The sequence below is a fragment of the Astatotilapia calliptera genome, chromosome 3, assembly GCF_964374335.1.
Source record: "Astatotilapia calliptera chromosome 3, fAstCal68.1, whole genome shotgun sequence".
Taxonomy (NCBI): domain Eukaryota; kingdom Metazoa; phylum Chordata; class Actinopteri; order Cichliformes; family Cichlidae; genus Astatotilapia; species Astatotilapia calliptera.
Window position 1 is genome coordinate 80,142,892 of NC_137424.1, and position 71,435 is coordinate 80,214,326.

The 71,435-nt window shown below is 41.7% G+C and overlaps 4 protein-coding genes and 1 long non-coding RNA gene across 7 annotated transcripts in view; 3 read left to right on the forward strand and 2 right to left on the reverse strand.

The window, feature by feature from the left end:
* LOC113019597 (protein NLRC3-like) overlaps positions 1-2,368 on the forward strand; it is a 20,065-nt gene extending 17,697 nt beyond the window's left edge. For both annotated transcript variants that reach the window (XM_080299404.1, XM_080299405.1), the window contains 2 exons: positions 804-850; positions 1,023-2,368. In XM_080299404.1, the coding sequence (XP_080155530.1) occupies positions 804-850; positions 1,023-1,570 (595 nt within the window). In that variant the 3' untranslated portion in view covers positions 1,571-2,368. The remainder of the gene's footprint in view (positions 1-803; positions 851-1,022) is intronic.
* Positions 2,369-19,402: 17,034 nt separating this feature from the next.
* On the reverse strand, positions 19,403-29,997 carry LOC113019592 (NACHT, LRR and PYD domains-containing protein 3-like). Its single transcript, XM_080299395.1, has 13 exons — positions 29,753-29,997; positions 28,987-29,102; positions 28,127-28,240; positions 27,334-27,438; positions 27,091-27,216; positions 26,585-26,710; positions 25,112-25,190; positions 24,758-24,977; positions 22,795-24,592; positions 22,520-22,693; positions 22,203-22,376; positions 21,289-21,335; positions 19,403-21,115 (listed from the first exon to the last, which is right to left on the reverse strand). Exons 2-13 carry the CDS (start codon positions 29,073-29,075, stop codon positions 20,574-20,576), a joined length of 3,594 nt encoding a protein of 1,197 aa, XP_080155521.1. The 5' UTR covers positions 29,076-29,102; positions 29,753-29,997; the 3' UTR covers positions 19,403-20,573.
* Positions 29,998-35,097: 5,100 nt separating this feature from the next.
* LOC113019588 (nucleotide-binding oligomerization domain-containing protein 1-like) lies at positions 35,098-37,496 on the forward strand. The gene is made up of 3 exons (XM_080296176.1): positions 35,098-35,223; positions 35,327-35,736; positions 35,869-37,496. Exons 2-3 carry the CDS (start codon positions 35,355-35,357, stop codon positions 37,494-37,496), a joined length of 2,010 nt encoding a protein of 669 aa, XP_080152302.1. The 5' UTR covers positions 35,098-35,223; positions 35,327-35,354.
* A 13,392-nt stretch (positions 37,497-50,888) lies between these two features.
* Positions 50,889-56,247, forward strand: LOC113019570 (uncharacterized). 2 transcript variants are annotated; one of them, XM_080299418.1, is made up of 9 exons: positions 50,889-51,151; positions 51,260-51,514; positions 51,598-51,846; positions 51,978-52,235; positions 53,877-54,179; positions 54,273-54,542; positions 54,664-54,747; positions 54,870-54,964; positions 55,010-56,247. In XM_080299418.1, the coding sequence occupies exons 1-8, from the start codon at positions 50,925-50,927 to the stop codon at positions 54,934-54,936; spliced, it is 1,713 nt and encodes a 570-aa protein (XP_080155544.1). In that variant the 5' UTR covers positions 50,889-50,924; the 3' UTR covers positions 54,937-54,964; positions 55,010-56,247. The 2 variants fall into 2 exon arrangements, with proteins under 2 accessions (XP_080155544.1, XP_080155543.1); XM_080299417.1 differs by having other exon boundaries at positions 54,870-56,247.
* Positions 56,248-65,208: 8,961 nt separating this feature from the next.
* On the reverse strand, positions 65,209-67,424 carry LOC145425948 (uncharacterized). Its single transcript, XR_013906716.1, has 2 exons — positions 65,533-67,424; positions 65,209-65,451 (listed from the first exon to the last, which is right to left on the reverse strand). It is a non-coding gene; the product is annotated as an uncharacterized LOC145425948 (long non-coding RNA).
* Positions 67,425-71,435: the final 4,011 nt, after the last annotated feature.

Genomic DNA, 71,435 nt, shown 5'->3' on the forward strand with positions numbered 1-71,435 from the left:
ATAGTCGACTAGTCACAGATTATTTTTGTGATTAGTCGACTAATCAGATCATCATCCATTGGACGTAAAACGTACAGCTTATTGCACCAGCAGCATCTGCTCTTATATAACTATCATTAGCTTACAGCTTTAAGTGTTTCAGGTCTGTGCTAACTAAAAATAAAGACAAGATGATAGTTTATTAAATTTTAATGAAATTTGCAGATTGTTTCGGTGAAGTTTAATAAACTCCTTGCTATCTAAAATATAACAGGACAAGAAAGAATAATAAGAGTAACATTAAAACTAATTAGCTGCCGCCATTGTTGGAAACTGAGCTGGGCCGCGCTATGAATTCTGGGACACTTCTTCTTCTTCGGGGTCTAATGGCTGCTGGCATCCTTGTACATGCAGTGCTGCCATCTTCTGTTTCAGTCCAGTATTACACTCTTAAATCCTGCTACTTATTCCTGCATCTTTTGGGATCTTACAAAGCTTCAAACGACGCGTCGACTATTAAATCAGTCGTCGACGATTTTGATAGTCGACGTAATCGTGACTAGTCGACTAATCGTGGCAGCCCTAATGTCAACTCAGATTTCATTGCTCCAACAACCACTCCACCAACTGCTTCAAAGGACTGACAGACCCAGGATCAGTCCAAATCATCAGCAGTTTGATCCACGTATGGATTGAAGTGTATTTCTGAAAATGTTGGACTGTTCCTTTATCAGTGTCTAACATTATATGTATGAAAGCCATGTAATGTCCATGTGTGCATGCTGAAAGAGACTGTGCTGGTCTGACCCCCCTCCTCCTTTCAGGGTGGAGCCTGCTGGAGTCCGATGGCTGACACCAGGTCTGAAGAAGTGTAAGTGTGTTTTTAATGGGATTCATGAAAACAAAGCAGCACACATTCAACCATCTTCAAACTGTCACATCACTCATTCACGTCTCATGTCAGGAGTCATCATCAAAGTGTCAATCAATGAACAGATGATGGATCAATAACTGCAGCTGGATTGTGTTTGTTCTCTCATCAGATTCCTGTCAACTCACAATCGACACAAACACAGTTCACACAAACCTCGAACTGTCTGACAACAACAGGAAGGTGGCACGTGTGATCGAGGTTCAGTCATATCCTTATCATCCAGACAGATTTGATTATGAACCTCAACTACTGTGTAGAAATGGTCTGACTGGTCGCTGTTACTGGGAGGTCGAGTGGAGAGGAGAGGTCCAAATATCAGTGAGTTACAGAAGAATCAGAAGGAAAGGAAACAGTGATGACTGTGTGTTTGGATACAATGAGAAGTCCTGGAGTCTGTACTGCACTGATGATGGTCCTCGTTCTGTGTGGCACAATAACAGAAACACGCCTATTTCCTTCATCTCCTCCTCCTCCTCCTCCTCCTCCTCTGTCTCTAACAGAGTAGCAGTGTATGTGGACTGTCCTGCTGGCACTCTGTCCTTCTACAGAGTCTCCTCTGACACTCTGATCCACCTCCACACCTTCAACACCACATTCACTCTAAAACTTTATCCTGGGTTTTTTATCTGGTCTCGTTCGTCAGTGTCCCTGTGCTGATTTGAGTGTAAAGAGCATCCTCCTGTTAGAGAAACACTGACTGTTGAACAGATAGTTCAGTCTGTACATGTCTGTCTCTTTCAGTCAGAAATACATTTTCAGATTCATGGATTCAATCAGTTGATGTTTGAAACTCTTCTAAATTATTCCTTGTAAAGCTCTTCCTCTTCAGTCCTTTAAAGATGGAAGCTCCCGTTATTACAGGATCTACATGTTGTTTTTCTGTCTTGTTCCACTCAAAGCTTCACAGTGCATATCAGTATGCTGTGTTTCTCTGAAGCTCAGTTCACAACCAGCTCCTCTGCATTTTCAACAAGTCTAAGCTCATTAAAATGAATCCAAATGTTTGATTTCTCTTTCTCAATGGGATGTTTCTGCACATGCTCTTACTGTTTCACTCATTGTTGGAAGCTCATCCTTTGAAAATGTTTCAGCCATATAAGCTGAAAATATTGGCTCAATAGTTTTGAATCCAGTTCTAAGCAGAATCTGATTGTATTGAGATATCATAATGCATGTGACTATATAAAGGCTGCATTAAACATTTTAAACTTGCATTGTGTTTTGAGAGACATTTTGAATAAGAATATGGTGTATTCTAATTTTCTTAGAAATAACTAAATACATATTGTGTATCACTTCAGCTTCTATAAAAATTAAACTATCACAAAGGGTCCTGGTGAAGAAACTTGTGGAATTTGGTGACCGACATTAAATTTACTTTTAATATAGAAATATTAGAATCACTGTTATAATTTCAACTTCACATTTAATAAAATGTTGTGTGAAAAACATTAAGGAAGTGATGTCAGATGTATTTATGTCAATAAAACTTTAAAAAATTACACAAAAATTCTTTTGAAACAACCTTCTGTCTTTTGGAGTATATATCTCTGAGTTTACACATCAATTCTCAAGGAGGGGAAACAAGGCAGAAGGACACACACACACAGATGGACACAGAGGGCAAAGACACACTTACTTAGCACTTAGTTCCTCCTATGCCGGGTGGCGCATCGGGCAGCTAGTGATCTCCATTGATGTCGGTCAGCAGCGACTGCATCAGCTTCGTCCCAGGCAATGTCGGCAGTTTTCAGATCGTCCATGAATGTTCAACGCCATGTGGTCTTTGGTCGGCCTTGCTTTCGCTTGCCAGTGCGTAGACACCATGTAATGGCAATCTTAGCTGGGCAATGCGGGGGTAGGCATAAAATATGGCCCGCAAAGCGGAAGCGCCTTTCTGCAACAACATTGGCTAACGGGCGGGTGCCTGCTCTTTGTAGGACCTCCTCATTTGTTATTCGGTCCCGGTAGGAAATTCTCAGGATTCGCCGCAGGCCACGTTGTTGAAGCACGTTCAGGTGTTGAGTAATTGCACTTCTTGAGCGCCAGGTTTCACTAGCGTATAGTGCAGTAGGAAAGACAATAGAGTTCAATAGTCTGATCTTGACCCTAACGTTCAGGGAGGTCGAGTTCCAAATAGATTGGAGACGTCGCAGGACACAACCGCCTTCCCTACTCTGGCGTCGACATCCCTATCAGAGACCCCGTCATTCGAGATGATGCTGCCAAGATACAGTGGGGCAAAAAAGTATTTAGTCAGCCACCGATTGTGCAAGTTCCCCCACCTAGAATGATGACAGAGGTCAGTAATTTGCACCAGAGGTACACTTCAACTGTGAGAGACAGAATGTGAAAAAAAAATCCATGAATCCACATGGTAGGATTTGTAAAGAATTTATTCGTAAATCAGGGTGGAAAATAAGTATTTGGTCAATAACAAAAATACAACTCAATACTTTGTAACATAACCGTTGTTGGCAATAACAGAGGTCAAACGTTTACTATAGGTCTTTACCAGGTTTGCACACACAGTAGCTGGTATTTTGGCCCATTCCTCCATGCAGATCTTCTCGAGAGCAGTGATGTTTTGGGGCTGTTGCCGAGCAACACGGACTTTCAACTCCCGCCACAGATTTTCTATGGGGTTGAGGTCTGGAGACTGGCTAGGCCACTCCAGGACTTTCAAATGCTTCTTACGGAGCCACTCCTTTGTTGCCCGGGCGGTGTGTTTTGGATCATTGTCATGTTGGAAGACCCAGCCTCGTTTCATCTTCAAAGTTCTCACTGATGGAAGGAGGTTTTGGCTCAAAATCTCACGATACATGGCCCCATTCATTCTGTCCTTAACATGGATCAGTCGTCCTGTCCCCTTGGCAGAAAAACAGCCCCATAGCATGATGTTTCCACCCCCATGCTTCACAGTAGGTATGGTGTTCTTGGGATGCAACTCAGTATTCTTCTTCCTCCAAACACGACGAGTTGAGTTTATACCAAAAAGTTCTACTTTGGTTTCATCTGACCACATGACATTCTCCCAATCCTCTGCTGTATCATCCATGTGCTCTCTGGCAAACTTCAGACGGGCCTGGACATGCACTGGCTTCAGCAGCGGAACACGTCTGGCACTGCGGGATTTGATTCTGTCATGATTCGAGTTTTGAGGAGAAGACAAACGACTGCATGGTCTCAGTAGATGTCAGAATAGTGATTTTTATTATACATATGTACATATGGGGAAGATGAGCATCACAAGCCTTTAAGAGCCGATCTCCCTCGAACAGTCTCTTCACAAGGGTTTTATTGCAATGATGACGTCAAGTCACATGATAAGTCTTGACGGTCACAATGACCGTGGCTCAGGGGGTTGGGAAGCGTATCTGTAACCGGAAGGTCGCTGGTTCGATCCCCGGGCTCTCTGTCCTGGTTGTTGTGTCCTCGGGCAAGACACTTTACCCTACCGCCTACTGGTGTTGGCCAGAGGGGCCGATGGCGCGATATGGCAGCCTCGCTTCTGTCAGTCTGCCCCAGGGCAGCTGTGGCTACAACTGTAGCTCGCCTCCACCAGTGTGTGAATGTGAGAGTGAATGAATAGTGGCATTGTAAAGCGCTTTGGGTGCCTTGAAAAGCGTTATATAAATCCAATCCATTATTATTATCAGTCAGTTCTCACTTCTATGTCCTTCTATGGCTAAGAACAACAACATGTTCCAGATGTTTTCACTCAGGCTTTCCTGGGAACATAACCAATAGTGTGTAGAATGTGTAGTTTTGTGATATTGTGAGTTCAGGCCAACCAAAGTTGAGTGTCCTCATATGACTGTACTGCGGCCTGACTGGACCCACAGCTTCTGCTGGTGTTTTCGACACATAATTACTTCTAGAATAGGTTTTATCCTGCGTGCTCTGAAATAAATGATAAATGATACATGATAAACTGATGATAAGTAATACAGACTAATGAAGTAACGATGAAATACTGACAGTGCTTTATGAATGGTATCACAGTGAGAATAAAATAACATGTTTTCCTTGACAACACTCCCCCTTTTTGGGCTGGCTTGCCAGCCCAACTTACACCAGGATTTGTCTCACTCCCCAGTTCTCCCACAGCTTTATTTGGTGCTACCTTATACCCTTCAACCGTACTCATACTACAACCTCTGTCCAAGGAGCTTTTAGCCTTTATCTTATTGCTGCAGCTACCGGTGTCGTCCAGTTGGGTGATCCTCTGCTCTTCTTTCTTCAACCTCAGGGTTAGACAACCCTTCAGTCGTGGCACAGATCAGGGGATTATTCTGCCCCGATTTCGAACAACGACCTGTGTATATCCTCAGGTCCTATGTATCCTCCAGAAAAAGAAACCGGAACGTGTCCCCCTTTTGCCCCAGAGCCTCTCGAACCTCGTTGGTCTGGTGTTCCTGGATTTCCGCCACCCCATCATGGTTATTGCGGTGTTTATGGGACCCATCCTTTTGAGGTGACTACCCGGAGCCCAAGAGCCATGACCCTTGGACCCAGTTGGTGTCCCGGCCGTCACTGTGTCTATCTCTGCTGCGAAGGATCCTCACCTATCTGTGACCTCGTCTGGTGTCTGTTCCTTCCTCTGCAAGAGACAGAAAGCCAACACACCTCCCTCGCTGGCTCTCCTAACCTAATGTTGTTGACTTTGTTTATTCCAATCCTATGCTATGCCTATGTGTGTAAGCATGCATGCATTTAACCCTCTGCACGTGAAGTCAATACCTCCAATATATCAATCCGATCCGTTGTCGGATGAAGCTTTTGACCTTCATAGACTAAGTGCCAGCTCCTTATAAGCACATTTGCAGTGTGTGTATGAAAGTGAACAACAAACCTCAAACAAATTGGACATTCTTAATTCTAATTTCCATTTAAATGTAGTACTCAGTTTTTGATCATCTAATTATGCTTCTCACTGGTTCTCTAAATTGCCTAAAAACCTTTAATTTTGGCATACCTAAATTATTGAAACACAAACGAAATCATAGACCCCTTATATAGCTTTTTGCCTTTATGAACCTGAGCACAATTCTATAATGAGCAACAACCTGCAATATGTACTAAAAATCTTCATGGTTACACCTGCAATTAAAGATCAAATGCACTTTATATCCTTTTTAATTCCTCCTTATCTAAAACCTCCTCAGTTTCAGGTTAGTTTTAATTAATCTCAATTAATCGTTCTAGTTGTATTTGCAATCTGCACAAGAACATTACACATCCTCTCTAAAACACTCTCCCGCCGACCAGTAACCCTGTGTAAAAACATTAGTCAGCAGTTACCTATTAAGCTCCTTTAACTCCCCATTCACCTAAAAAGCAAATCTGTCAAATCAAACAGCTCATTTACAACCCCCTGTAAATCATAAGAGTAATAAAAGATTCAGCAAAACAGACAAGTCTCATGTTCAGGTTTTCTCCGATCATTAAATCACTATTATTGCCGCAATTTGTTTTATTCACACTTGGGCAATGTTACTCCACTTGTTTATCACTAAGAGCCCCCTAATGGCCAGTTAGTGAGCTCTATGTCAAACTGTCCCCAAATTTGTTATTTGTCATTATTACTTGTTTTCATGTCACTTGTCTGTTTTCTACTGCACCCGTCTCACGCATTCTTCACAGAAGCAAAGCAAACATTAGCAGCACATTGACCATCTCGAGTTAGGCGTCAGCTGTAAAGAAGAAAATGCAAATATTAACGCTGCGCAGGTGTGTACACACAATTTCACATACACAGAAAGTTAAATCGTCATGCAATCTCAGATGTCACTGTCCTCTTTCTGCTCCTGTAGAAAGAAACACATAAATTCATCCACCCTTTTATCCTATCTAGGTGGAGGTGGTTAACCTTGAGTCATGGTCAAGTCTTGTCATCTTTTACCAGTCAGTCCGTTTGTTTTTATTCCCAGTCTTTCATCCATTCATTCATTCATTCATCCATTCTTTCTTTCTTTGCTGATAGTGGAAACCATCGCCGCATTTAGATTTCCGCCCTCAGCAAAATGACGTCATTTCAAAAAGAAAAACAAGAACTTCTTCAGCACCCATTTTAATGTGGAGAAAATCACTTACAACACTTTTTCTCGCCGACGTATAACGCTTGTAATTTCCGATATGCAGATCTGCTTAAAGAAAAGATTCAGAAACAAAAATCAGTGCACTGTTCAAAATATAAATCAAAAATCAAAGGTAAATAAAAAGAAGCCTGGGTCTTCGGACTTGTCACTGAATATTCTTTCTCTTATAGGTGAAAAATACCCACTCAATAAACAGAAACTTTCTCTAGTAAAAGCAAATTGTTTGTCCACATTTATTCAAACTGAGCTCCTTCATTTTTATTTTCCATAGGAAAATAGTTCCTCATGTTTTTGACTGGATTGAATCGCAACAATCCATCAGACAGGGACTTACGACCTAATCAGATCCCCACAGGTAGCTTCCTCCTCTGCCAGTTGTAATCTGGAAAGCCCACCTTATATTTACTCTTCCCGAGAATTTGCGCTGTTATTCACTGTTGCAGGCCTGCTTAGAACAAAAATAAGAAAAAGAGAGCTGATTATTAGCTCATGAAAACACAAAACACAATCACCTGACAGGTTTTGGTTTTTTTGGGGGGTTTTTTGAGTGCACTGTTACAAAAATAATGGGCCCCTCTCAAACATGTCCATGTTTCCTAAAACTCCCAAAAACAAAAACAATTCCACCCTAGCTGACAGGATCAGCCCATCTCCACTACAACCTCAAACCCTTAAACACACAAGTATTGTCACCACATAATTCCACCTCCTCAATACACCGAAAGTCTAGTTAAAACCACACAATTTGCACACAACAATCACCCCCTTTATGCACTTTAACATGCCTAGATTCAACATACTCAAATGTTTTTTATTAACCATTCACACCATTCTATCACTCATACAAACAGCAAGCTGTTTTTATTGCGTATGTTTATGTTCTAAGCCAGGTTTAATCGATGTCTATGCATTAATCATCATGGGCTTGTCTTGTCTTTGTAGGGTTAATGCGTTTTCTGCTTGTGTATGTGAATTTGCATATGTTGTTTTTGCAGTGTGTCAGACTCTTGCACATCTTCTCCACTTAAGCCGTCAGTTTTCTTTCCCCCAAATTTGCTAACCCAAATTTTAAGTTCCCACCTTATTAACAGCATTCCTGCTCCTCAGCCAGAAGTTAGGGCCCACTTGTCATGTTTATAGAGACATGGCGCTGTGAACAATTCAACCAGAAACTTGCCTTAACATATCCAGTCAAGTTAACCTATAGGTTTTTCTTCTGACCGCTGCACGTGGAGAATTGATCCAGGTCTGTTTATTTTCCACCTGTAGAAACACAACTGAGACATTTTATTACTATCATGAGCACTTAAACTACCAGGTTCCCTTCTCTGGTCAGAAATACCAGCTTATGTCATGTGTATTGCTGTTCCTATGTATTTTTGTTAATGTTCAGTGCGTGTAAGCTGCTTTCTTCATTGCCTCTATATGTTACAGTCAGAATTAATTCATGCATCGTGTCACTGATTTCTTAATTCAAAACTACCTCACTTCTGATTCTCTATAAGAACATAATTGCACATGTAACACTTTGTGTATGTGTGTTTTCCATTCACTCATGTAATTGCCAGTTATTGTCTTTCTTTATTTTATCTTCTTTTGTTTACCTCTTTTAGTTTTCTGGTGGACATCTCTAAACACCATCATGAGTTCAGGCTTTCGTTTCAATCTAATTATACCCTGTATTCTTACAGTCAAGCTTCACCTCTCACTGGTTCCGTCCTCTTCTCTCAGTGTCCATCTGTGGTCCTGAATTCTCCAACAAACACAGTTCGTTTCCTCTCTGTTTCTCTTCAGTATCTTCCTTCTGGATTAAGTCCCAGCCTGGCAAAATATCACATTCAGTGTCATATCACACTGTTCTTACCAGCCTGCAGTCCACCATCACGTGGTTTCTTCTTCTCTGTTGATGCTTTCAATCGTCTCTTTTACGATTACTCCAAGCATGGCAAATCTGACAATCAGTGTCCAGTGCTTTCCCACCGTTCAACTGTCCAGCCTGTAACTCAGAGTCCATGTCCGTTTTGGTTTCAGGGTTAACACTTCAGTTGCACTGTCTTTTGGCTGCTTGTAAATTCTTCTCAAGTTGTCACGATGTTCTGTTGGTCTTCATCAGGAGATTAATTGTCCTTTGTGGTTCTTCTCAGGATCGGGACAAGTGCCAGGTCAAGCTGTAAAATTTTAAGCCAAAATCTGGCCTGTTTTCTCCCAATAATGCTACTCTACTGGTTTTGGCGCCGTACTCAAAATTCCAGGTTGAGAGAAGTCCACCTTTATTCATCTGTAACCTGTATTGGCACACTAAAGCATAGCATTAATATGATTTCCATTTCTTTTCTTAAAACCTCCATTCGCTTCATGCCCATTCAACCTTAAAGAAACAGAAAAAAAAGCTTCTGCACTTTCCTCAATATTAAATGGACGCACGCTGGCCCCCTCTCTCTCTCTCCTCACACACACTCAATGCGGGGTTACAGGCCCCCCTTCTTGCAGCTGCTTGAAACAGAGAGAGAGAGAAACACTTTTCCTTTTTTCCTATCTGGCTAGAGCTTAACTCTTATATGGGCATGCAAACTTCCTATGACCCACACTCTCACAGGCCCCCACCTTTTTCTTCCCAACACAGAGACAAAGCGCGTGGCCGTGGCTCTCAAGCAGTTCACAACTCCTCAAACTGCGCCACAGACAGCAGTTTCCCTATTTTTTTAAAAAGAAAATATAAAACCACACACACTCTTTATTCAGTCGTCCAGGGCCGTGCAGAGAGGTTTAAAGGGGCGGGTGCTCAAAGTTAAAAAGGGGCACATTGAACCAGGCTGAATAACAACAACACACATTCATCAAGAATCTAATTTGGGAAGGGCAGGGCTGTGTTGATCTGAGACTGTAGACATTAAAAAGTCCACAGGAGAGATGGTAGCTGATTAAACAAGTGTCATGAGATAATAACAAAATGCAAAGATTGGTGACAGCGCTTGGAACCATAAGGCAACAAAAAAACTGTGACATAAACTCGGCTCTGCCTGTGAATCACTCTTTGCTTCTCTTCTTCCTTCCCATCATTTCATATATCACTCTGCACTTGCTGTCTATCTGAGAACAAGGCACAACTTGCTATTGCAATAAACTATAATCTAATTATCCACACCTAACAACTCCAGCACTTAATCTATAATAAAATGATGACAGAAAAATGTTATAGCACTGCCTTTAGTAGCCTCACACAGCTCCTGCTGTTTCCTCCTCATGTCCTTACCAGCCATGTCTGCACAATGTTATATCATGAGTAATATTTTTTTAAATCCAGCTAAATAAAACACACACATGCACACAGTGACATTTTAGACCTTCTTCAGAATACTGTATATACTATGGGCATCCTTACATTATTATTTATTACTAGAGCTACAATAATAAAGCAATGAGGAGGGGGAAGTAATAAATATGAAATAATGTCATTATGATGATTCCATTTGTTTCACTATCCACTCTGTGCAGGGGCAAAGCTTATTACATGTTTAAACTGTAGAGATACAATCATTTTACTGCTGTAAAATCCAACTTTTGTCTTATTTAAAATATAAATCTAATATAATCTGCTTCTTAATGTATGTTCTTTAAAATACAGCGTGTGTTTTTTAATATATTATAATTATAATAATTATTATGTGGACATGCATATTAGATCGTTTTTAGTGAAATATAATCCCTCCAGAAAGGCAGGAAATGCCCAGAAACTTACTTTAAAACTAAATATGTTCCCTAAAACGGTGACAGAGCTACAGACCCATGACAGCCTTACACAGGTAGCCAGCAGCTGTGACCAGCACTACCTGTGCAGTTAATAAAAGGACAGGTAATGTTTGTCGCGCTGTTGCACACACAGCACGCTCGTTTGTTTCAGTTCGTCAGTTGCAACAAGACATCTTACCAACGTGTACGTAATAAGCTAACACTCCTGTGTGCTACACACTACAGTGTGCGCTGTACACCTACTTACTGGTTGTGTCGCATCAGTCTGTGTCTCTGAGTTAACTTGTGTTTCTCCTACAGCTCCGGACCGCTAAAAATGCGCGTGCTCTTTGTGAGCTCGTTCCCGGCGCGCAACCAGCGCGTTCTGCTGTCGAGGGCGATCATTGGTTAAATGTGATCATGTGACTGATGCAAGCCAGATCCTTTTATTTAGCAAAACTGTGATTAATAGTTAAATATTATTGTTGAGGGGCACAGACAGGACTCCGCACGCACACACACATAAAAAAAATAATAAATAAATAAAAAAAATTTAAAAGTTGCCTCAACAAAAGGGCACTTTGGGCACTCATCAGGAAAGGGGCGGGTGCTCAAGCCCCTCTAGCCCCCCCCCCCCCCCCCCTCTGCACGTCCCTGCAGTCGTCACACACTCATTGCATTAAATCATTTTCACAAACACACGTGGTTATAATTAATGTAAGCGCTTTACACAGCCAATTCACACTTTAGTTATATACACAGGCCTGTATCACATGACAAAAGACACCAACTGCCAAGACAAGTTGTTCAACGGTTCCTTAACACCTCCACAGAACCTCTGTACCGGTTGACCAGTTGAACAGTTAAACAAATAGAGAGAAACAGTTTCCCCTATCTTCCTTCAATACTGAATGGGCACATGCGCCCCCCTTTCTGTCTCTGTCTCTCCTCACACACAGACTGCAGGATTCACCAAGCCCCCCTCTCTGCAGCTGCTTGAGACAGAGACGCTTTTTCCTCTTTTTTTTCAGCACACATACACACACACAAAACCTTCTGAGAGAAAGCGGGAGAGAAAAGAAAAGAGTTTGTAGAGAGGAAGTTTCAGGTTTAACAGGATGACAGTTTGTAGAACTTATTTACACTTTATTTACACACCCACGTAATATATATTCTATTTACAAACGGGCCCGCATAGACATAAGAAAACACCACCTGCCAGAACAGCTTATCTTCTTTATTTCACTTCTTATTTCTATACCGGTATTCCTGACTTTTATACAAATTTAAAAGCATCTATAGCCCAGCCCTTGCTGATCAATTACACACGTCGGGAACGCCCTCGCCGGCCGCGGTCTAATTCCTAAGCTCTAATTAATTTATAACCATTTCCCGCAGCTGGGAAGGAGCTCCACCTCTGGCGCTAGTATCAAACCCACGCCTTCAGCTTTACTTAAAGCTCACAGGCCAACGACTTTGGGTGGTCCCGGCCGGGTCCGCGACCCTGTCGACCAATCTAGCGCAGTAAAGAAAGTGATCTCCGTCGACCACTTTGGTTTGTTTGGGATGCTCGAACTTCCCCGGCAACCAACCGAGCAAATAGCCTAACCATGCGTCCACGATCAGGAGTCGCCGCCACAGCGCTGAGCCTCTGCGCCCTTAGGGGACCGCGTCCCCCATCCTAAAAAACCGTTTAGTTGTTTTAAAAGCCTCACTGTGGGCACTCTGCCCTCCAGTTTAATTACCTGACGCCCAAAACCGCGTTTCTGCTAATCAATAAAAACCAAATTCCCTACACTACCGATTGACTGGCTGGCTCCAGTCAACCTTCATCAGTTTTCACACACTGTCACACCTTGACTTAAACACATGACTTCTTAACTCAAAATTCGCTTCCCACAATAAACAGCTATAACTTTTATCAGTAAAATATTCCCCAAACATCTAACACTAATTACCCCCAAAATCACCACGGACAGAACAGAAGCTCCACTGAGTGAACCTTTAATTTAGCACTTAATTTCCAATTCGGCACCTTTGGAGATCCATCAACAGGCGGTGCTTACCTCTCATATTTCGGGGCCCATCACTCAGTGTACCTCCTGGCCGTCCGTCTGACACCACTAGACCGTCAGCCAAGCTCCTTATAAGTCTCCTCCTCAAACCGGGTTTCGAGCACCAAAAATGTCATGATTCGAGTTTTGAGAAGACAAACGACTGCATGGACTCAGTAGATGTCAGAATAGTGATTTTTATTATACATATGTACATATGGGGAAGATGAGCATCACAAGCCTTTAAGAGCCGATCTCCCTCGAACAGTCTCTTCACAAGGGTTTTATTGCAATGATGACGTCAAGTCACATGATAAGTATCAGTCAGTTCTCACTTCTATGTCCTTCTATGGCTAAGAACAACAACATGTTCCAGATGTTTTCACTCAGGCTTTCCTGGGAACTTAACCAATAGTGTGTAGAATGTGTAGTTTTGTGATATTGTGAGTTCAGGCCAACCAAAGTTGAGTGTCCTCATATGACTGTACTGCGGCCTGACTGGACCCACAGCTTCTGCTGGTGTTTTCGACGCATAATAGAGTATTACTTCTAGAATAGGTTTTATCCTGCATGCTCTGAAATAAATGATAAATGATACATGATAAACTGATGATAAGTAATACAGACTAATGAAGTAACGGTGAAATAATGACAGTGCTTTATGAATGATATCACAGTGAGAATAAAATAACATGTTTTCCTTGACAACAATTCCCTGCCGTTGTAGTGTGTTACTGATGGTGACCTTTGTTACTTTGGTCCCAGCTCTCTGCAGGTCATTCACCAGGTCTGAACACTTTGGCACCACAGGCCCAGATTCAGGTGTGAACCTGTTACATGAAATCCATTACCTGTTTACGTCCAGTCACTCGATCAGCTGTGCTTAAATGTTTCATTTTAATAAAACTAGTCAACAGGAAGTAGAATAAATAGGAATCAATCATTTACTGACAGCATTTACGCGTATGATTTAAATAAGTGCAGATGTTGTATCAGGTATAACTGCACACAGTAACTGTATTACAATAAGGACTTAACAGAGCCCTCTGGTGGAGCCTCTAAGTACTGCATTGACTAGAATACACCTCTTCCTCCTTAGCCTCACACCACCTGCTACACCTCTACTCTTCTATGACTACAGTCATCCACACGACTGAGGTGAGGTCACATGGTTTATATTCATATGTAAGGAGCACAGAGATGTCCTAGCAGCTGACCTCAGGTCAGTTTAATGACTGTGAGCTCAGATCAGCAGCTCTGTTATTCTCACTGTGACAGGGAGACACTCAGACACAGTGCTCATGTCAGCTTGTTCTCATGCAGGAGGATCAGGAGCTCCATGTTTGTCATATTCTTTATTTTTGAATCATGATGTGTTTGTGCCATCAGAGTCTGTCATGAGTACTCCGGGTTTCACAGCAGCTCTTCTGAATGCTGAGGAGGACTCCAACCTCATGTTTCACCTCTGAGGTTCTGATGTCTGTGAACACTCGTGTTTCATCTCTGGGCTCATCTTTATAAAAACACCTTTCTGTGTTTGGCTGCAGCCTCATTCTGACTGACTGTTAGCCTTTAAGAGAAAAACATGTCTTTTATTTATTTAGATATTTATTATGAAAACAAACTCAAGACCAGAGCAATTCAATTCAATTCAATTTTATTTATATAGTGCCAAATCACAACAAAAATCGCCTCAAGGTGCTTCATAGGTACAGAGAAAAACCCAACAATCATATGACCCCCTATGAGCAGCACTTTGGCACCAGTGGGAAGGAAAAACTCCCTTTTAACAGGAAGAAACCTCCGGCAGAACCAGGCTCAGGGAGGGGCGGGGCCATCTGCTGTGATTGGTTGGGGTGAGAGAAGGAAGACAGGATAAAGACATGCTGTGGAAGAGAGACAGAGGTTAATAACAGATATGATTCAATGCAGAGAGGTCTGTTAATACATAGTGAGTGAGAAAGGTGACTGGAAAGGAAAAACTCAATGCATCATGGGAATCCCCCGGCAGCCTACGTCTATTGCAGCATAACTAAGGGAGGATTCAGGGTCACCTGGTCCAGCCCTAACTATATGCTTTAGCAAAAAGGAAAGTTTGAAGCCTAATCTTAAAAGTAGAGATAGTGTCTGTCTCCTGAATCCAAACTGGAAGCTGGTTCCACAGAAGAGGGGCCTGAAAACTGAAGGCTCTGCCTCCCATTCTACTTTTAAATACTCTAGGAACAACAAGTAGGCCTGCAGAGCGAGAGCGAAGTGTTCTAATAGGCTGATATGGTACTACAAGGTCATTAAGATAATATGGGGCTTGATTATTTAAGACCTTGTATGTGAGGAGCAGGATTTTGAATTCTGGATTTAACAGGAAGCCAATGAAGGGAAGCCAAAACAGGAGAAATCTGCTCTCTCTTTCTAGTCCCTGTCAGGACTCTTGCTGCAGCATTTTGGATCAGCTGAAGGCTTTTCAGTGAGTTTTTTGGACATCCTGATAATAATGAATTACAGTCGTCCAGCCTGGAAGTAATAAATGCATGAACTAGTTTTTCAGCGTCACTCTGAGACAGGATATTTCTAACTTTAGAGATGTTGCGCAAATGGAAGAACGCAGTCTTACATACTTGTTTAATATGTGAGTTGAAGGACATGTCCTGGTCAAAAATGACTCCAAGGTTCCTCACAGCGTTATAGAGCACACCTGATCACATGACATGTGAAGCTGACGCAGGCCCAGAGTGAAAACCTCCATTGTTATAATTGCAAACATAACGAGGGGAGATCATATCTAATGACTCAGTTTGTTGTGCTTTGCACTGAGTTATTATTGTACACTCTCACTTGTTCACAGAGGCAGAAACCGTGTTAGAAGCACAGAATCTTTACAGTCTCAACATGTTCAAAATGAGATCTGGCCACTTGTTCATCATAGTTACTCACAGACAGCAGGTTTATAATAAGGACGTTTATTAAAAGCTTTGCAGGTTTATCATCACAGATCATCGAGTGTAGTAGCACGTGTCACTGTGGAGACAGTTTCAGATGTTTTCTGAAACATGGCTTTGACCATGACTGCAGGAATTAAAAGGTCTGACCTGGTTAAACTGGGCATACACTGTGCGATTTTTTAAGTCGCGTTATTCAGCTACTGCTCAAACTGTACAATTGAATCTCAGGGATAGAAGTTCATAGGTCAGGATATTCCATACAACATCCAGATCTTCTTCTGATGACGGTAAGATGAGCCACCACCATTTCCCCTGCCAGTGGCGGACCCCCCCAGACATCGGTGCGTTGGTGGTTCTTTGTGTCCGGGGATGGGCGTCCAGGTACACACCGGCTCACTCCTTGGCGGCCGCTTATCGGGGCCTGGAGCCTGGGGCTCGCTCGGGCCACTTCGGAGGTGGGGTGCCCCCGGCCTCTCGGCCTGGGGCTCGGTCACTCAGGCGCAGCTGGCTGCTGGCGGAGCTCACGGGCGCGTCACTGCAACTCCCCCTGGCTTCTGCTCCGCGGCTGCTGAGTGAGCCCTCATCTGGGACTCTCCTCAGCTCTTTCCGGGACAGTGGCGCAGCTGCCCCTCTGTTGGTCTTCCTTGGTCTCTTGTGTTCTAGGGGCCTCTGGATGTCTGGAGTTTTGATCTCCTCCATACCTGCTTCATGCCTTGGAGGACGGGGCTGTGGCCCCCCCACACCCTCTAGCAGATTATTACATGAAGGAACCTTTTAAAAAAACAAAAAACAAGCGCGTCCATGCTCACAGGTGTACACACGGGTGATCACACCCACAAACTACACCCTTTTTGGCTCCTACCTCAAAGCACACTGTGTTCTGTTGATCTTATGTGCTGCACAATAATTTTTAACATTTAGTATTTACTGTCATATTCACATATATCATTGTGATGTTGTTTATTCTATTACTCTTGTTCTCTTCTGCTTGCTCTCTTTTTTCTTTCTCAGCAGGTGATCCAGGTGATTGATATATGCATTTTTTTTCTCTGCCCGTTCTGTTGGTTTTTGTCTTTTGCCCTTTTCCCCCGTCCCTCTTCTCAGCTGTTTCTCTTACCCTCTTTCTTTCTCCCCTTCTTTCCCCCAGTCAAGTCTGTCCCGTATTCAGTAAGTGAAAATAAAATAAACAATAAAAGGTGAATCAAATGGACCATTACGGCAAGGCTGGGATGGTCAGTTTGGTAAAGTAAATCCGTTGGGTATCTTTCTTTGCCTTTAGACAACAATTCTGATGGCAAAAGAGCCAAACGGGACAGGCCAAAAAAAAAAAAAAAAAAAAAAAAAAAAAAAAAAAGATGAGCCTGCAGCCTGTCAGCATCAACGGGGAGTGCGTGGAAAGGGTCTCCAGTTTCAGGTTTCTGGGTGTGCACATAGACACAGACCTCCAATGGAGCTCTAACACCTCTGCGGTCTTAAAGAAATCCCAACAGCGTCTCCACTTTCAGAGAATCCTCAGAAAAATGGACCTGAAGAAGGAGCTGCTGACCGTCTTCTACCGCTGCTCCATTGAAAGTGTGCTGACATATTGCATCGGTGTGTGGTTCTCCAGCTGCACCACAGCACACAGAAAGGCACTCCAGAGGGTCATCAACATGGCCCAAAAAATCATTGAACATCCTCTTCCCTCCCTGAAGGACCTGTACAGCACTTGCTGTCTCAAGAGGGCACGCAGCATCCTACGGGACTGCACACACCCAGGACACCGGGTGTTTAAGCTGCTGCCATCTGGCAGGAGGTTCAGGCTGCTGAGGTCCCGAACAAACAGACTCAAGGACAGCTGTTACAACAGGGCAACAGCCCTGATCAATGTAAATAGCTGACCTGACTGGATACCTCCCTGGACTTTTTAGGGGGGAGGTAACAATGTTTAAAAGGATAACAATAATATTTATATTTATAACAAGGTGCAATAATAATTAATGTGCAATAATAATAGTGTGCAATACTGTTACGTTTCGGTGTTGTCAGTGTTTTGTTTTAGGCGTGACTGTTATGTGTTTCCTGCTTTACTTTGAAAGTCTGTCTTATCTCAATGTGTTCAGTTTACGCTTCCTTGTCTCGTCAGTTCTGATTTGCCCCAGCTGTGTTTCCCTCCTGTTGTCCATTCCCTGATTGCTCCCTCTGTGTGTTTAAGCCCTGTGTTTCAGTTTGTCATGTTCGTGATCTTCCCCCCCAGTTGTAAATAGTTTGGTGTTTTGATGTAAATAAATGTCCCATTTGGCTTTGATGTAAATAGTTGTCGATACTTACGTTTTGGAGAACCGTAGTAGTTTTTTTTCCCCCTATTTTTATTTTTTCTGTGTTGCACGCCGGTTGCCTAGGCCGGGGTGTAACAAATACACATACACTTATTCTTCTTTTTATACTAAGTTAATATACTGTGTTGTGTTGTTTGTTGCGTTGTGATGTGTCATATCATGTCATGTTGTGTTATATGTAGTGCCGACGTAGGACAGTTTTTCCAACTTCATTGTACTACTGTACTATGTATGACTGTGCAATGACAATTGCACAGATATCTTATCTTATGAAGACCAGAGCTGACCACTAAACGGGAGACAGTTTATCTGTGGAGAGACTTCCTGAACTCAGGGACTGTTGGATCTGCTCCACTAGAGAAGGATCATTCAGTTCATTCAGACAGTGGAACAGGTTGATGCTTTTCTCTTTTACGCTGCGTCCGCACCTACACGGTATTTTTGAAAACGCAGCTGTTTTGTCCACGTAAACGGCATTTTGAATCACCGAAAACTGACACTCCTTTTTTGCGTTTACGTGTGGACGAGGAATACAGAGTTCGTCATGCAACGTCAAAGGTATGTGCCCTTTCTCACATCACGCTGTGCGCCACGTTATTGTTTACATGGGATACATAGAGACAAAATACTGTTACTGTTGTATAGTACTGTAATTATTTTTTTTAATTGTTGTATAATACTGTTAATCTGACTATCTGCAGGTTTTACATGCTTACACAAGCAGCTACTGTCCCTCCATTTACAAAGGCAGAGGCATCACAGTGGGATTATTTTACGTGTAGTTGTTTTTTCCCTGTGTAATAATGTTCAACATTGCTATCAATACATTTTTCAAAAAATCTGTGGAAGCTCCGCGATAGCCACCGCAAGAAGTAACGAATAACGACCCTATCTAAACCCAGTAACGATTAATGCGTTCCTGATGTTGGCATACTAACTAGTTACCACAATAATAACGTAGTTACTGTAATGCGTTACTTAATAACGCGTTAGTCCCAACACTGCCAATGTGTGGTATCAATGTCTCTGCTCTGAACATCCTGTGGTGTTCAGAGCAGAGACTGCAACACCATCTCTTCCAGTGAGAAGACAAAAGGTGACCTTCAGATGTTTTCTTCACCAAGAGTTTCCTTTGCAGAGCTTTGTACCAACCTGCTCACTCTTTAACAAAGTTGTTGCAATGTCTTTTGTTTACCTCATGGAGAGTTAAAGATTGGTTCTTAAATTTTAATCTGAAGTCAATGTTCCCTCAAATTTTTCACGTGTCTGAGCGAACACACAAACTCCCTGAGCATCCCTTGGACCACTGTGAGCAACATAAGACGTGTGCACTGTGGTCACGCCAGCATCCAATCCATCCAAGTTACATGTTTATTAAAATAACCAAATTACAACATTTAAATTTATGTTAGACTACTTTTAATTAACTGCTTTAGACCACTTACAATGAAAATTTAAAAACAATCTTGTTCATGACCGGTGTAGCATGTCAACACTATTGGAAGTAAAAATAACTTGAACTCCGATTATGAAAACAAAACTTTCTTTTTTATATATAAAGCTCTGACTTGTATTATGAGTCTGTGGTCTGGGAGAGAGTCTGTAACTCTGTCTGCAAAATACAGTAAATAATGACCAATGTTGGGTAATTAATTATATAGTTACTTCTTCAAAAAAGTAAGGTGAAATGCTGAGCTTCTATTTTACATTATATATACAGTTTTCTCAGCACGAAATCAAGTAACTGAACCTAACATATAATTGAAACCATAAAAAGAGATTTTATACAATTCTGAACCAAAATAAAATAATACACGGTGTCCCGGCCTTTAAAATTAAATGATTAAACATTAAATTAACTTTCAGATTGCAAAATAATTTTTAAAAACTTTGATTTTGGTTTCTCAACCACCCTCTCACTGATGTTAAAGTGCTAAGTTTGAGATTACACTGCTGTTCCATATTAAAATCCAATGTGTTAAAATGACAATAAAAACCAATTCACTAACTCAGGGCCCTAACAATGTAACTGTTGGTATATTGTGCAATTACTTATAAGTTAGAGAATTACATACGTCAGAGTGGATCCAGTAGATGTCTGCAGTGCCAGCTTTAGCAAAAGTTAGCAATCAGACCGATAAAACATAACTATGGAGTATTTTGATAGTGAGAACATCTATGAATCAGTGATGTTCTCACTATCAATGTTTACTGATTAAATAATATATAATCAATACTGGAGGAAGGTTCAGGAGACCATACAGACATTCTGAATTGAATTTAAAAATTGTGTACCGTTTGATCTATGATATTGTAGTGCCTGATGGGAACAGGAGATGATACACAACAACAAATATGAGCAACACAACTAATTAGAAGGAACACCAGTTCTATATCCACACTATACTGTATACTTACATCACACTTGAACAATAAAATAAACCTTTAATAACAAACAGCCTGTTTAAAAATGCTGAAAAGCTGACTTCTGAAGTGTTTCTGTAAAAGGAGGACAGCCTTTAGACTGCACAAAGAAAGACTGAAGAATTTGACCCAAAAACAAACCCAGGATAAAGAGGTTCAGTGAATGTGGTGTTGAAGGTGTGGAGGTGGATCAGAGTGTCAGAGGAGACTCTGTAGAAGGACAGAGTGCCAGCAGGACAGTCCACATACACTGCTGCTCTGTTAGAGACAGAGGAGGAGGAGGAGGAGGAGGAGATGGATGTTTTTATCTTATTGTGCCAGACAGCATGAGGACCATGATCAAAGCAGCTCAGACTCCACGAATGTTCGTTAAATCCAAGTTCACAGTCATATCTGTCTCCCTTCCTTCTGATTCTTCTGTAACTCACTGATATATCAACCATTCCTCTCCACTCGACCTCCCAGTAACAGCGACCAGTCAGACCATCTCTGCACAGGAGCTGAGGATACTGATCAAATCTGTCTGGATGATCAGGATATGACTGAACGTCCTCCACACGTGTCACCTTCCTGTTGTTGTCAGACAGTTTGAGTTCTCTGTGCACTGTGTTTGTGTCGATTGTGAGTTGACAGGAATCTGATGGAGAGAACAAACAATCCAGCTGCAGTTATTGATCCATCATCTGTTCATTGATTGACACTTTGATGATGACTCCTGACATCAGAGATGTGAATGAGTGATGTGACAGTTTGAAGATGGTTGAATGTGTGCTGCTGTGTTTTTATGAATCACATTAAAAACACACTTACATTTCCTCAGACCTGGTCTCAACCATCGTTCTCCAGCAGGCTCCACCCTGAAAGGAGGAGGGGGGTCAGACCAGCACAGTCAGCATGCACACATGGACATTACGTCACTCTCATACACATACTGTTAGACACTGACTTTGCTAACAAAACGGGAATAGAAAGGTCCTGCTACCACACATCTGACTCTTACAATCCACATTTCTTTGGTTGTCAGAAAGTTTTCAGCATCTTTACAGCGGTAACCATCTGGAACATGCTGTAGGTGATTCATTTCTGCAGCTATGTTTGTAACTTGGCTGTCTTCTGTATTCAAATTTGTGTACTCCAGAAAACCTAACATTTAAAAGGGTTGGACTAACATTAGTTTTATAGCTTGTTACACTCCAAATGTTTCCATTTGCCTTCAGACATGATAGCTGACAGGAAGAACACAATTACAAAGTTAACATTTCCACATTACTTATAGCAGCTAGCTTCAGTTAGCTTCCTTATTTGATCTTATACTAATGAACTCAAAGACGCAGCTTAAATTAACCTGTAATTATCAAAATGTCTATAAGGTTTGTGTACTGCTCTCACCTGAAACACATTAAAATAACCTGTCTCATGCTACAATCCCACCAGCAAATTGAGTGTGCCAAGATTATGACAAAAAACTCTTATCCACTTCACTGTATTTAAACTTTCCAAAGATAACCCAGACTGGGGTATGTGTGGGCCAAAAACCTCTGCGTAATGCTTCAGGAAGGCTGCACTGTCACTGCCCATGCACCAGACTTCTTTATTTCTTTGCACAAGTATTCATGAAAATAATAATTTTTCAAAACTATTTAGTGAAATTGATCCTCTTGACTTTTAATCTTAATGTGTGTTCTCTATCTATGCATGTGTGGCTGTCACAAGACTCTCCATACCTCAGAGTTTCCAGTCTCCAGCATGGATCACTCATTCCAGCCGACAGCCGTTGCATCCCGAAGCCTCTTGAGTGATTGTAACTCAGATCCAGCTCTTTCAGATGGGAGGGGTTGGAGCTGATAGCTGATGCGAGCGAAGTGCAGCCTTCTTCTGTGATCAGACAGCCTGACAAACTAGAGTCCCACAAATTTAGCAAATGTTTTTAACGTTTTTTGAAAAAAATAATTGTACTATACTTAAAATAACTGAGAAAGACAGTAAGCTATAACCATGTCTTTCCTATCTAAATGTAAGTTTAAAAAGCTCTTGATCTGACCTGAGAGTTTCCAGTGTACACTGAGGACTTTCAAGCCCCACTGAGAGAAGCTTCACGCCTGAATCCTGCAGATTGTTGTTACTCAGGTCCAGCTCTTTTAGACTGCAAGACTGGGAACAGAGGACTGTGGAAAGAGCTTCACAGGTTCTTTCTGAAAGGTTGCAGCAACTTAGCCTAAAGAGACAAACAAAATACAAAAGTGTTCTACCTTTTCTATAGTTGTAAGCTACTTTGTATCATTTTCATTCATAAATAAATGCTATCTATGTACTTACAGAGCTTTTTTAGAGGCTTTCACAACTGGCAGGAGCCTCAGAAGAGCCTCCTCTGAAGCAGAGTATTTCTTCAGGTCAAACACATCCAGATCTTCTTCTGATGACAGTAAGATGAAGACCAGAGCTGACCACTGAGCAGGAGACAGTTTATCTGTGGAGAGACTTCCTGATCTCAGGGACTGTTGGATCTCTTTCACTAGAGAATGATCATTCAGTTCATTCAGACAGTGGAAAAGATTGATACTTTTCTCTGCAGTCAGATTTTCACTGAGTTTCTCCTTGATGTACTGAACTGTTTCCTGATTGGTCTGTGAGCTACTTCCTGTCTGTATCAGCAGACCTTGAAGGAGAGTCTGACTGGTTTGCAGTGAAAGACCCAGGAGGAAGCGGAGGAACAAGTCCAGGTGTCCATTTGGACTCTGTAACGCGTTATTCACAGCACTTTGATAGAAATGTGTCTCTGTAAAGTATCTTGGTTTTGACCTCTTGGAGGTTGTTTTTTGTTCTTCCAGCAGATTGAGTCCAGAGTTGATGAAGGTCAGATGGACATGAAGAGCAGCCAGAAACTCCTGAACACTCAGATGGATGAAGCAGAACACCTTGTCCTGGTACAGTCCTCTCTCCTCTTTAAAGATCTGTGTGAACACTCCTGAGTACACTGAGGCTGCTCTGATATCGATGCCACACTCTGTCAGGTCTGATTCATAGAAGATCAGGTTTCCTTTCTGCAGCTGATCAAAAGCCAGTTTTCCCAGAGACTCAATCATCTTCCTGCTCTCTGGACTCCAGTGTGGATCTGTCTCAGCTCCTCCATCATACTTGACCTTCTTCACCTTGACCTGAACCACCAGGAAGTGGATGTACATCTCAGTCAGGGTCTTGGGCAGCTGTCCTCCCTCTCTGGTTTCCAGCACATCCTCCAGAACTGTAGCAGTGATCCAGCAGAAGACTGGGATGTGGCACATGATGTGGAGGCTTCGTGATGTCTTGATGTGGGAGATGATCCTGCTGGCCTGCTCCTCATCTCTGAACCTCTTCCTGAAGTACTCCTCCTTCTGTGGGTCAGTGAACCCTCTGACCTCTGTCACCATGCCAACACAGTCAGGAGGGATCTGATTGGCTGCTGCAGGTCGTGTGGTTATCCAGAGGCGAGCAGAGGGAAGCAGTTTCCCCCTGATGAGGTTTATCAGCAGCACATCCACTGAGGTGGACTTTCTAGGGTCAGTTAGGATTGTAGTTTTGTGGAAGTCCAGAGGAAGTCGACACTCATCCAGACCATCAAAGATAAACACAACCTGGAAGTCTTCAAAGCTGCAGATTCCTGCTTCTTTGGTTTCAGTAAAGAAGTGATGAACAAGTCCCACCAAGCTGAACTTTTTTTCTTCCAGCACATTCAGCTCTCTGAAAGTGAATGGAAATATGAACTGGATGTCCTGGTTGGCTTTGTCTTCAGCCCAGTCCAGGCTGTATTTCTGTGTTAAGACTGTTTTCCCAATGCCAGCCACTCCCTTTGTCAGCACTGTTCTGATTGGTTCATCTCTTCCATGTGAGGCTTTAAAGATGTCTTCTTGTCTGATTGTTGTCTCTGGTCTGTCGGTTTTCCTGGATGCTGTTTCAATCTGTCTGACCTCATGTTCATCATTGACCTCTGCAGTCCCTCCCTCTGTGATGTAGAGCTCTGTGTAGATCTGATTCAGGAGGGTTGGGCTTTCTGCTTTAGCGATCCCCTCAAACACACACTGGAACTTCTTCTTCAGTGCAGATTTAAGGTTTTGCTGACAAACTCTGCTGGGAGTTCCTAAAAGAACAACAGACCAAATATACCAACTAAATGTTTAGAAAGTTCAGGCAACAATTTCATGCCCTAAATCATTAGCATTTCAACACATGTGGGTCCCTCTTTTGAAACATTAGTAAATGTTCCAGTTACTCATCAAAAGAAAATCTTCAGAGAAATCCTCACTGTTCTTCAGACGGTCAACCAGATCCTCCTGCTTCATTCTCCTTAGGAAGTTTACTGTGATTTTCAGAACTGCCTCTCTGTTGCTCCTCCATTGCTCTTCATCTTCACAATGCAATACTGCTTCATCCTCCATCTCACTGCCTTCATAATATGGACTCAAAACCTTCTGGATCTTCTTCAGCTCGTCCTTCACAAAAGTGATGATGTTGTCCTCCAGCAGCTGGAACAGAATACTTTATGAATGAGCCAATCAGACTGAAATCATGGAGCCAAACATCAGATCTCTACAAAGAGCAGCATGGAGATGATTGTGAACACGATAGATGTAAAAGTAGTTGTTGTACATGTACAGACCATAAATATGGAGTCCAGCTGTGTTTGATGCTGCTGGGCAGACTGACCACTGGGAACCTCTGAGCTCTGCTGGTCCACACTGTGGAAGAACCATGAAGAATTACATTACACTATCTTTCCACATACACATCCAGCCACGTAAAATGGTCACCTGGTTATTAATGTGCCATTTATGCTTTCAAATAAATCAGTCATGCCTGCTTACTCAAGTTGTGGCTAATCTAAGTTTAACACTTTTGGGATTTGTTTAAATTTAAAAATTTGCAGTGTGAAAGGGACAGTCCAAATGCAAATACAGACACTCTTCTCATGCGCAGAATCTATTTAGTTAGCTAGTTAAGCAATTGTAATTGCAAATGGACAGAATTAACCTGGTCTATGCTAACAGCGCTCCCTGCACCTACAGACAATCATTCCTTTTTATACAATGCAATTAGGAAGTTATTCACAGCTGATATATTTTACATATTTTCTATATCGTTTTGTGGGATTGTGCAGTCAAAGCAACACCATCATATTATAACACTCTCAACCTGAATGTAGGGAAACCACAACATGTTTATATGAAACTGCAGTGTGTTATTTTCATAGTCTCTTGTGCATTATGTTCAGTTTTCTCCACCCCCTGCTCGTTAGTCGATTCCATTCCCCTGCACCTTGTTTCCCAGCTGTCTCTTTCTCTAATTATCTCATGTGTATTTAAACCCTCATTTTTCTAATTTCTCTGTCTTGTTGTCCTGTTTGAGTCTCACATGCTTCCTGCTTGAACCAGTTTTGAAACTTCTGTGAAACTTCCTGAATGAATGCCAATGATATGTGTCTTCCTTTAATAAATTAATCACAAAAGATTTTTCAGATTTCACTAGTTTTTAAAAGTATGCAGCCCAGAGTATGTTACTAAACTGGTGTTAAAAGCATCTCTAAGGGTTTCGTTTCAAACTGAGAAGCTTATCTGGGGTTTTAGAGATCTCGTTCTTTGCACAATAAATTTTACTCAGCTAATTACCACTTTATGTTTAATGGTTGTAAATGCTCCGTCCGCACTGATATGTTCATACTTTAGAGAAGTTCTGCCAGAAGATCATGGCTGTCATGACTACTTTTCATATGTTATATCTGAGTTTTATGAACCTTTGTGTAATGTTTGGTATCTGAAGAACAAACTTGTGACTGTGTTGCTCAAACTGGAGTTCCTCTACCTGATTTCATGTCTCACTGTTATGTGAAATAACACATACACTATAAACATGGCCTGGATTTGTATAGCGCCTTACTAATCCCTAAGGACCCCAAAGTGCTTTACACGTTCAGTCATTCACCCATTCACACAGACATTCACACACACACTACACTAACACTGCTCTTCAGATTATTCTGTACCCTGAGGTGTTTTTAGTGTACCGTAGATACCTACTTACACCTCAGTACAGAGCAAACAGCCACTTAATGAGACGGTACTGATGGAAAACGTACCTCCTTCGTTTCCCTGGTTTTAAGGGTATAACGTTTTTCTTGAAAAATAGCGGTGGCTCCATGGAGGTATCACTCTTCACAGACTCACAGCTACGTGTCTGTTTGGAGACAGTTCTTTGACAGATCCTGGTAAGCAAACAATGAGCCATCCCAGAGAAAATTAGATCATAAATGTATACAGTTTAAAAATGAATAACCATTAAATGTTAAAAACAATCCAGAACCCTGAGAGTAGACCGAGATGCATAAAAGACCTTCTGTAGTTCTGCCTCAGAGCTTTAACCACCTCTGAGCATTGTTTTGGTGTCGGTTACTTGTGAGTCTCTTAGTTAAACCGAACTTCCAAAATCGGATTTCAGGTCTCACGGCTACGTGAAGTTGCACGTCTCACTAACACTCACATTAATCTTTACAACCATTTTAGGTCTAAATATCAGCTTAAACCCGAGTACAGGGAACCAGGTAATTATAGCGACAGCTCTAATGGACGTTCCAGGAGAGCTCACCTCTTTGGTTTTCCTGCTCTAAAGGTTGATGCTGGTTTCTTGAAGAATAGCGGTGGCTCCATGGAGGTATCACTCTTCAGAGACACACAGCTGTGATCAGGCTCACAGCAGCCTGGTCTGTCATGTCTGCCAGATAAAGAAGTAGACCACCAAGAACAAGTTTATTCAATTCAGTTTTGTTGACATAGCATGATTCTGAAGATGAGGACAGATGAGGAAGAAGATGAGCTGATGTTTACTTACACCATCTCTGAAATAATCTGCTTTTTGAAGAACAGTGGAGGCTCCATGGACAGATCACTCTTTAAGGACACACAGCTGGCATCAGGTTCAGGATAGTCTGATGGTCTGAGGCGGATCGCAGCAGACAGAAAGATCGAGTCCCAGGATCAAGATTAAGATTTCAATTAAAAGATATTTTTGTGTTCAGAAAAACATGCAACCACATTATAAACAACAACAATTCTGGATGATTTACAAACAAATATTCGAGTCATTTCTGGCCATTACTCTGTTATTAGCAGGTACAGAAACTAATCCTTCTCCTTTCTGAAACTGAACCATGACGCTGCCCTACAGATGGACCCACACACTGTTTTCACCGTTCTCTCCAAAGTCATAGGAAATATAATGCTCACGTTTTCTGTTAAACTTTGTTAATTATCTCGAAGTTACTTACAGTGTGAATTTCCACCTGCTGAACTCAAACCATCTCACATAAATACAAACAGTTATTTTCTTCTGCAGCCTCATTTAAACCCTTCATCCTCTAACTCTTTGCTGTCAGTCAGACTGATGAAGAAAGTTTTTCCCACCAATGTCTCAGGATCACACGGAGTTGATCAACTGTCGTGATTATATTTCTTATTTTGTTCACACATTTATCTGCAGGCTGAAGCTGCTGACTGATTCTGATGCACAGCTTTATGTTTATGTAAGAGCACATAAAGAACACATAAAGCTGTAGGTACACAAAGCTAATGAAAAGTAACACTGAACACACAAATGTGGCATTAAGGACTCAGTTCCAGCTTACATGTCTGGAGCAAAGAACAGCGGAGGCTCTATGGACTGATTACTCCTCAGAGACACACAGCTGGATTCAGAAAACCTCTGGGGGACATGAGGCCAACAGGTTCTCCCACTGACTCTGGCAGACATGGAGAGAAAACCATGTTAAATCATTGTTCACAGAAGAGTCTCTCTCCACAGACATCTGACCTGTAGGAGGTCTCTTCATGTTCTTCCTCCCCACTTTCACCAAGAGCTGCTCACAGACGATCATCATTGGCGCCTCTCTCTAATATTGAACATCTTTACCTTACCTTATGAGTGAGATAACTATGACAGCTGGTGTTACATTAGTAAATATACATTTCTTTCATTCTAAAACTCATTTGTGTTATGATTCATGTAAAATTGCTAATAAATGTTAGAAATAATGAGTATTTATATACTTTAGCCTTTGTCCTTCACCTGCAGGCATCACCAGCCTCCAGCATGTATTACTCAGAAGAAAAAGTTATATTAAGAAAATTTTAAGAATTATCGTTATTTTTTTAAATCTGCTCTTTGAGCCACTTGTTTGGTCGACTTGTGATGTATTTGTTGATGTTTGATGCTAGAAAAATAACCAGGATAGAAGAAGAAGAAGAAGGGGTTCATTATTTACAGCTTTGATTTGTGGTTGAATGATTTATTTCACAACCAGATCAAACCTCTAAACTGTCCTCTCATGTTCTGTGGAGCCTGGCTGTGTTTGTCACACCCTGAGTTATATGTTCCCACACACTACAGCATGGATCCAGCATGTGTTTATTGGAGCTTTGAGTGTGATGTGAGTGCTGAGCTGTGACATGGAGAAGAGTCATGGACAGTTAGAGATGGTCATCTCACCTCTGAGCTTTGGTCTGGCTCTCATGTTCCCCACACAGAGTGCTTTTAGAGGGAGGGGCTCCCTCCTCTCTGTCCTCACACTGATCCATGCTGCTCAGCTCACACACACTTTCTACCTGCAGAGGAAACACAAATCATTCATGTGCACATCAACTGAAACCCTGCTTTCCATCATGTGTGCTGTCCAAATATCAGCGGCTGCTTTCCTGCTTCCTCTCAGTGTCAGCTGGATGCAGTCAGACAGCAGTGTGAGGCAGAGGAAGCTGCAACCAGCTGCTCTGCTTCTATTTAAAGGTTTTACTGATATCTGTGCCGTTATCATATCTGTTTATTGATCCCACTCTAAAACTTCTATTCCCAGTTTTATATGACTGTTACATTTTATATTATATTTATCAGTCTTACTCGGTCTGTCCGAGTTACAAACGTCCTTACAGACGATGACTTCCTGTTACAGGAGAACAGCCAGTGTGACGCAGTATTTTTACTCACAGGTCGTTGTGTGTAATCCAAAACAGTCCTGTTTATAACAAGTAATGATTGAGTGCGTCTCTCCCTCTGGCAGCACCGTGAAGATAAAGTCCCGTCCGGAGCTCAGAGTGTCCACATTCTGGTGTTGTGCCAAACGTGATCGCACAAACTAACACAATATGGCGAACACGGCCTCGTTGCGGTGCCGTATTCACCGTCTGAGCTGCGAGTCCGTCACCGTGAACTAAGCTGCACACAGGGAAACATCACGAACATTACACACTCCTTGCGTTACCTGAACACGGAGCTTCACACGGAGACGGTCCACTCACACAAAGTTCAGGAAAAAAGTAACGAACACGGAAACAGCCGAGCAGCTGCTGTTCACCGAGACTGTCTCATATTCCACGGAGAGAGCCGCACCTCCTCACGCACTAGTGATGGGTCGTTCGCGAACGAAATGGCTCTTAGAGCCGACTCTTTGACGTGAACGACGCGAGCCGACTCCTTATCGCGAGCCGTCACGTAGGTTTTTTTTTTCTCTCACCTCTCTCTCTCTCTCTCTCTCTCTCTCTCTCTCGCACTTTTTTCCCGCTTCACTCTGCACGCGAGCCTTGTGCTTTACGCTGGGCAGAGGGGGGAGGGGCTGTAGTTACACTTGCTGTAGCACAGGAACAGAGCCAGAGGGAGAGAGAGAGAAACAGAGCCAGGGACAACAACGTCACATTAGAAAGGTAAAGTAATCATCCACAACCATTTTCGGTTGCAGATGATAAAGGATTCAGAAAGTTTATTTATGCAGGCCCATATGACAGAGAATATGCATGTTCTTTTTGTTTTAATATTATAATTTATATTTAATTGTGTTGTGGTTTGCAGTGTTTTGTGTTGTTTCACTTTAAATTTGTAAAAGGAAAAAGCTGAAAATTTAAATAGTTAAAAGTTGAAATGTGACTAGTTGATTTTTGTATTATATGATTTATTTATTACATTTTATGTGGAGTGAATAAATAAAAGTATATTTACGGTGGCCCCTACAGACAAAGCACATACAAACTTCAAATCACGTACGAACTCTGAAGCATGTACAAACTCCAAAACACGTAAAAACTCCAAAACACGTAAAAACACGTACAAACTCCAAAACACGTAAAAACTCAGAAGCACATAAAAACTCAAAACACGTACAAAAGACAACAGAAGTGCTCCAGGATGCTGGGCGCAATGTTAAGCTTTTGTTGTCTTGTGGCTACACAAGCCAGCAAGTACCAACGACCGGATTTGGTGTGTGGTAGTAACAGGTAAATGAACTTTTTTTAAAATTATTTGAATATATATGAGTGCCTGTGTATAAATACACAAACAATACACACATGCTTTCAATTGTCTAATTTAAGTGATCTAGTAGCTCTGCTTTGGAAGTTCAGTTCATGCTAGAAATGTGTTTTGGAGTTTGTACGTGTTTTGTCTCTAGGGGCCACCGCATATATTTATATATAAACATATATAAAGAAAACCACTTTTTTTACGTTAGTAATTCCTTTTGTGCATAATTTTATATTATTGTTAATAATAAATTAATTAAAGCAACAAAACAACCTGAAGAGCCGGTTCGGAGCCGAAAGAGCCGGCTCTTTTTAGTGAGCCGAACCGAAAGAGTCGGCTCTCTAAAAAGAGCCGGAAATCCCATCACTATCACGCACACGGGTGTTTATGAAAACGGGGACTTTCCGTTCTTAAAATCTCTCCGCCCACATGTAAACGCCAAAAACAAAGTCAAACGCTGCCAAGAACATGCCAAATCCTGACCGTGTAGTAATGTTGGCTTATCGCAAGCTTGGAGGGGGGGGTGTCCTTCTGAAGTTTGCGTTTTTCTGCAAAGGAAGCAAATTTTTACTTTTCAACTGCCTTCAATCTTTCAAATGTGTGTGTGTGCGTGTGTGCGTGCGTGCGTGTGTGTGTGTGTGTGTGTGTGTGTGTGTGTGTGTGTGTGTGTGTGTGTGTGTGTGTGTGAAAACCATAGTTAGTTACATTTTCAGTAACAGGATTTTGTCATTGTAGAAATTCATCTCATTGTGGCGAAGGAGGAATAGCCAGTAAAGCTGACTAAGGAATGCTGACAACGCCATCTGGGGAGGGAGCTACCCTCCCCAGATTTCTAAAGCCAATGTGGATCTTATACTAGCTACCAAAGCCCTCAGGCTCGTTATTAACAGCAGAGGTGAGGTTAAAGGCTTCTGAAGATTAGGACTCAGATTGATCCGGAGGAGCGGTGCATCAGTGTGTGTAACAGCTGGTCTGTGCAATGTGCAATAAACACAACATATTATTTACTGCCAGATCATAATAGCAGATGATACCACAATGTAACATGCAGGCATTAATCTAACAGTTTCATTAAAAGCTGCATTTTCACAGATATTTCACTTTTATTTGTTGTAGATGCAGCAGAGAGAGTGACTTGCTATGTGCTGAGAGAAAGGAGATCAATTCAGTTCATCACTGAAGACTAACAAGTGTGCTCACCTCTAAACACTCAGCGTGAGGACTGAAGGAAGAGTTTTACACTGCACTGCGCTCACAGCTTGTAGCCGATCAACACTCGTTCGAATAACAAATCCCACTTATATAGCTATAGCAAAGCCTCACAGGCATGCATTTAATGCAGTTTGCAGTGTGCCATAAATGTCTAATTCATGAGAAAGAAAGGAAATGACTGTTTTTAATCCAAAAGAAAACTGGAGAAATGAGAAGGAGACAGGAGGAGGAGAGAAGAAACAAACACTTCACATGTCAGATTTGATCACACTGGGTTAAACAGCACACTTCAGTTTAGGGGAAACACTGTAACATTGCATGTTATGTTACAGTGTCAAGACCATGTGGAAGAAAGAAGACTGATTCAAAACCTCAAAGTGAAGCTAGAGTTAAATGCTTTACTTAGAAACAATTCACGAAGTAAAAATCATCAGGTAATATTAGATTTCTTAGACAAACACATTTATATGATAGCATCTAATCCTGAAGTGACATTCTGGACCACACTCCATACCAGTTGGTGGCGGTATTGCACCATTCTGTTGTTTGCCAACCGCCAATAACATTTAGAAGAGGAAGAGGAAGAAGAAGAGCAGGAAGAAGAAGAAGAAGAAAAACGTTGGAGGAAAGTTGTTTGTTTCTTGTGGGACGTGATTCTGTTCAAACCCGGATTATCTTCAGTCTCTTTTGTTCCTGCTTCCTAATGGGCTGAAACTTTGTCACGTTCGCGGGATGTTGAGTGTTCAGGTCAGTTGTCTTCCCGACACCGCCCTGTTTACCTCGGTGTAAGCTCATTGCTCACTTTTCATTTTTCGTTGGTTTTAATTTACGTTTGAAAGTTTGAAGTGCGGGTTAAAAACGGCCCGGTGTGTTCAAGGACGCCGCGGACTCGTAAATACGAGAATCCACCTTTAATATGTTTTTAGACTAAAATGTCGCTGTGTGGACGTCACGTGTCTGTCAACAAGTGCTGCGAATTTAGAAAACACGTCGGTGCAAATTACAAGTCTGTGTCATCATTTTTGTGCGTTTGCTGTCGGGCTGTTAACTCTAACACCGTCATCACGATTAATGGGATTAAAAGTTTAAGTGAAAGCATACAGCACATGTTCATAAACTTCCCCCTGTGATCAATAAAACTATTCTCATTCTTACATGCGAGTCCAGGAAGACTGCCATACATACTTTACACAAAGATAAATGTCAAAGTAACAGCAGCTATAATAAACAGGGTTTAATTCACTCTGTAGTCTGCAGACTGTCGTAATACATTAGACCGGATTCTTTTCCACACTCAGAAACTGCAGATTGTGCCTTAAAACAGCGGCCACGTGGTTATCAGAGTGCGCAGGTGCACATTCTGAGTGGGCCTGTCTGCAGATGAGGAAAACTGAGAAGATCTACAAGGTTTGTTTTTCCTCCTCTTTATATTTTTGGGCTCTTTAAAAATAAAATAAAAATGACTGGCTTTGCTATCTTTGTTTAAACTGAGGCAAAAAAGTGATCCGTGTCGATCTGAAACAAAGAATCCTGGAACCACCTTCACTTTCGCTTTACTAATGTTAAGCTGCGGGAATATCTACAGGTTTATAGATGGCAGAAACATCACTGGTACAGTTTCACGTCATACTTTTTACACACATTGCAAATGCAGGGCAGACGTACTTTGCTACTTATTTCAGTATAAAATTATTTTCATGCTAAATACTGCATTGCTGTTTTTTGTAGCAGTTCTGTGGCAAGAATATGGCTCCATATGTTTATACACATAAATGAAACTGACATTTTCTAGAAATAAAGTAGACCCATTTTAAAAAAAAAGGGGAAAAAATTATATAACATCGGTTCAACAAGTTGATACTTTGAAATATTACAGTACTTGTCAAAAGTCTTGAGCCAGCCCTCGTTTCTTTAAAATGTTCTTGGTAAATGGAAAACGGGTACAGTGGTTCATGGAAATGTGCAGAATATTCTAAATAATGACTTTATAAAGAACGTCAGTATTTGGTATGACCATCTTTTTCCCCCAATAGTCTGAACTTTTACTCATCAGGAGGAACGTCTGTGACCTGGTCAGCTAATCTTTGCTGTTGCCAATAGTCCGTACCAGAAATACTACTTGTTTAATCTGATTGTTAACACAGTTAAGCAGCACGACTGATTACTGAAAGATAGTATTCATCTTTTCCAATGACTATGTCTAATGTGTGTTTGACATTAATCAAGGCTAAGCCTTAACTTGGTATCTGAGTGTGTGTTGGTTTTAGACTAGTTGGTTAGTCCATTCTTTTTAACGTCCCTAGTCTTCGGGACTAGTTCTGCAGGCTTCTTCAAAGCTCTCCTTTGGATGTTGGCTGCCTTTTGTTTGGTTATCTGTCAAGATGATCCTGCAGTCCATGGTCAGTCTATGACTGATGGTGCTTTACTGTGTTTTTCAAACCCAGAATGGGAGTGTTTGGGTTTATTGGCATGCTGCAAAATGAAGCAGCTGTCAATCACACACTTGCTAGATGGTTTTGCACAGAGGATTGAAATCTAATGGTTCTTTGCTATCTTTATAATTCAGTCAATTCTCACACACTACTGGCTTTAGAAATCTTGGAGAACTATGGCTCAAGATCATTTTAAAAATGACCAAGTCTGGCTTCAAAATGTAAAGAATTTGGTCTTCAAGTGTTAAAACCAAGTGTTTAAATGTGTTTAAGATAAGTTGTTGCTATGGTAACTAATCTTAAGATAATATTGACTGTCCTTTTCTTTTAAATTATATTTTTTAAAAAATCCAAAAATGAACTCTGAACGTCTCCTAAATCTCCTCGTCCCCTCTCCTGGTGGCTAGTTCCAGAACCCATATAGTGCATTGAGGTGAGCATTAAAGGAAACCAGCCCAAAACTCAGGCATAGGTCAGTAAACTGAAAAGTAAAAAAAAAAAAAAAGTTTAGTCACCGAACACAGCTCACTAGCTGCACCCACCAAAAACAGCTATCTGGCACCACAGCTCATCTTTCTCTGGCCTTAAATACCTTTAATTTCTGATAGGAGTCCTAAGACAGGACCTTCAGTAGGACACGCACACACAGGCAACTTCAGGAGGAGGCCCTGCTAGGGCCGTAACAAAGGCCAATACACAAACTAAATGTTGCCTGTTTTCCAACCACATTTCTAATCCTGGGGTGCAGACTAACCAGTGTCATCTGTTTGCACAGCAGTGATAATTAAAAAGAGAGGTGAGCTTTATCCTGCTTTAACCGAACACTCCATGCCACAAAGCATAAATCACTGTTTGAAATCCATGTTGTTCACCCTGATATATATTTTTTCTCTGAACAGGACCTCTGAAATCCAGCAAGTAAAGATCATGGCTTGTGCATCTCAGTCAGCCTTGGATTACGTCAGGAGTGCCAGAGACCACCTGGTGAGAACATTAAAGGGGTTCACTGAGATTGTGGAGAACCTGTCCACGAGAGGATTTTTCTCAGAGGAAGATGTGAATAAAATAAAGTCAGAGAGTGATGGATTTGACAAAACCAGAAGAATTGTGGACTATGTTATAGAAATGGGGGAAGAAGCTTGCTATGAGTTTCTCAGGATTATTGACACAACAAGGAGAACCTCTGGAGAGAGATCACTGTCTTTTGCAGAATATCCAGAGTCATCGTCCTCTCTGTCCAACATGTTTGATCTCAACTACTGGATCAGCTGCTTTTCCTTCAGGGAGGACATTAACATGGATGTACAAGGTATTTTTTGAACTGAAATAATTTTAACGTATTGATGATTTTTAATCCATCCATATTGTGTTGCTGTCCAGTGACACATCAGTGACATTAAATTGTTCTGCTTTTTTTTCTCCCACACCTCCTTTCTTTCAGGCCCCAGCCCGTGTCACAGATACCAACAAAAGCTGAAATTTAAAGCTCAGAAGATTTCAGAAAGATCATGGACTCAAAGTAAAGCAGTCCTGTTCAACAAGGAGACGTCTTTGTCCTACACTTCACTTGTGTTAGACACACCAGGACAGGCTTCACCATCCAAAATAAAAAAGTCAAAGATCAAGAAAAGCAGGAAGCTTCGACCTAAAAAACTAAAAACGTACATACCTGAGGACAAACATGGAACCTCTCCGAGTGAACTCCTGAAAACATATGAAAGAAAAATCCTTTTGGTAGGAAAACCTGGAACTGGGAAAACAGCTGTGGTCCATCAGATGTTGAAACTGTGGTCAGAGAAAGATAACAGAGGTTTGGATTACATGTCCTACTTTGATATGAGAGAAGCACCCAACATCACAGAGGTCCATAAACTGGAGGATCTTCTCTTCAGTGTGTTCTGTGAACCAGATGAAGGCAACGATGAGGTCTTAGAGGACATAAAGAATAATGCTGACAGTGTTACCATCATTTTTGATGGATTTACAGATGTTGGCTCTACATCTGTGGTGTTTAAGCTCATACAGAAGACCCTTCTACCCGAAGCAAAGATCATCATCACCTGCAGACCAGAGGTGGAGTCATCAGACTTCCTGTTGGATTGGGACTGTCTCAGAGTGGAAGTGAAAGGCTTCAGTGAGCAGGGCATCAGAGAGTACTTATCCAAGAATCTGAGTGAGAACCACCTCAACAAAGTCTTGTGTAACCTGGAGTTATTCTCTCTTTGCCACGTCCCCATGTACGCCCTGATGGTGGTCGCCTGCTTTAGCTTTGAGGGCTCAGATTTCTCTCCACATCCCTGCACAGTTACTGAAATATACCTCAATATCCTCCATTTCTGCAATCAGAGGAATGTTTCCAAGACACCTGAAAATGAAAGCACTAAATGGGATGCAATACTGTCTTTATCTCAGGCAGCCTTTTGTGCAACAGAAGGGAAAAATGTGAGCCTAACATCACTGCCCAAACTAGACAGCTGTGCTAATTTGGCCATTTTGAGCAGGAATGTAATTCAAATCAGCCCAACTGTAAAGAAACCCTTGTGTGCCTTTCTCCACTACACGGTTCAGGAGTTTTTTGCAGCTCTGTGGGTCTTAAAGGATCCAGAGAAGACCAGATGTGTTCTACAGCAGTGTCTGGTTCAGGGCAGCAAACACATGAAACACTTGGTCCCTTTCCTGTGTGGACTGTTGAATGAGAAGAACACTGATTTGTTAGAAGGTCTCCTTCCTCCTCAGCAGCTCAGAGACACGTCTGACTGGTTCTTCAAAGACTTGGTGACCACCTTTGTAGGTTGTAGTGACAGTGAAGACTGTGAAGTGGACTTAATGTTCTTATGTCAATGCCTCTATGAGTCTCAGTCACCTGATGCCTGCCTCTGCCTCCTGGATAAACTGGACTACTGTATTGATGCGAGTGGAGAGACTCTTGATCCTCAGCAGTGTTGTGTTCTGGCCTATGTTATCAGCCAGAGTAAGGAGAGGAAAATAAAGCTGAACCTGGAGGATACAACAGCATCAAAACAGGGAATGAGGCCTTTGCTGGGATGCCTCAACAAACTTCAAAGGTAAGTGAGAGCATTTAGATCTGAAGTTAAAGGGTTCTGTACATCTGTTTTTAATGTTTTAAATGTAAAGCATTCAGTGATTTAGAGCAGTATGTGTTTTTCTTAAAGTGAAAAATGAAAACATAGTAGTGAGAAGGATTTGTTTCAGCTTTGTTTCATCATGTTTCCAGTGAGTTGTAGACAGCAGAAAGTTTGTACGTAGTCTTTAGGTATTTGGTAACATTATTCTTTAGTCTTGATGCATACACAATAATCCAGGTGAGGGGATCCCAGAAAGCTAACTAACTTTACCTGGACGTTTGTCATTTGAATGAGAGATTTTATTACTTATTTAAGACGTTTTCAGTCTCAGCTGAAGCACATTTAACTTGTAAGCCTCTTGCAGCTTTGCACAAATTAGGAGTTTTGCATGAAAAAAGCGAACATGGTTCTTCAGTTTCAGCATGAATCTACACAAATAGACTATAATAATATAATAATAATAATAAATAATCATATATAATATAATAATAGGTCTCAGCAGCTGATTACATGTGAACTAATGAATTTCTCTACCAACCTTCCAACTGTAGGAGTGACTCCTTGTCACGCCAGCTGTGGAGCATTTCTCTTCTGACTGATGGGGACGTGGATTACGTGAGTTTACTTGACTTCACTGAGAATCAGCTGCACCTCCCAGTCAACAGTGAAACACAACTGTATGACCGAGCTGTGAGAGTCCTGCAGAAGAGGAAGAGGAAGGTGAAAGTCTGCCTTCACTGTGATCACAGAGTCTGTCAAAGTGCGAGCTCGTTCCTCTTACACCATTTACCCCACATCCACTCACTCAGGTATGCTCTTTGGTTTTACTTATTAAACACTCAATGTTTTCATGTGATCTTCAATTGTGGTTTAAAATCCAGTCGAGTTACTTTATAGAAATAATTGAACCAACTGTAGTACTGACCTTATGGTTTTAATGTATTTTTAATGCTGGAGATATTTATCTGAGACAAATCTAGGACGTGTCAGTGCTGCTTGTTTCTGTTTGTTGTTCTCAGATCAAATCATCACATCGTGTTTCCTTTTCTTTCTTCCAGTTTCTGTCAGTCATCAGGAAATCTCTCAGATCAAACTGAGTTGTTGATGAATCTCTTCATTGTAGCAGCAGATAGACAACAGAGGACAGGAGAGAAGATCCTCAACATGCTATCATCAGTCTGCTCTTATCAGACATTCCCTCTTCATTCTCATTACAATGACAAATATCAGAGTGACTTCCTGCTGGATCTGTGCTCCCATGTGAAGGACTGTGAGACTAAAACAGGTCTGAGTGTCCTTCCATCATTACAGCCAGTTTTCCAGTCAGCTCCTGCAGTCTGGTCCATAGACCTCTCAGAGAGAAAGACCTCCATCCTCCTGGAGCTGCTGAAACTCCAACCAGAGAAGAAACAAGTGGAGCTGAGAGGCTGCTCACATGAAGAGAGTGAAGTGAGGAGTTTGCTGCAGTGTCTGCCTTTTATCTCACAGCTCAGGTAAATAACACATGATAATGTCTGTCTAACAATAAATGAGTGCTGAAAATAATTATGAAAATATTTTAGCTCTATTTGACAATTTAGTTGCTGCTTGATTGAAGCCAGTTTATAGAAATGAGTCCACAAATTTGTAACGTTTACCTTCAACAGTTTTTTAACATGTGACAGTTTGTCTGTGAGAATAAAACTGCACTTAGTGACATTTACAGCATCACTAAGACCTCCTGGGAAAAAAAGCTTCATTAAAAATATTAATAAAAGTTGTACTGTTAAGGTATTTATGTGTTTCTGATGGGCTTTAAAACAAAACAGCATCAAGCAGCTGTCACTGCAGAGGGAAACAGTTTGAGTCATCCAGGATGTTCAGCTTCAGCCTGCATTTGGGGCCTCTCTTCTCCACATCCACACAACGACCATTCATACGTTATTTCTGTCTTCTTCCACACAAAGTAGACCCACTGATTTCACCTCCATTAATAAGAAATATTGTTACATTAACAGGTGACACAGAGCTATAAACAATATGTAACTATAGCAACACAGGCAACACTGTTGCTGCATCAAAGGAGACTAAGCGATGCTGGTAGCAATCATTAACATGTGAATGAATGAATGTGTGTGAGCGCTCTGTGCTGCAGTTTATTTGTAAGCTGACAGCTGTGACACTTTGACCTCGATCCACTTAAACATGAAAGGTTACTCGCTGCATTCAGCTCTGACACACAATCTGGTGAAGGAGTTTGTCACCACATCAAAGTGACGTTCATGTTATCATGAGCTCCAGCTCAGAGCAGACTGGACATAAAAGACTCAGAGAAAATGTGTCACTTACAGCTGATTTTAATCTGACACTGAACATAACCTGATCTACACCAGGCTGTGTTCAGCATCTGTTACCATGGTGATATAGCCAGGTACAGAGAGCTAGTCTGGTGAAACTAAACACTGACAGGAGGCTCAACGTGGCCACTAACATGTGAATCTTTGTGTTTAAGACTTTTCTGAACCAGAAAATATTAATTGAGTCTAATTTTCAGTGTAAACAAATCTTAATCTAAATGAATTAACTGTAAAATGTTGGTAAATATGTGATTTCCACGTGTGTGATGTGAGCAGCAGGTGAAGCTGCTGTTGTAGATGTTGTTGTTCCCCTCTGTGTGTTTCTGTATTGTTGATGTTTAGTGTTTTGCTGCTAACACTTTATAACAGCTGCACACTCTTCAGCATTAGTGTTAGTTAATACTTGTTTCATCATTTATGAAGCATTGCTCCTCCTCAGTATGTCGTTCATAAACATGGATACACATGATGACGTTTTGCTGAAGAGGCTCAAATATAACATGTTCAATGACAGCAGTCTGATACTTTTCCAATGATGGATGAACACTTTATAAAGTTGTACATGTGTTACAGATATTCCTGAGTTAATTCAGACAGTTACTGGTTGTTAGTGAAGTATGTTGTGTGAGCTGGTCTAAAGTGAGGCCCATCCATGACTTCCAAAGCATTTATCACATAACCTGAAAGCTCAGCAGGACCTGGAGACGCCAGCAGGTCTGAGCTGTCTTCATGACAGGAAAAGGAAAACGCACAAAGTGATACAGAACATACAAATATTGATCACACAGTGCAAACATAACTCACTGAAGGTTTGCAGAATATTAAATGAGCAGGGCCAGAGTGTGAGTTTGAGGCTTTAAGAGAGGAAGAGACTCACTGAGCAGCTGGAGCCACTCAGAGCTGTAACTTCAATGTGCTGAAACTTCTTCTATCAAATCAAATGTGAATGATCACAAAACACTAGTGAATATTTCACACGGCGTCACAGACGAGTGTAAACAGCACGAACACAGTGTTGATATTGAAGTGATCAAGGCTACTTTAGCTGCTCCCTCATCACAAGGAGTCACCTGATGATGCAACAAAGTGTCTCTGGGATGTTGAAGAGTTTGGAAGTTCTGTCGTTGGCTCCTCTGGTTTGTAGTCAGTCAGTTTTAGTAAAGACGTCCAGTCAGGTTCACTTCCAAAGTGCTCCTGAGTGAAACACAGCAGCTAAGCTGTTTGGTGCTGTGCTTTCACACAGGTGAGCTCAGGTGGAGGCTGGAAAAGGGGGCGTGGCCTCCTCGTCTGGCACAGTGAAAACTCAGAGCAGCTGCTCAGGCTAAGGAGGTGATGAGGTTCAGAGGTGGCTCTCAATTTCAATTCAATTCAATTTTCTTTATTGTCCCACAAGGGGAAATTAGTTTAGCAGCAGGAGGATAAGAACAACAGAACAATACTATAAAACAATAATAACAATAATAATAATAGAAAATTCAAGGACAATTATTTGCCATTAAGGAGACAAGACGCAGTAGGGATAAAAGAGACCTGGAGTCTTTTAGTCCTCCTCGGAGGTACTCTAAAACGGCGGCCGGAAGGCAACAACTCAAACTCACTGTGAAGTGGATGGTTCACACAATTAATAATAGAATGCGCCTTTCTAAGCACGTTTCTATTGTAAATGAATCTCCTTCATCATAGAGAATCCAACACAAACAGCATTTCCTGTCATATAAACATTGTAGAAAACAGACGTTACTGCATTAAACCAAGAAACACCAGGATTCAGTGACCATAGCAAATATAAAATCTAAACTCTCCAAATACTCCGACGTACATGAATAATACAACACTGTATTACAGCTGTTCTCACAGTGTTCTACCTTTTTACAGCAGTGACATAATTATTTGATCCTCTGCTCAATTTATGAGTTTGCTGACTTCCAAAGAAATAAACAGACTCTGATTTTTATCAAAGTTTCATTTTACTGAAGACAGAAAATCAGCAAAGATCCAGATTAAACTCACAAACATTGCAAAGTGTGTCAGCAGTGTGTGGTTGTTTTAATGCAGCTCACATCAAATCATCACTGAATGTTTCCTTCTTATTGTTCCAGGGTTGATGCTGAGACATCAGATGAAGACCGAACGAGGATCTTTGTGAGTCTGTTCTGTGCAGCAGCAGAGAGAGAGCAGCAGACAGGAGAGAAGATCCTGGAGCTGTTAGCATCAGTGTGCACATACAAAAACAGTCCTCTTAAAGAGAAATGGTGTGACTTCCTCCTGGACCTGTACTCTTATGAGACTAAAACAGGTGTGAGTGTCCTTCCATCATTACAGCCAGTTTTCCAGTCAGCTCCTGCAGTCTGGTCCATAGACCTCTCAGAGAGAAAGACCTCCATCCTCCTGGAGCTGCTGAAACTCCAACCAGAGAAGAAACAAGTGGAGCTGAGAGGCTGCTCACATGAAGAGAGTGAAGTGAGGAGTTTGCTGCAGTGTCTGCCTTTTATCTCACAGCTCAGGTACACGACACGCTCTTCACACAATAAAGTCTGTCTGTCAATAAATGAGTGCTGAAAATAATTATGAAAATATTTTAGCTCTATTTGACAATTTAGTTGCTGCTTGATTGAAGCCAGTTTATAGAAATGAGTCCACAAATTTGTAACGTTTACCTTCAACAGTTTTTTAACATGTGACAGTTTGTCTGTGAGAATAAAACTGCACTTAGTGACATTTACAGCATCACTAAGACCTCCTGGGAAAAAAAGCTTCATTAAAAATATTAATAAAAGTTGTACTGTTAAGGTATTTATGTGTTTCTGATGGGCTTTAAAACAAAACAGCATCAAGCAGCTGTCACTGCAGAGGGAAACAGTTTGAGTCATCCAGGATGTTCAGCTTCAGCCTGCATTTGGGGCCTCTCTTCTCCACATCCACACAACGACCATTCATACGTTATTTCTGTCTTCTTCCACACAAAGTAGACCCACTGATTTCACCTCCATTAATAAGAAATATTGTTACATTAACAGGTGACACAGAGCTATAAACAATATGTAACTATAACAACACAGGCAACACTGTTGCTGCATCAAAGGAGACTAAGCGATGCTGGTAGCAATCATTAACATGTGAATGAATGAATGTGTGTGAGCGCTCTGTGCTGCAGTTTATTTGTAAGCTGACAGCTGTGACACTTTGACCTCGATCCACTTAAACATGAAAGGTTACTCGCTGCATTCAGCTCTGACACACAATCTGGTGAAGGAGTTTGTCACCACATCAAAGTGACGTTCATGTTATCATGAGCTCCAGCTCAGAGCAGACTGGACATAAAAGACTCAGAGAAAATGTGTCACTTACAGCTGATTTTAATCTGACACTGAACATAACCTGATCTACACCAGGCTGTGTTCAGCATCTGTTACCATGGTGATATAGCCAGGTACAGAGAGCTAGTCTGGTGAAACTAAACACTGACAGGAGGCTCAACGTGGCCACTAACATGTGAATCTTTGTGTTTAAGACTTTTCTGAACCAGAAAATATTAATTGAGTCTAATTTTCAGTGTAAACAAATCTTAATCTAAATGAATTAACTGTAAAATGTTAGTAAATATGTGATTTCCACGTGTGTGATGTGAGCAGCAGGTGAAGCTGCTGTTGTAGATGTTGTTGTTCCCCTCTGTGTGTTTCTGTATTGTTGATGTTTAGTGTTTTGCTGCTAACACTTTATAACAGCTGCACACTCTTCAGCATTAGTGTTAGTTAATACTTGTTTCATCATTTATGAAGCATTGCTCCTCCTCAGTATGTCGTTCATAATCATGGATACACATGATGACGTTTTGCTGAAGAGGCTCAAATATAACATGTTCAATGACAGCAGTCTGATACTTTTCCAATGATGGACGAACACTTTATAAAGTTGTACATGTGTTACAGATATTCCTGAGTTAATTCAGACAGTTACTGGTTGTTAGTGAAGTATGTTGTGTGAGCTGGTCTAAAGTGAGGCCCATCCATGACTTCCAAAGCATTTATCACATAACCTGAAAGCTCAGCAGGACCTGGAGACGCCAGCAGGTCTGAGCTGTCTTCATGACAGGAAAAGGAAAACGCACAAAGTGATACAGAACATACAAATATTGATCACACAGTGCAAACATAACTCACTGAAGGTTTGCAGAATATTAAATGAGCAGGGCCAGAGTGTGAGTTTGAGGCTTTAAGAGAGGAAGAGACTCACTGAGCAGCTGGAGCCACTCAGAGCTGTAACTTCAATGTCCTGAAACTTCTTCTATCAAATCAAATGTGAATGATCACAAAACACTAGTGAATATTTCACACAGCGTCACAGACGAGTGTAAACAGCACGAACACAGTGTTGATATTGAAGTGATCAAGGCTACTTTAGCTGCTCCCTCATCACATGGAGTCACCTGATGATGCAGGAAAGTGTCTCTGGGATGTTGAAGAGTTTGGAAGTTCTGTCGTTGGCTCCTCTGGTTTGTAGTCAGTCAGTTTTAGTAAAGACGTCCAGTCAGGTTCACTTCCAAAGTGCTCCTGAGTGAAACACAGCAGCTAAGCTGTTTGGTGCTGTGCTTTCACACAGGTGAGCTCAGGTGAAGGCTGAAAAAGGGGGCGTGGCCTCCTCGTCTGGCACAGTGAAAGCTCAGAGCAGCTGCTCAGGCTAAGGAGGTGATGAGGTTCAGAGGTGGCTCGCCATCTCCTTCATCATAGAGAATCCAACACAAACAGCATTTCCTGTCATAGAAACATTGTAGAAAACAGACGTTACTGCATTAAACCAAGAAACACCAGGATTCAGTGACCATAGCAAATATAAAATCTAAACTCTCCAAATACTCCGACGTACATGAATAATACAACACTGTATTACAGCTGTTCTCACAGTGTTCTACCTTTTTACAGCAGTGACATAATTATTTGATCCTCTGCTCAATTTATGAGTTTGCTGACTTCCAAAGAAATAAACAGACTCTGATTTTTATCAAAGTTTCATTTTACTGAAGACAGAAAATCAGCAAAGATCCAGATTAAACTCACAAACATTGCAAAGTGTGTCAGCAGTGTGTGGTTGTTTTAATGCAGCTCACATCAAATCATCACTGAATGTTTCCTTCTTATTGTTGCAGAGTTGATGCTGAGACATCAGATGAAGACCGAACGAGGATCTTTGTGAGTCTGTTCTGTGCAGCAGCAGAGAGAGAGCAGCAGACAGGAGAGAAGATCCTGGAGCTGTTAGCATCAGTGTGCACATACAAAAACAGTCCTCTTAAAGAGAAATGGTGTGACTTCCTCCTGGACCTGTACTCTTATGAGACTGAAACAGGTCTGAGTGTCCTTCCATCATTACAGTCAGTTTTCCAGTCAGCTCCTGCAGTCTGGTCCATAGACCTCTCAGAGAGAAAGACCTCCATCCTCCTGGAGCTGCTGAAACTCCAACCAGAGAAGAAACAAGTGGAGCTGTTGATATGGCGAGGAGAAGAAGAAGAGAGTGAAGTGAGGAGTTTCTTGCAGTGTCTGCCTTTTATCTCACAGCTCAGGTACATGAATTCTTCTTTACATGATTAATTCTTCAGAAGACGAGATGCTCCCTGAAGTCAGCAGTGGAAACATTTTTCAGTATATGCATTTTAATATAATTGTATAATTGTACAGACGGCTGAAGAGTGAAGCAGCTTGATCATAAGCAGGCTTTCTTTGTGTGAGCTGGCTTGATGAAAGCTAAACCTGCAGTCAGAGATGACAGCTGTGACAATGTGGGGGAAACTTTGTGTTCACTCAGCTTCAGTCTCTGTCCACACTCACATAAAAGGCCTTTGATTCGCTATTTCTCTCTTCTTCCACACTAAATGGACCAATCGAATGCTGCCTTCATCAGTCACAAACATGAGCACATGAATGGATGATAAACATCTGTGAAGAAGTGAATGAATAGATGTGTTTGAGCGCTCTGTGCTGCACATTAGAGCTGTAAGAAATATTTGTAAAAATTATTATTGACAAACTATTTTAATAGTAAGGCAATATGAGCAGTGTTACAGGCACAGCCCTAAAGACGGGAGCCTCGTGGGCAGTGTGGTCCGTGCAATTCTGCAGATTTACTTTCTTTTTTTTAACAGCGCATTGTGTTGTGCATCCTGATTTGTTGCAGACCATTATCAATCAACCTTGAGCCGTGTCTCCTGTCCAGTACAGAACGAGTTCAGCTTGTCAAATTTACATAAATCCTCGAGCAGCAGTGCTGTTTGTTTGTAGGGTTTCTCCCCCACAAACACAACAATGTCGACGAAACCTTTTGCACCGTCAGAGGCTCCTGTGGTAGCTCCCAAAAGGCTGAGGAAGACGCTAACTATGGCACCAAAAGTTTGACTTCTGCACATGCTAAAGGAAGCTAGAAGTTACCGCATTCTTCAGATTCTAAGACGCATTAAGCAAAGCCAAACAGTCAGAGGAGTCAAACTTGACTCATTCTTCTTGCTTCGTCTACTTCTGTACCATTGATTCATTAATGTTGAACTCTCTGCAGCTGTTCCCATGTTCTGAAAACAGGGTTTGATCTTTGGTTTCTTCTATAATACTGGACTTATTTTTCTAACAAGGTTTGAACTTTGTGTTTAAACAAGCGAGAGAAGAGTGAAAATGTTCATACCTGTCTGAGGAAAGTGTACAGCTTGTAGAGAGGTTATTTACAGCCTTCAAACATCTATAATAACTTTAAAAAATGAAGCTGACTACTGTACAGATTTCACCTATCGCGGGATCTTTTAGAACCTAACTGCCGCAATAAATGAGGGTCCGCTTTAAACATAAAATAATGATGCCTCTGCCTTTAAATGTGGGGACAGTAACTGTGTGTGTAAGTGTGTAAAAACTGCAGATAGTGAGACGTGAAAAAAGACACACAAGTTTTGACGCTGCGTGATGAACCCCGTATTCCTCGTCCACGTAAATGCAAAGAAGGAGTTTAAAAAATCTCAGTTTTAGATGATTCAAAATGCCGTTTACGTGTGAACGAAAGGCCCAAACACATAGAAAAAGCTGTATAGGTGTGGACAGAGCTTAAGACGTAGAAGATTATTTTATTGCTACCAGTAAATGATTGCAGTTTACTCTTATTTGTTTCATTGTTCACTAAAGGTTTTAGGTGTGAAATAAATTTTAAGTCGAGTTGGTTTTGGTCTGGTGAGTAACCTTCAGTAATAGTAATAAATTACACAGCAATGAGACATTAATGTAGTTGTAAAATCTTGATAATATATTAAGTAATCCATAGTATTCAGAATACGTTACAAAATACCTTTTGGGGCATGTAATCTGTAATCTGTAGTGGAATACATTTGAAAACTTACCTTCCCAACACTGACTGTTTCATTATATACAGGACACACATGGACAACTGCATCAGCAGTGTGTGGTTGTTTTTATGCAGCTCACATCAAATCATCTCTGAATGTTTCCTTCTTATTGTTCCAGTGTTCTTCCTCTGTGGTCACTTCATGCAGCAGTGAGGATCTTTGTGAGTCTGTTCTGTGCAGCAGCAGAGAGAGAGCAGCAGACAGGAGAGAAGATCCTGGAGCTGTTAGCATCAGTGTGCACATATCAGACATTCCCTCTTCATGAGAGACACATAAATCAGTATTATCAGAGTGACTTCCTGTTGGATCTGTGCTCCCATGTGAAGGACTGTGAGACTGAAACAGGTCTGAGTGTCCTTCCATCATTACAGCCAGTTTTCCAGTCAGCTCCTGCAGTCTGGTCCATAGACCTCTCAGAGAGAAAGACCTCCATCCTCCTGGAGCTGCTGAAACTCCAACCAGAGAAGAAACAAGTGGAGCTGACAGGCTGCTCACATGAAGAGAGTGAAGTGAGGAGTTTGCTGCAGTGTCTGCCTTTTATCTCACAGCTCAGGTAAATAACATGCTCTTCACATGAGTCAAATATCTGTAAGAGAAGATGTGCTGTGAAAATAAGTGATGGAAATATTTGGAGCTCCATGAATTGTAAAGTGATGATTTTGTCTTTTGCTGCCTGTTTGTCATCAGCATCATATGTTTGACTTCATCTACATGGATCATGTTATAAATGTATTCAGACTCTGTCATATTTCAGAGGGAAACGTTCTCAGTCCATCCCTGTGTTTCACTGACGTGTTCAGCTGTTTGTTGCTATGAAGTTTCATATTGTCTATAAATATCAGACGACTTTTAATGCTTATCAGGATCTAGAATAAAGACGTTCTCATCAGAAAGGTTAGATTTACAGTTGTGGTCAAAAGTTTACATACACTTGTAAACAGTATAATATAATGGCTCTACCGAGTGTCCCGTTATTTCTAAAACTCTGATTTTTCTCTGATAGAGTGATTGGAACAGATACTTCTTTGTCACAAAAAACATTCATGAAGTTTGGTTCTTTAATGACTTTATTATGGGTTAACAGAAAAAAGTGATCACATCTGCTGGTTCAAAAATATACATACAGCAGTGCTAATATTTGGTTACATGTCCCTTAGCCATTTTCACTTCAATTAGGCACTTTTGGTAGCCATCCACAAGCTTCTGGTTGAATCTTTGACCACTCCTCTTGACAGAATTGGTGCAGTTCAGTTAAATTTGATGGCTTTCTGACATGGACTTGTTTCTTCAGCATTGTCCACGTGTTTTCAATGGGGTTTAAGTCAGGACTTTGAGAAGGCCATTCTAAAACCCTTATTCTAGCCTGACTTAGCCATTTCTTTACCACTTTTGATGTGTGTTTGGGGTCATTGTCCTGTTGGAACACCCAACTGCGCCCAAGACCCAACCTTCATGCTGATGATTTTAGGCTATATTGAAGAATGTGAAGGTAATCCTCCTTCTTCATTGTCCCATTTACTCTCTGTAAATCACCAGTTCCATTGGCAGCAAAACAGCCCCACAGCATAATACTCCCACCACCATGCTTTATTGTAGGCATGGTGTTCTTGGGGTCAAAGGCCTCACCTTTTCTCCTCCAAACATATCGCTGGGCATTGTGGCCAAAAAACTCGATTTTTGTTTCATCTGACCACAGAACTTTCCTCCAGAAGGTCTTATCTTTGTCCATGTGATCAGCAGCAAACTTCAGTCGAGCCTTAAGGTGCCGCTTTTGGAGCAAGGGCTTCCTTCTTGCACGGCAGCCTCTCAGTCCATGGAGATGCAAAACACGTATAACTGTGGACAATAACACCTGTGTTCCAGCAGCTTCTAATTCTTGGCAGATCTGCCTTTTGGTGATTCTTGGTTGACTCTTTACCCTCCTGACCAATTTTCTCTCAGCAGCAGGTGATAGCTTGCGTTCTCTTCCTGATCTTGGCAGTGATGAAACAGTGCCATGCACTTTATACTTACAAACAATTGTTTGCACTGTTGCTCTTGGGACATGCAGCTGCTTTGAAATGGCCCCAAGTGACTTTCCTGACTTGTTCAAGTTAATAATTCGCTTTTTCAGATCCATGCTGAGCTCCTTTGACTTTCCCATTGTAGCATTTGTGGGCGTTTGTATCCAATGAGCCCTATTTAACCTGTCTAAGAGAAGTCACCAGCTGTAGTCATTCATAATCACTCACAAGAAGTTAAGAGGCCATGCTATGAAGCTCAGTTCACTGACAACTTTCTAAGTCACCAAAATTGCTAATTCATGTTGCTGTATGTATATTTTTGACCCAGCAGATGTGATCACTTTTTTCTGTTAACCCATAATAGAGTCATTAAAGAACCAAACTTCATGAATGTTTTTTGTGACAAAGAAGTATCTGTTCCAATCACTCTGTCAGAGGAAAATCAGAGTTTTAGAAATAATGGGACACTCGGTAGATCCATTGTTATATTGTTTACAAGTGTATGTAAACTTTTGACCACAACTGTATATTTGATAGGATCATGTGACTGAGCTCCTGCTGCAGAGTGTTGGAGTGCACACATGCCAGAAACATCCTTTACACCTGAATCCATCATCGCCATGGAAACAGCATGAAAGCAAACTCAACGAGTCCTTCAGTGACGTAACTCAGTAAATGAATGAGTTACATGAAGCTGGACTTTATCTCTGACTTTGTTTTACTGAGCATGATGATGATGATGGTGGTAGCAGCTCTATAGTGAGCAGATGAAGATGTCAGACAGCAGAGAGGTGTGTGATGTGAGCAGCAGGTGAAGCTGCTGTTGTAGATGTTGTTGTTCCCCTCTGTGTGTTTCTGTATTGTTGATGTTTAGTGTTTGACTCTCTAAAGTCAGACAGCGAACAAAATAACAGTTACAGTTCAGAACGCAGTGATTTCACACACAGGCTGAGTGTTTGTGTTGTGAGTCAGTAACTGTCTAAGAACACTGTTCAGCTGCTCTGATGGAAGATGGCTTTAAGATGGACTTTCATTATATACAACATGGAGTCCATCAGCAGTGTGTGGCTGTTTTTATGCAGCTCACATCAAATCATCACTGAATGTTTCCTTCTTATTGTTGCAGAGTTGATGCTGAGACATCAGATGAAGACCGAACGAGGATCTTTGTGAGTCTGTTCTGTGCAGCAGCAGAGAGAGAGCAGCAGACAGGAGAGAAGATCCTGGAGCTGTTAGCATCAGTGTGCAGATATCAGACATTCCCTCTTCATGAGAGATACATGGATGAAGATGATGATGATGATTATTATGATCTGAAGCAATATCAGATTAACTTCCTGTTGGATCTGTGCTCCCATGTGAAGGACTGTGAGACTAAAACAGGTCTGAGTGTCCTTCCATCATTACAGCCAGTTTTCCAGTCAGCTCCTGCAGTCTGGTCCATAGACCTCTCAGAGAGAAAGACCTCCATCCTCCTGGAGCTGCTGAAACTCCAACCAGAGAAGAAACAAGTGGAGCTGAGAGGCTGCTCACATGAAGAGAGTGAAGTGAGGAGTTTGCTGCAGTGTCTGCCTTTTATCTCACAGCTCAGGTAAATAAGTGATGATGGTTTCATTTGCAGAACGTTTCCAGCATGTTTCCTGATCCCATCTTCACTGTGTTCCAGCTGTGGTCCAGAGTTCTTCCAGAGTGTGTGCACATCCATGTCTGTAAGATCCAGAGAGGAGGCCCAGCAGCTGGAGTCTCTGCTGCAGCTGCTGGGCTTCCAGCTGCTGCTAACAGGAGCGTTACACAGGAAAAGCTGCTGGTCTGTGGGGAGAGTTCTCAACCTGTGCGGCTCTAAAGTGGATCTCATCCTCACACCCAGCAAGATGTCTGCCAGAGGAGGCGCTCTGCTCTTCAGACACACAACACAACTACACAGTCTGAGGCAGGAAGTGAAACCATGACTCTCTCCTGCTCTTCTAACATCATTTCTATGTGAATCTTTAGTTCTTGGTGTTCATCATTTCTGCTCTTTCGTCTCTTCGTTCTTCAGGCTTTCCATCGACATGTCCTTGCTGCTGTCTCAGTGGGTAAGAAGAGGCAGAGCGGCCCGTCGGCTGGCTGTTGAAGAGCTTTCTCTTGTGCCTAAGAAAGCCCGACCATCACACAGAGTATTGTTGAGGGCCGTCAGTAGTTTGGCTTCCCTGCTGAGATACTGGACAGTCGGACGGTTAGACCTGACTGAGACCTGCATCCCTGCTCAGGGTCTCATTGCACTGCTGCTCCATCATGGTCCTCTGACAGTCAAGTAAATGTCTTTCTGAACATCACAGGACAAATAAAATGTCGATTTTTACTTCAAAGCTTATTTTATATTGATGATCTCTGCAGACTGAGTGAAGAGAGCTTCCAGCAGCTCCTGTCTCTCCTCCATGAAACCCAGGACAAGGACTTGACGTTGTCCTTCTTGAGTAAGGTTGGTGGAGACCTGACCTCCTGCTGCCTGAGCTGGGAGCTGCTTCACTATCTGCTGCAGCAGCCGTCGGCTCCGACCATCACTGTGGACCTGAGGAAGAACCTGTTCTTACAGGAGGAGACCACACGTCTGCTTCCCTTTCTGGACAGGATTGTGTTTAAAAGGTGCTGAATGTGGTTTGATCTTTTACACAGTTTCTGCTGATTAATCAGGAGGATTTGAAATGCTGTCTCATCTTTAATCAGCACTTCATGGATCCTTTAAACAAAGTTGGAAATAAACTCTTTGTTTTCAGGCCCAGTCCCAGCTTTGTGATGAGCTCCATCAGAGAGCTCTACAGAGCTCACGACAGTCACGCTGTTCCCAGTTTGCTGAGGTCACTCGGTCATGTGATCAGCCTGAGCTGCAGACAGCTGGACTCAGTGGACTGTGCTGCTCTGATCTTCATCCTCAGACACGGAGACGGAGTCAGACTGAACCTGCTGTGGACCTCCATACCAGCAGGGGGAGTAGAGTCCATCCTGCTCATGCTGGACAGCGTTTCTCGTCTCAGGTCAGATATTAGAGCTCGTTTCTGTGCTGCGCTGTGTGATTGCTGAACAACACACTTTATTGTAACATAATGCTTCAAAAACAAGCTAACATTTTACTGTTAGTGTGGAACAGATTACATGAACAGTTGAACAAGAAACTACAAGGAAAGTTTCAAACAGCAGGCAGAGTGAACATCATTTAAAGGTAGAGCAGTAATAATAACAACAACAGCAACAATAACACATTTTATTAGTGGGCGCCTGTCTAACAACCCAGGGTCACCGTAGCAAACACAGAACAGGAAACAGGATCAAACAGTAACTGGTTCATGTTGATGTTTACAGACAGTAAGCTGGTTTGAAGACGGCGTTGAGTTCAGTTTTCCTGGAAAAGAATCCCAGAGCCGCTGATAGTGGCGCTCATAGTGGCGACATGTACGAACAACAATGTGGTGAAGCTTCATATCTTATATATCATAGTTGGAAAGAGACGATAATTACACTCTGATGACACAAACAACATGTTCTCACTATGGTATGTGTTCTTTAATGATGACCAGATGTTTATTTCACTACTTATCATCGAGGGTTTCATCACAGATGCCCCGCCCCCGACTGTTGTTTAGTCTCAGAGATTCACGCAAGCTTTTCTTTAGCATTAGCCCGCTGTCATGGCAACAGTGAGAGCCGTTTGTTGTATTTTAATCCAACACAAACTTTACTAAACAACAAAGAAATTCAGACTAATCAAAAGTTTCATTTTTTTTATTTACACCCAAGGGCCGACTTATCGCTGAACACACTGCAGCTTAGCATTAGCCGTCCTGTTTTTAGATGTCACACAATATTCATGAATTATTTACAAAGTTTACAAATGTCAGCTTTGCAATTTCTCATTAATTATACAGATAATTGTTTAAAAATATATTATTGGAAATCATTTGGTGAAGTTTACAAATGAGGCCCAAACATTTCTGGTGATCTTCAGTGTTTCCCAAACTGCAGCCTCTGACTTGTTGCTTCTGATTTGTGTGTCTCATTTGTGGTTTTACCAAATGGTATCATCAGCGTTATTGTCATTTTAATCTTAGTGAATTAAAATTGGTCGAATTAACAATTTAATTGTATTAATTATAGTTATTATCAAGTGTTGTCATTACACCTCCTGGGCTTCTTTTATCAGCTGCTCGAACAACAAGCTGAAGGCTGCAAATCACAAGTTTGTCTGCAGACACATTTGAACTGGACCCATTAAAATAATCTGCTACATGCTGTGTTTCTGTGGCTTCCTGGACACAAAGGAGACATTTACTCTTCATCACTGCTGACAAATGATGCTTTTAATCTGATAAATGCAGTAAATTATGAACAACGAGTTACCAGATGAACAGAGTCCTTATTCATTTAAAGCTGTTATCTGTTAACATCCACCTGCACAATCAGCCCAAGCAGGGAAACTGGGCTCAGTGTGACTTTGTCTTAATAACATGAGTGCTGTGCATAAATCCAACATCTAATTACAATAATGTGTCTGCTGCTAGTTCATAGATGCTGTTCTTAAAATCCTTTAGTTTTAAAGATCAACACATTTTATTGGAGCCAGCAGTTTGTTTGCAGCATCTATCATTTGAGATTTTCTGTCTCCATGCGTTTCTTTCCAGTGTTGACAGGAACCAGCTGCTGAGGTTCATCCACTGCTGTGCTGCCTGTGACGTCCAGCAGGAGGCAGCGTCAGGCCTGCTGAGGACTCTGCAGCACAGCTTGGATCTGTCCTGCTCCTCCTGTGTGGAGCTACCGGAGGAGGATCAGACTGAGCCTCTGAGTCTGACTGCTGATGACTGCAGGGCCGTCTCCACCATCCTGACACAGGGCAGCCGGGACACACAGCTGGACCTGCGAGACTGTGAGGTGGAGGACAGCGTGCTGGACCTGCTGTTTCCTGTCCTCCACAGGGTCCGCCTCAGGTGGGAAAGACCACCGAAGAGTCTGAACCAGAGAGAACCTTGTTCACGCTGGTGTTGATGCATCCTGACAGTTTCTCTGTTTGTCCTGTTTAGAGTCAGTAACACTGTCCTCCTCCAGCTGCTGTCTCTGGTTCCTGTGAACAGTGAGAGGGACGCAGTGAGGCGGGCGGTGTCCCTGTGTACAGCCCTGGGTGGAGAGCTGGATCTCAGTCACAGCACGCTGGATCAGAGGGTCTGCGGGGCTTTGGTCCAGATGCTGGACTCGTGTGAAGGGCTGACAGAGCTGGACCTCAGTCACTGTCAGCTCACTGACCAGCTGCTGCTCCCTCTCATCACACATCTGCACAAAGTCCAAGTCCTAGAGTGAGTGTCACACACTGATCCTCCTGTGGGAGGCACCAACAACCATCAGCCTGTTCACACACACTACAGTAATATAATGTGCAGCGATCAGTTAGAGCCACATGTTGTGTTTGTGTTACAGTCTGAGTCACAATCAGATCACTGATGCTTCGACCGATGTGTTACTGCAGCTGCTCTCCATCAACCCCTCCATCCACTGTGTGCGGTGAGCCAACATGAAGGAGTTTCTTCTCAGACTCTGAGAGGAATCATTCACAGCCTGAGCTCACGTGGATTCATGTTGTTCTGTGTGAGTGACGTCTGCTCTCTGCTTTGGTCTCTTTCTAGACTCTTCAGCAACAACATCGTGCACAGAGCAGCCTTCAAGGAGCACACGCAGTTTGAGATCTGGTGAAGCGCTCGCCATCATCACCATCGCCATTATCATCATCCTCCTGGTCATCATTATCATCATGGTCGTCATCATCATCATCATCAGAGCAGCCTTCAAGGAGCACACGCAGTTTGAGATCTGGTGAAGCGCTCGCCATCATCTTTAACATCGTCGTCATGGTCGTCATCATCAGGGAGATGTAGTTTTATGGTCTCAGTAAAAACTCTCACAATTGCTTCATACTAATCTGTAATATACAAGAGCAATAATAGGTCAGCGTAGTAAGTGTTAATAACTTTAGAGTATTTTCTTTTTCATGTCGTAATTAAAATGCTTTGTTTTATTTATTTGTGTAGAAACGAGCACGTCTCATGTTTCTGCGGATTTTTATTTTATGGAGATCTGAAGCCATCTAGCGGTCATCCCAATATTTACACATCAGGTTGTATTATTGTGATTAAAATGTTTTCAATTAGTGAAAAAACAAAATGAGGCTGTAACAGTTTTATTGTACAGTTGTGAGTCGGCTTAGTTTATTTTTGGTACTTTTGCAATAACTGTACTGATTTTTGTGTACTCGCACACAAATGTTGATTCCACGAAATACAAACAGATACTGAAACGTGTAACAGCTGAATTGTTCATTGAACAAATAATGAACAAGTTCTCACAATCATCTCTTTCCAATGGAACCTATAACCAGATAGGTTATAGGTTCTTATACTTCCGTGTGTCTTATGTATGAACTCTGGTTGTGTTTACTGACATCGAATCGATTTTATGTGCACAGCGCTCGAAAATCTGTCAAATGTTTTAGTACGACTTTGCTAAGCTACGAAGCCGCACCGCTTGATGGATTGTCGGAGCGTTACGGCTGTCGTAGACGGAGCCTCGCGGAGTGATACGTGCTGTGCTTCAACATAATATTACCGTATTGTGTGTGTAACCTCTTTTTAAGTTTTGTACATAGTATACATGATTATGCTCAGGATCTGTCGGCCAGTTTCCACTGGAAATGCCTTTTGGTTAAACTGTCAGCGAGGAATTTGCATTTGCACTGTTAAATTTTTATTATATTATTATATATTATATAACTTTGAATGCACATTAAAAAAAACAGCTGCTTGTTTAAGTGAAAATACATTGTGTTTTTTTTTGTTTTACACTAATAAAGTTGTAAATTATTTTGTCTAGTGTCAATTATATCATCAGTTATATATATCGTTATCGCAAATTTTTAAATGTATATCGTGATAAATACTTTTGGTCGCCCTGCTCTAGTAACTACATAAATTGCAAAAAAAGTGCAATAAACTACAAAAATATAAAAAATTGTTGTTTTTTTTTTTGTTTTTTTTTACATATATTTATAGTTAGAGAAATGTAAGAGGTTTATCCCTCAAAACTGTAAATACAAAAAAATTGCACAAAATAGTTTCCAACAACAGGAAATTTCTTTTGAGCGTCTTCATAGTTTTATTTTTGAGATACACCAATTTTTATATACAGCAGGAAAAAAGAAAATAAATAGTACAATGCAAATTTGAAACAAAAAAGAAAAAAACAGCATGTGCATCAAAATAAGAATGGATTGCAATTACAATTTCACTATTCATTCACTCTCACATTCACACACTGGTGCAGGCAAACCACAGTTGTAGCTGTAACGGAGCGGAAAGGCTGATTTTATTTCCAAGGTGGTTTGTGTTTTTTAAAAGGAAGGAAACCTTCCTCAAAACGGGCAGAGCAGTGGAGCCGCCAAGGGAAAGCACACGATAAAAAAACTGTAGAATTAAAAATATAATTTATTATATTTAAATAGTTAAAAATGTAAAATGAATTAAAACAACCTTGGCCAAGGGATAACACAATAAAAATCAATAAAACACAACATTAAAAGTCCAGTGGGATCCACCACGGCATAAAAGTCCCAGGGAGTTAAGAAATCCAGCGAAGTAAAAGGGAAACCCAGCGGAGTCCTCTCCTTCCTTTCCGCATTCGCGTCTTGATATGCTAGAGAAAGGGAGGAGCGGCAGTCACTATTCTTCCGGCAGTTTTTATTCAATAAAAGGGGATAAGTCGAAGACTTACCCCGGGTGGGCAGAGCTCTCAACTCCGCCCGCCGCTTCTTTAAAACTGCAAAGCCACACAGCCGTCCCGTGCCTTCCGCTGGTGCTGTCACTCTCTGCACTGGTGCCCTGTGCGCTGGTCCTCTGCGCGCTGGTGTTCTGTGCTCCCTCGAACCCAACTCCAACCCTCTTATGTGTCATTGAGCACTCTGTAAATTACCTTGCCTTTCCTCTCAGGTGTGTCCAATTAGTAAAAACGGGGGAAAGGGCGGAGTCTCTCCAGGACAATTTGACGGTAACTAAAACATGCAAACTAAATAAAACACTGCACAAAATATAACCAATACATGCAATATAAAAAATAAATAAGTACACTTCACATTAAAATACAGCACAGCAAAACAACATCCGTCCTTCCCTGGATGACATAGCCACAGCTGCCCTGGGGCAGACTGACAGAAGCGAGGCTGCAATAACGCGCCATCTGGCCCACACCAGTATGCGGTAGGGTAAAGTGTCTTGCCCAAGGACACAACCACCAGGACAGTGAGAGCTGGGGATCGAACCGGCAACCTTTCGGTTACAGATGAGCTTCTCATGCAATTTGAGTTCTAAGCATCCCAGAAACGATTCAGAAAAGCATGAAGTCAAACATGAGTTTTAAAAACACCAGTGTAGGCTTATAAAGCAAGGCCCATATGTAAAAAAAACCCTACATTTTCTGCAAAATGACGTCACTTCCAATTTCGGACATGCAATAGTTCGTGCTGACGTCTATTCCAATGTAGGAAGTGTTACAAACAGCTGATCGGATCGGCAAAGCGTGTTTCTGGAATATTATGTTTTTGTTGCTGCAAGTGTTTTTTATGCAATTTTTGCAAAGCTATATGTGGAAGGAAACCGTGGCCTAAGACAAGCTGAATGAATAAGATGTAAGTACAACTCCTCTGGTTTCATATGCCAAAAAAGTTATTGCGCTAGCTTATGTGGTTCCAGTTCTCCAGAGATTTAAAAATAGTTACGCAAAAGAGAGCGTGCCCGCTCCGACCGGTTTTAAAGGGTTAAGAGGATAAAATGACCCTATTAATATATCCATATTGATACATATTGATACCATCCTTTCACTCTTCACATGCGTTTACTAAATGTAATAAAGCTTTATCCCTTTATAACAAATAGAAATCCCATCATCAGTATATTATTCATTCGAACCACAGATTGTGGGTCTAATTGAAGTGAGATCCACAGCTTTGACAGCCAACAAGCACTGATCAGCTGACCTCAGAGAGCCAGATATTATGTATGGTTGCAGTAACTCACTGACAGTCACTCTTCAGCAACAACATCGTGCACAGAGCAGCCTTCAAGGAGCACACGCAGTTTGAGATCTGGTGAAGCGCTCGCCATCATCTTTAACATCGTCGTCATGGTCGTCATCATCAGGGAGATGTAGTTTTATGGTCTCCGTAAAAACTCTCACAATTGCTTCATACTAATCTGTAATATACAAGAGCAATAATAGGTCAGCGTAGTAAGTGTTAACAACTGCTGTATTTTCTTTTTCATGTCGTTATTAAAATGCTTTGTTTTATTTATTTGTGTAGAAACGAGCACGTCTCATGTTTCTGCGGATTTTTATTTTATGGAGATCTGAAGCCATCTAGTGGTCATCCCAATATTTACACATCAGGTTGTATTATTGTGATTAAAATGTTTTCAATTAGTGAAAAAACAAAATGAGGCTGTAACAGTTTTATTGTACAGTTGTGAGTCGGCTTAGTTTATTTTTGGTACTTTTGCAATAACTGTACTGATTTTTGTGTACTCGCACACAAATGTTGATTCCACGAAATACAAACAGATACTGAAACGTGTAACAGCTGAATTGTTCATTGAACAAATAATGAACAAGTTCTCACAATCATCTCTTTCCAATGGAATGTCATATATCAGTAATAACAAAAAAGGACCTCACAGCAGAAGCATAATGTGTTGTACATGTATTTTTCATTTATTGTATTTACCAACATCAAGAAGTCACAAGCAAGCAGCACATTAAAGACGTGCAGTGTTTTCAGAAAGAGATTTTTCTTACTACAGATATGTGAAATGTCGGCAAATCATTTAAACATTATAGTCCATTGTAAAGAGGTGATTGTGCGAACTTGTTCAATATTTGTTACACCAAAGCATACTTGATGCTTGATGTAAACATAACCATGAAACTAGCCTCATACGATATTTCAATAACCCAGTAAAGTCCAGAAAGATCGAAAGACTGGGTCGAAGACCAAGTGCCATGACACAGAAGGTTAAATCTTTCTACAAAAATCCTCTTACTGCTCTAGAGTCGGTCAGGCAGCTCCTCCTGCTTCATTCTCCTCAGGAAGTTCACTGTGATCTTCAAATGCCTCTCTGCTGCTGCTCCTCTGCTCATCATCCTCCCATTCTGGGTAATCTGGACTCTGAACCTTCTGGATCTTCTTCAGCTCGTTCTTCACAAAAGTGATGATGTTGTCCTCCAGCAGCTGGAACAGAATACTTTATGAATGAGCCAATCAGACTGAAATCATGGAGCCAAACATCAGATCCATGTTGGACACACTGACAATCCACTGGTCTACAAAGAGCAGCATGGAGATGACTGTGAACAGAATAGATGTAAAAATAGTTGTTGTACATGTGCAGACCATAAATATGGAGTCCAGCTGTGTTTGATGCTGCTGGGCAGACTGACCACTGGGAACCTCTGAGCTCTGCTGGTCCACTCTGTGGAGGAATAATAAAAAATTAGCTCAATCACAAGGTACGTTTTCTGCTCTGTGTTAGTTCTCAGACAACATAATCGTAATTAAGTGTGTAAAGCTTTAAATTGTGTCCTAGATGTATTAGGCTAGGGGTGGGGAACTCCAGGCAAACAAAGACACAAAACACTAACTTGACTCTAAACAGAAGAAACTAGCAGCTGTTTCTGTTCTGTGCTTATTTATATTTGACACACATGCTTCTCTTTGTGCAAACAGACGTTGCACTATAAGGGTAACCTAGCACACAATGACTGGACAGCACAGTGATGATGCTGGGAGATCCTATACGCAGCAACACAGGAACACTGAGAACAAAAGTTTAAACATTGATTATATTGAGATCAGCAGCCGACCCAGTCTAGATAAAGGCGAGCAGCTGGGACCGCTGCTGCACCAAAAACAGGTTTCAGTGTTTCCATGTGTGTGTGTGTGTGTGTGTGTGTGTGATGTCTTTTGTTCTCAGTGTTTCTGTGTTGCTTCGTATAAATAAGCACACAACAGAAACAGCTGCTCGTTTCTTCTGTTTAGAGTCAAGTTAGTGTTTTGTGTCTTTGTTTGAGGCCTGATGTCAAGCAGAGGTGTGTGTAACTGCACTGGTCTGTTATATGTGTGAAGTGTGTGCTTCTCTTCAGCATCATCTTTGTCACTGCTGATTCCTTTGTGTCATCATTTGTTGAGAAGAGAGAACAGTTATAACGGAGGAGCAAAGGGAAGCCCTGAAATCTAAAGGAAGGACAAGTGTTGGCTCACCAGTGATCCCAGCAGAGGCCACTGGTTTGGCTGAAGTTGTCAGGGGTAGGGATAGCTCAGTAGGTAGAGTGGCGGCTCCATGATCGGAGGAATTTCCCCACAGGGATGAATAAAGTAATCATTATTATTATTAAAAATAGTAAGTGTGTGATTCAGGTTTTTCCAAGGCTATTATGGGCTAAGATGTTTTACATTGTAATAATACTAATCACAGGAAGTTGGTACTATATTAATCTTTAGTTCATTAAAGGACATAATCTGAAAAAAAAACCCTCCAAGATTCATTTTTACAAACTTTTACAAAAATATTTATAAACAGCAATTCAGAGTCTAAAATTGTATAAGCCTTAGCTTTTAAGTAAGAATATAATACAAATTACAAATTATATGGAGTGAAAATGACTAAACACCGACTTCAGAGTTTTCAGAGTACAATGCAGACTCTGCAGTTCTGCAGAAAGAAGTTTGGCTTCCGACTGCGGTCTGGAGTGTGGGGCCTCCCTGCTGCTGCGGAGTCGGGGCGGTCTGCCTCCCCCCACCGCAGGGAAAAGGGTAACACCACCTGGGTCTGGGTGCAGTTCCCCCCTCCAGGGGCAAGGGTACCTAGACCCGATTTGTAGAGTACGCTTGGGGAGTGTGATCGTGTGTACAACGTCTCTTTATGTCTGTCTCCACGTTGGTTGAGTGTGGAGTGAGTGCATATGAGAGCATGAGGGTGGGAATGGATGTTTGTGTCTGTGTGTGCCTGTATGTCTGTGTCTATATGTCAGGTTGGGTATCAGACGCCACCTCTCTGGGGACATCTCAGGCCCTCCAAGGTTTGGAGGCCTATCTCCCCCCACCATCACTTCCCCTGCCAGTGGCGGACTCCCTCAGACATCGGTGCGTTGGTGGTTCTTTGTATCTGGGGATGGGCCTCCAGGTACACACCGGCTCACTCCTTGGCGGCCACTTATCGGGGCCTGGAGCCTGGGGCTCGCTCGGGCCACTTCGGAGGTGGGGTGCCCCCGGCCTCTCGGCCTGGGGCTCGGTCACTCAGGCGCAGCTGGCTGCCGGCGGAGCTCACGGGCGCGTCACTGCAACCCCCCCTGGCTTCTGCTCCGCGGCTGCTGAGTGAGCCCTCATCTGGGACTCTCCTCAGCTCTTTCTGGGACAGTGGCGCGGCTGCCCCTCTGTTGGTCTTCCTTGGTCTCTTGTGTTCTGGGGGCCTCTGGATGTCTGGAGTTTTGATCTCCTCCATACCTGCTTCATGCCCTGGAGGACGGGGCTGTGGCCCCCCCACACCCTCTAGCAGATTATTACATGAAGGAACCTTTTAAAAAAACAAGCGCGTCCATGCTCACAGGTGTACACACGGGTGATCACACCCACAAACTACACCCTTTTTGGCTCCTACCTCAAAGCACACTGTGTTCTGTTGATCTTATGTGCTGCACAATAATGTTTAATATTTAGTATTTACTGTCATATTCCCATATATCATTGTGATGTTGTTTATTCTATTACTCTTGTTTTCTTCTGCTTGCTTTCTTTTTTCTTTCTCAGCAGGTGTTCCAGGTGATTGATATATGCTTTTTTTTCTTTTCTCTGCCCGTTCTGTTGGTTTTTGTCTTTTGCCCTTCTCCCCCGTCCCTCTTCTCAGCTCTTTCTCTTTCCCTCTTTCTTTCTCCCCTTCTTTCCCCCAGTCAAGTCTGTCCCGTATTCAGTAAGTGAAAATAAAATAAACAATAAAAGGTGAATCAAATGGACCATTACGGCAAGGCTGGGATGGTCAGTTTGGTAAAGTAAATCCGTTGGGCATCTTTCTTTGCCTTTAGACATTAATTCTGATGCAAAAGAGCCAAACGGGACAGAAATAAAAGAAGAAAAAAAGAAAAAAGTACTGCTAGACAACCAGGCTGCTTTAAAGCAGGTGATATTTAGGTTGGAAAATAAAAAACAAGTTGATAATAAACATTTTACAAAATCTTTTGGCAGCTAACATCTGGAAGGTAGCAGTAAAAGTGACAAACACACACACGCACACACACACACACACACACACACACACACACACACACACACACACACACACACACACAGACAGACCCGGGGAAGAAACTCACATTCCAGGAATAAAACACTGTGATGTTTCAGAAGCATCTGACAGTAAACATTAGTGTTGTGTGAACTGTGCAGCTGCCAACAAGAACATTTCTTGTGGGCAACCAGTAAATATTATGTGGGGGAAATGAACGGGGGTAGTTACTCTAAGGTCTGAGTTCAGACCAAGTAAACATCAGTAACCAGTTAAAGCCAGAAACAGTGAGTGCAGCACCGTCATGACACCCGAAGTTCTGATATTGTTCCACCAGGAAGCGAAACCTCAGCGTCATTTATCTGTCTGATGGTTTTTTGTGTTCTTAGGTTGATCCTGCCAGTTAGTTTAGGGTTTTTTTCTCTTTCTAAGAGAAAGACAGCCTTTGTGCTTGGACATGTCCGAAACTAGGACTAATATGTATTTTTAATTTTGGAACAGTGCACTTAAACAAACCTGTCAGGTGTCATCCCTGCAGGGGTGATGTTTTTTGTGTTGTTGATGATATATTATTATTATTATTATTATTTTACATTTTATTTGAAAGCACCTTTCAGTGCATTCAGTGACACTGTACAAAGCAGAATAATAAAAGCAACATCAAAGCAAGAAGTTTACACATAAAATTGTAAAACAGATTTAAATTAGCAGAGTTGAGAGGTTATGTGGGATAATCTATTTTGAACATGTGAGTTTTGAGTCTACACTTTAAAAAGAGAGAAGGAAGTGATATTCCTTATATCAGGAGGAATTACAGAGTCGAGGAGCAGAGCAGCTGAATGCCCTGCTCCCCATGGTGGCAAGATGGGGGACAGAGAGAGAAAGAGGAAGAAGATCTGGGACACGGAGATGGTGATCGGAACCAAATCAGAGAGAAATGGAAAGAAATGGAAACCTGCAGTCAGCTGAGACTGAAGAAGTCACCTGGATGAGTGACCAAACGTTTCTCACACAAAATGCTACGTCCAGATGAACAGAATCAACTTTTGGAGACTCTATAGAAGAGAACAGACGCACGGGGGCGGAAACTAAATGCAAGAAAAGACGGGCAAAATAAGATGGAAGTACAGAAGACAGAGACGCAGACTCGACACAGAGAGGAAGGGAAACAGACACCGAGACAAACAGGAGTTCCAGAATAATCCGTGAGACGTAAACTTGACGACTCAAAGAACTTAAACACTCATAAAGTACAGGACGGTGACTCATCGTAGCAAACAGCGCTGTGAATATGTTTCATTTACACTGTAACTCTGTTACTGTTCATAACATTCAATTATAAAATGATAGCTTTAAAATATGTGTTTGTATCGTTCTGTGTCAGCTGTGGTGAAGTTATTTCAACAGAACATGTTGTCACAGCATCATCAGTTATAATCTTGTACAATTACAAACGCGTGCATCACTGTGAACATGCAAAGTGTAGCTCATGTTTCATGTTTCAGCTGCTGGAAGTGAAAGCATGTCTGCCCAGAGAGGAGACCAAGAAGAAGAAGAAGTGAGAGAAGAAAAGTGGAAACACTGTAGAAACTTTACAAACTTGTTCAGCGTTTTTGGTTTTGTTTTAAATTTATGTGATGATTCCAAAAACACTGCTGATTAAAAATGACTGATTGACTTTTGACTGATTGTCTCATTTAATGAATAAATTAATACTTATCATATTAAACTCCTCTGGGTTACCATAGTAACATGACCAGCAAAGATGCTTTGACATGCAGACTGGAGCAGCCAGGGATCAAACCACCGACCTTTCTGTTGTCAGGTGACCTGCTCCACCTCCTGAGCCCCACTTCTCATGACAAATGACTCACTTTTCCCTTTCTGTTATTCTCACTGACACTTGAGGATTCATCATGTTTGATCAGAGGTTTTCTTATCACGTCTCTGTTCTGTGTTCGGCACAGATTACACAACACCGACACAATGTTGTGGAGTCTGTGTAAACAGTGTTTCTGTGGTGACCGCAGCTCACTGTCCTGATCATTCCCTCTGTTACCGTCCTCCCTGTTTAACATGTTTGCTGTGTGTGATGTTAGCATGAGCTTTGCTCCAGTTTATCACCGGGTCCCATCATGCTCTGCAGCTCTGTGGGTCAAACTGAAAACACTTTGTAGGTGTTGTTTCCTGAGCTGCTGCTTATTCTGCAGCCACAGGATGTGCCAAAGGCTCAGGGAGGGGCAGCCATGTGACCAGTTCGGGTGAGAGAAAGAAGACATAAAAGATGTGCTGTGGAAGAGCCAGATATGAATAATAACTAATGATTAAAGATGTACAGGTGTATTAACACATAGTGAGTGAAGAAGAAACACCCAGTGCATCATGGGAGCCCCCCAGCAGCCTACACCTATTGGGTGGTTGTTACATGTACAAGATTCAAACTTGTAATTTGAACTAAATAATTTCATTTTTCTATGGTGAACATAATTAAATCATGTAGCATCTGCATGAAACTCAGCAACTTAATTCTTGTTCATGTTGAGATGACAGGATACAATCTAGTAAGAGTGGTTTGTTGCCTGGACTCACGAAATTCACAAGATACCATGATGTCACGATTAGTGGAGCGGACTCAGGCGCAGACCACAAGTTTCTTCAAATCAAAAGTGAATTTATTTACAGTGTTCTCCACGGTGAAATATATATACACACACACAACGGTGTCTGGGGAAAAGGGGCTGTGGTTCCAGGGTCCGGGAGTGAAAGGGGCAGGAGTCCAGGGACGGGAGATTTCCATACAGCCCTCGCAACCACACACAGCTCCTCTTCTTTCCTCTATCACTCTTGCTCACGCTCAGTCACCGTGCACAGGGAAAACAGGTCCAGGGGAAATCTATACACAGACAGAGAAACAGTTAGTCTCCTGGTTCAGACGTACTCACGAACAAACTTTGCAGAGTGCAGGACGACTGACGCTGACGGCTCAACGATCCAGCGACGAGTAGAGCAGACTCGCCATCTTAAGTAGGACTCCAATTCTCATAATCAGCGGCAGGTGTGCTGATCATCTCCAGGTGTGTGGGCCAGGAGCAGGAGCCCATACTGAGCTCCGCCCCGGCAGGAGAAAGAGAGAGTGGGAGAGGACGAGAGAGAAAGGGAGAGCAGAGGCGAGAGAGGAGAATAAACAAAACAAAGCCTGACTGCTGTCAGCTGGCGAGGTGCGGCGACCATGACACATGAGATGTCAAACTGCAGGAAAATCACTGGAGTTTTAAGAGACAGACAACTACACCCACACTACGTGTTTGCTGTTTATTGTGGTTTAACCTGTCAAAGACAAAAACATACAGAAAACTCTGCATCAATCACAACTTTCCTAGTTTTGTTAAGCCTCACAGCAAGAAGGGCCTGGGTTCAAATCCACAATCTGGCTGGTTTGCAGGGTGTAATTAGAGTTATTGGTGATTCTAAGTTACCCATGAATGTAAGTGTAAATGGTTGTTTGTCTCTATTAAACCATCAACCCACATATTGGTTCGTTAAGCAAGACTAGCAGCAATTCCCTTGATTAACAAAGTAGTTGTTCAAACAACAAGATTTCATTGTGTTCTCCTGAAGTTTTTAACTTGTGTTGAATGAATTAAAACTTTCAATCTACATGCTTAAATAAATCTCTTCAAGTTAATGTGAGTATACTACAATGATCCAAGGTAATCTGATTACATCAAACAACTAAATGCCAAATGTGTTGGTTTGACATGGTCAAAAATCGGTTATTGTACTTGGTTAAATCACGTAGAAAAAGGTGCCATGATTAAATTGTGTTCATCCAACAACAGAGTTTTTGGAGTGTAACTAAGGGAGGATCCAGGGTCACCTGGTCCAGCCCTAACTATATGCTTTAGCAAAAAGGAAAGTTTGAAGCCTAATCTTGAAAGTAGAGATAGTGTCTGTCTCCTGAATCCAAACTGGAAGCTGGTTCCACAGAAGAGGGGCCTGAAAACTGAAGGCTCTGCCTCCCATTCTACTTTTTTTTTTCTTTGTGTCCCGTTTGGATCTTTACCATCAGAATTGTTGTCTTAAGGCCAAGAAAGATGCCAAGCGGATTTATTTTACCCAGTGGATCATCATGGCCTTGCCATATTGGTCCATTTGATTGACCTTTATTATAATTATGAGTTTATTTTATTTTCGGTTGTTACAAACAGGACAGACATGACTGGGGGATAGGACAGGGAGAAAGAATGAAAGAAAGAGAGGGAGAGAAAGAAAACCAGAGGAGAGGAGAGACGGTGAGAAGGGGGGGAAGAGAGAAAAAACACCTGGATCACCTGTATGGAGAAAAAAACAGAAGAGAAAGCAAACAAAAAAAGAGCAACATAATAAATACAGCACCATCACAATAAACTAGCTAGCAGTAGATAACAGTAGATACTAAATATTAAACGCTATTGTGCAGCACGCAAGATAGACAGCGCACAATGTGGTTTGAGGCAGCAGCAGAGTGTCACACAAACAGCTTTAACTGCACAACGACACACTTTTTAAAGGGTTTAGTGTGAAGACTGTGATCCAGGTCTGAAGGAGATCCACGTCACCGTCAAACCTGTCACTCACTCAGGACTAAAAGCCTTTATATTCTGACATCACTTCCTGTGCTGTAAGTCCCGCCTCCCTCAGTTTGAGCAGCTCTGAGGTTAATAAGACACATATAAGAGTCAGAGTTCAGCATCAGCCCACAGTCATGTTACAGGTGACTCCAGGCTGCCAGCATAGCTGAGACACTGACAGAGGAGCTGTGAGTGTGAATGTGATGAAGCATCACTCAGTGTTTCACATCCATCATGTTAGAAACACTCAGGAAGTGTGACTGTGTGGCTGTGACGTTTACAACAGTCTAACATGTGCTGTCAACCAAACCATTTCATGTTTCTATGGTAACTAAATCATTAGGATTGAATCTGTTCTTGTTGAGGTGACCTGTTAGTGTGTGGACTCGTGATCACGTCACAAGATCACGTGAGATTTCAAACCACAGGAGAATCACTGTGGTTATAAGAGGCAGACACCCGCACACACACCACGTGTCTGCTGTTGTTGTCAGGGAAATGAAGGCCGCATCTCGAGCAGCCTTTGAGTTGGGACAGCCTTCATTTCGTCACTGTGATGCAATTGGCCTCAAAATGTGGCCTTTAAGGCTGCAGACCCTGAATTGGGACGCAGCCAGGGTCTGCATCCTTTGGAGGCTCCAATTGAAGGCTGCAGGATGAGTCGGGTGTATCTTTCATGGCCCACTATATTTCAGAATTATAGTGTTACATCATATTCTATAAGGATGTGTTTGTATACTTTCTGCCCAGTTTGGCCCATTTAGCAGAAGTCAGAGCTTTTCTTGGTGGACAGACTTCCAGAGCGGAGACAGCAGGTTTTTCTGCTTCCTGATTGGGAGTCTGGCAAGATGTGCAGGGCTTGAATTTGGGGCGAATCTTGTTGAGAACACACAAACAAAGGCAGCAGACACACAAAAGTTCACCAGCTCACTGACAAAAACTGACAAAAACAAAAAGATGAAGAGCTAAAGAGACAAAACAACAGATAGCAACAGAGAGACAGACCAATGAAGATGCAGCAAGAACAGATACAAATACACTGACGTGGCTCTTAAACGGGCCTTTGGGAGGTTTTCAAAAAGCAGATGTAGGAAGCAATAATAACAGGCTGATTGTTTACTCAGCAGGTTCTTCATCAAAGTATTGTGAATTCAGAAGCACCTTATACACCAGTGGTTATCTGTGCTGCCACACTGGGAGATATTTGTAGGACTGGTTTAGACTGGTGGAGAGAAATTTAGTTGTGTTGATGCAAGTTTGACTTGTTTTAACTACAACAAGTAGTACAGTATATTAATAACATGTCAAAATAAATCTATACATTAAATCCTTCGTGATGTGAAGACATTCAGGCATGCAGCTGCAAACTGTCGGTGCAGTGTAACGACTGAGTGATGTGAGTGAGCAATGATATTTTGCTGGTACTCGTTTTGCATCTGCTCGATCTTTGTATTGGTGAAAGCTGACAGTGTGAAGCTTTTGACTACACATTTTCACTCTTTATATTTGTGCCCTTGTGTATATCACGCTATTTATTGTTGTCAGTGTATTTATAGAATGATCTTTCTATTTCAGTCATTTAATGTTTTCCGTTTCTCACTGAAAACATTTTCAAAGTCCACAGAAGTGGTTTGTGTCATCTGTCTGCTACTACAATGGCGCCATCGTGTGGACACCAGCAGGACCTACACAGCTGAGGAGGAACTACAGGAAGTGTTTCTTTATGAATGAAAGTAGCTTCAGCTCGGAGGCTCTGCTTCGCTGCTCAGGTATGTTTTCTCTTTAGTTTTAAAGATGTTTTGCGGTCAGACTCCCGCCGTTACTTCGAGTGTGTGTTTCATAACATCGTCACATTCAGTTATTTTCGCTTTAAACTTGATCCACGCGTAAACTCTCCGCATGTGTTCAGGATATGATAGGATACTCCGAGGTTAAATAGTCGTTCCTGCAGACACGGGAACCATAAACTGAGCTGTAAACGTTTAAAGAGAGACACAAGTGTTACGACTCTAACTTGTATGTACGGCAAACGTTTTTTGGTTTTTTGTAAAATATATAGGTCATATCTATATGGCTGCCTTTATTACGGCGATGCGTCGGCCATACCGGGCTACTCAGGGGAAGGATTATTGTACATTACAGCAGACAGTGTAACACAGAAATGTATAATGTTAATAACAACAATCAACAAATACATCCATAAACCATTCTAACAGTACTGCAGGGTCTCTAACAGACACAGCTGTTCGTGTTTTTCCCGTCACGGTTACAGGAAGTGACCAAATCAAAGGCCAGGGATGTTTTTGACTTCAAACTTTGTGCAGAAGAGTTTAAGTAGTGAAATAATACGATTTAAAAGCAATAATTAGAAACTACAGACATTACAAAACAGTAAAGAAAGTTTATGTTGTTTAATGTTTTTTGTGAAATCCCGGAGATCAACCAGTAATCATTCAGCTGTTATCCCAGAGTGTTTTTAATAGTGGAGAAATAAAACAGATTGTCACGCCCGAAACGAGGGAGTGGACACAACTCAAAAGCACTTAAAATAAGATGGCTAAAAACATTTATATTTTGGGTAAGGTTAGAGATTTATTAGACTACAAGGCGATGCATACTTTATACTTTTTCCTGTATCTTAGTTACTGTGTAGAAATTTGGGGGGATACATATGTAAATACCATAAAACCTCCATATTTATTACAGAAGAAAGTGACACAAAGGATTCATATTCACGTTAAATACAGAGGACAAACGAATCATTTGTTCATAAAATTGAAACTATTGAAAGATTTAGTGAAATTACAGACAAAATAAGGCTAAAAATAATATATTAGCCCTCAAGTTACAAATATCATTTTCAATTTGTTTAGGAGGTGAGGACAGAAGGAAATATCATTTTTAGCATCAGTTGGCAGGACTACACAAATGAGTCCAACGGTTATAAGATTGTGGAACTGCTCATTATAATTGTAAGAGTTGTACAAACATGCGCTGTTTTAAAATGTGCTATGTTTAAAATGATAAATCAATATGATGAATTTGAAAGAAATGTGAGTTAACTGGGGGTCATTCTCTTCTCCTTGCTATTATGCGGTGGGGTATATTGCTGCTTATATTCTTGATGTGTGCTTTGTGCTACGAACTGTAGACAAACGTTAATGTGTTCCTTGGTTGATGGTGCCCACTTGTAATATCATTTGGAGTGCAGATAGGGGACACGGTTTAATAAGAATATTTTCTTCTTCCTGCTCCTGTTCACTCAGGGGTGCAGTGTGATATTAAGGGAAATCACAGTTTGTGTGTGTATGAAGGGAAACTGTTGAACCAAGTGTGAAATAAATAACTCTCAGATCTCAAAGTTTATTACAGGAAGTCAGGTGTGACAAAAGAGAGTAATGAAAACAAGACTTTTAGTGAAAGACAAACTAAAGACGAGAGCCTAAAAACCAGTTCTGAGGGATGTTCTTTTACAAGGAGTCACATCACTTTGCATGAAACAAAATGAATCACTAGAAATGATCTACAAGCTATGAGATGCTGTCGAAGCACTAAAGGAACCGGTATGAACAGTACTGTGAGAAAAACGCTATAAACTATGAAACAGTACTATGAGTAAACATTTCAGTGAGCCACCATAGTGCCAGGAGTCCCCACATGTGCTAGGGTGAGGGCTAAGAGTCACAAAGGGAAGGGGGGGGGGCTCATCAATGCAGCAGATTGCAGCAGCCTTACTTGACGCAGGTGGAGGTGAAGCTTAGAGCGGAAGGTTGTCCGGGAGAGGCGAGCTGGGCAAATCCTACAATAGATTTGTAGCAGGCAGAGAAACAAACAAACATTTACACCATATTCAAAGAAACCTGGAAACTTGTTGCATTAAGAAATTAGAAGAACATCTGGATCCTTAGAAGGGAAATATAATGATGTCATGGGTGGCTCAAGACTTTTGCACTGTGCGGTGTAACCAATGCTAATTTCTGTGGCTTATTTTACATGATGAGTTAGTGACTGTAATAAACATTAAAATCTACTTGTTTAATACACAATTGTAATATTATTTTTTCTTAACATGACATGAGAACCACAGATGATTTCTTCTTCCTATTCAAAAGAATCTATGAATATTTAAAGTAGTAATTTTCAGTCTGCTCTAAAGCTCACAGATATGATGATTACCTGCTCTCCTCCCTCTGGTCTGTGCCCCTCACTGACACGATGGACTGAACACTAAGCAATAAACATTTAGTAAAAAACAATAAGAGGAAAT

Excerpts from the sequence above, each read along its gene's own strand:
- LOC113019592 (XM_080299395.1), bottom strand. The coding sequence starts at position 29,075 with ATGGATCAGTGTGAGGACAGAGAGGAGGGAGCCCCTCCCTCTAAAAGC. Across the intron at positions 24,593-24,757 it reads GGTTGACCGTCTGAAGAACA|GAACTCCCAGCAGAGTTTGT; the intron begins GTGAGGATTTCT and ends TTGTTCTTTTAG. Across the intron at positions 22,377-22,519 it reads TGTACACTGGAAACTCTCAG|TTTGTCAGGCTGTCTGATCA; the intron begins GTCAGATCAAGA and ends GTGGGACTCTAG.
- LOC113019588 (XM_080296176.1), top strand. The coding sequence starts at position 35,355 with ATGGCTTGTGCATCTCAGTCAGCCTTGGATTACGTCAGGAGTGCCAGA. Across the intron at positions 35,737-35,868 it reads CATTAACATGGATGTACAAG|GCCCCAGCCCGTGTCACAGA; the intron begins GTATTTTTTGAA and ends CCTTTCTTTCAG.
- LOC113019570 (XM_080299417.1), top strand. The coding sequence starts at position 50,925 with ATGTCTGTAAGATCCAGAGAGGAGGCCCAGCAGCTGGAGTCTCTGCTG. Across the intron at positions 51,515-51,597 it reads CATGGTCCTCTGACAGTCAA|ACTGAGTGAAGAGAGCTTCC; the intron begins GTAAATGTCTTT and ends TGATCTCTGCAG. Across the intron at positions 51,847-51,977 it reads GACAGGATTGTGTTTAAAAG|GCCCAGTCCCAGCTTTGTGA; the intron begins GTGCTGAATGTG and ends CTTTGTTTTCAG.